Source organism: Gopherus flavomarginatus, chromosome 1 (assembly GCF_025201925.1).
Source record: "Gopherus flavomarginatus isolate rGopFla2 chromosome 1, rGopFla2.mat.asm, whole genome shotgun sequence".
NCBI lineage: Eukaryota > Metazoa > Chordata > Testudines > Testudinidae > Gopherus > Gopherus flavomarginatus.
In genome coordinates this window covers 5113613-5185194 of record NC_066617.1, presented here as the reverse complement: position 1 = coordinate 5185194, position 71582 = coordinate 5113613, and the positions used below count along the sequence as shown (strand labels likewise).

The 71582-nt window shown below is 46.4% G+C and overlaps 2 protein-coding genes across 2 annotated transcripts; both read left to right on the top strand.

The window, feature by feature from the left end:
- Positions 1-21394: 21394 nt before the first annotated feature.
- Positions 21395-27098, top strand: LOC127032813 (claw keratin-like). Its single transcript, XM_050920428.1, has 3 exons — positions 21395-21417; positions 23110-23116; positions 26573-27098. Exons 1-3 carry the CDS (start codon positions 21395-21397, stop codon positions 27059-27061), a joined length of 519 nt encoding a protein of 172 aa, XP_050776385.1. The 3' UTR covers positions 27062-27098.
- A 26304-nt stretch (positions 27099-53402) lies between these two features.
- On the top strand, positions 53403-59779 carry LOC127032832 (claw keratin-like). Its single transcript, XM_050920439.1, has 3 exons — positions 53403-53425; positions 55118-55124; positions 58581-59779. The coding sequence occupies exons 1-3, from the start codon at positions 53403-53405 to the stop codon at positions 59067-59069; spliced, it is 519 nt and encodes a 172-aa protein (XP_050776396.1). The 3' UTR covers positions 59070-59779.
- Positions 59780-71582: the final 11803 nt, after the last annotated feature.

The following is a 71582-nucleotide window of genomic DNA, read 5'->3' as shown; positions in this document are numbered from 1 at the left end:
ATGTGCGGGTACAGATGTTCTAATCCCTTGAGGAACCTGCTGACCATAGGATTGGAGAAGACCAAGCGCCCATTTTCGCCCGGGTGGAAGGCCAAAATCGCTCCTAGGTGTACTCTGATGGATGAAACTGCTAGACTCTGCTATTGCAAGGACAAGAGATAGTCTAAGATGGTAGGTACTGACGCCTCCAAAGGGGCAGTATTGCTCAGAGTGCACCAGTAGGGGAAGTGCTTCCATTTGGCCAGATACGTGGTCCTAGTAGAGGGCTTTCTGGTACCCAAGAGAACGTGCTGCACTGAGCGGGAACAATGGAGCTCAGACTGAGTTAGCCATGCAGCATCCATGGTGTGAGATGGAGGGATTGTAGGTCTGGAAAACACAGTCGGCCGTGCTCCTGGGTGATCAGGTCCAGCCACAGCGGAAGAGGAATTGTTGTGGTCACCGAAAGGTGGAGGAGTGTGGTGTAGAAATGATGCCTGGGCCACGCTGGGACAATTAGTATCAAGCTGTCCTTGTCTTTTCACAATTTGAGAAGGACCACGGGGACTAATGGGAATGGAGGAACGGTGTAAAACAGATGATCCTTCTATGGTATCAGGAAGGCGTCCAACAGAGAGCGCTGGGAGAGCCCCTGGAGAGAGCAGAACACCTGGCACTTCCGATTCTCGCGAGAGGCGAAGAAGTCAACGTAGGGAAATCCCCGCTCCTGGAAAACAGAATGGATAACATCCTGGCAAATCGACCACTCATGAACCAAAAGGATCTGCTGAGGCTATCTGCCAAGGTGTTGTGGATGCCTGGGAGAAACGACGCCACCAAGTGGATTGAGTGAGATATGCAGAACTCCCACAATTTGTTGGCCTCCTGACAGAGGGAAGATGATTGCGCTCCCCCTTGCTTGTTGGTGTAAAACAAGGCGTTGTGTTGTCCATGAGGACTGCGACACCACGACCCTGAAGGTGCTTGCAGAAAACCTGACATGCCAGGTGAACTGAGTTCACTTCCTGTACGTTGATGTGTAGGGTTATCTCTCGTGAGGACCAAAGGCCTTGTGTATGAAGGCTCTTCAGGTGAGCGCACCAGCTCAGATTTGATGCCTCCGTGGTCAGGACCATGGACAGCTGTGGTGCATGGAATGGCATTCCCCAGCATACTAAGCTGGAGTTCAGCCACCAAGCCAGGGACAATAAGATCTTCGGCCACACGGACAGCACTGTATCCAAATCGTGCCACCCTGGATGGTAGACGGATTCGAGCCAGGCCTGGGGAGGACAGAAGAGCAGTCAGGCATATTTGCTCACAAAGGTGCACAACGTCATATGGCCCAGAAGACCGAAACACGTGCGAGCTGTGGAGGTCGGGGAGCTCTGGAGGCTGAGGAGAATGGCCGCCATGGCCTGGAAGCAGTCTTGTGGAAGGCATGCATGAGGGAGATTTGAATCCAGGACAGCTCCAATGAAATCTATTCTTTGGGTCGGCTGCAAAGTGGACTTTTTGGCATTGAGCAGTAGGCCCAGGTGTCCAAACTGGCTCATGGTGAACCAACAGGAGATCGCACCGGGAGCGCACAGGAAACACATTCTTTCTGCTATGTAGTATTTCTTCCTGTAACTGTGTACTGCCAATTTCATTTGCATTAAAATCTCTGCTTCATCATAATATTGGTCTTCTGGCTCTCTTTGTTCCTCCTTACTTCTTTAAAAATCGCGCTGAATGAAATTCATCCCTGTATAGGTGGCAGCAGCAGGTAGTTCTCAAGTTGCACCTTTTCAACGCCCTGGCGTGGTAGGAGCCACTGAAGTGGTCCACCGTCAGAGTGTTTGTGATTCTTTGGAGAATAGTGATCTGGATTTTGGGAAGGAAAAAACAAGTGTGCACCAAATGGCTTGATCAATGCAAGGTTAACTCAAGCCGCAACTCCTTGAATAGCAGAGCAATGTTCAGGACAGGATGACTTTGCTGTTAGAGTGCTTTGAAAGTTTGGCTCTTCATGAGAAAAGTCTTCTCAACCTGAAATCCGCATACCACCCTTCCTATTTAATGGAGCCTGCCTTCCCCAGTCTTTGAGTATTTAATCGGGAATTATTCATACAGACCAATGCTGGGAAAATTTTGCTAACCTGGACATTAGTGATGGGTACTTTATAAGACAGAAAATATCATATTGCCCCTAGAGAAATCCATGACCATGCCCACATCTTGAATACTGCATGCAGATGTAGTCGCCCCATCTCAACAAAGCAGTAGGAGTATGGAACAGCTTTCCTATGAGGAACAGCAGATAAAAATATTACATGTCCCACCACATATTTCCTTAACATTTTGGGGGGTTCCCATTCCCAGAAGATGAACCTACTCCACCAATCAGTGTTTTGATCTGATTACACAAAAGGAAATATGTATCCAGACCAGCCTACCTTGTTCCGGACATGATAAAATAGTCAGGTGGTGAGGGGAGATTTAGCCATCTGGTTCTGGGTTTGGTTTATGAGCAATCCAACTCTAGTCTTCTATATCAGACTATGCCTACAGAAGAACATAGGCATTGCTACAGAAGACCAGGCCTCTCTCCCACAGTGGGCAGGCCTAGAGGCTTCACAGGGAGGTGCAAGAAACCCATTAGAACACAGGTATGGGATCACCTGACCATCTAATAACTTTTTCACTAATTCTATCATTCCTCTCATTTCATGGAGCTTCCTTTTCCCAAACCTGCTTAGAATTACATGCTCCATGGTTTCAATTAAGGTACCAATGGCCCCATTGCCATCCACCCCTAACTCTGCATTCCCCCACCACCATATGCACCGCTGTGAGCATATAATCTCTCACATATGGGCCCTCGTAACCATAAGCCCCTCCTAACTGTGTGAGCCCCTATAACTGTATAATCTCCCATAACCAGGGAGATGAGAGAAAGAGCTGAGAATGGCTCCTGGGAAGGACATGACAGCCGGTGGTGGTTGGATCGGCTAGGTCTTTTGAATCCTTGTTAATCTCTTTGGCCTAACGTATACCTTAGTATGTCACTTACTGATGACTAAACAAAAGTGGGGTTTTTTTCAATCAAAAGCAAACACTAAACACCGGGCCCGGCTCTACCATTTTTGCTGTCCCATGTTATCTGTGTGACTGTACAAGTACGCGAATGTTCTGCTATCTGGTGTCCAGTACCTTTCAGCTATGTCTCTCTCTGCAGCATCAGCCCTTTCCTTGGCAGCTTGTGTGAGCAGAGCCTGCCTCTGACTCACAGCTTCACTTTGCTTTCTCTTAGCAAAGTCTTGACCATTACTTTAGTTCAGGCCTCAGGCCTCAAACCGGGCCTCTGATACCAAGGTTTCTATCTCAGGGTCTCCTCTTTCTAGAGCTGCATTTGGGGCCATGCCCCAAACTGAGCAACAGGGCCTTAGAAGGTGGCCAGGGAAGCCAGGAGCAAACAGTCTCTCTCTGTTTGCAGAGGGAGAAGGACCTGTCTGCAAGGAGTCAGAGACAAAGTACCTGAGTGAAGCAGGGCTGAGGAGCTGGGGAGCTCTAGCCTGGAAAGCTCCAGGCTGCGTCCTAGCAGAGGCCAAGGGGTCCTGGGGGTTGCAGGGGGCAGCCCAGGGTTGGCCAAGGCAGCAGGTCCAGACCCACCCTTGCCAGTGATGAGTGGCTGATACTGCAGTCTGCCCCAGGCCGTGGGGCTAGACAATGACTGGCAGTAGCCGTCTATTGAGGCAAGGTGGGGATAGTGGGTGAGGGTTCCCCGGGGAGGGGAGACCCTAAGACTGGGGGGTTACTGCCAGGGGGCAGCACCCCAGGCAAAAGGGCACCGGGTCCAGGGAGGGACACAGGGGGCAGAGGATAGGAAGATCACTGTCCTGCAGAGGGCGCTCTGGAGCTGGAAAGAGCTAATTCCCCAGCACAACCAGCAGGAGGCGCCGCAGGGGTGAGTCCGCACGTCTACATCTCCCCTTAGCATGTGGCGCTCCAGGGACGTGCTTACTCCGCTTGTGCCTGGCGCCAGCCCGGCTAAACACCACCTGCTTAAAAAGTCACCAACACTAACTGATGACTGAACAAAAGTGGTGGGTTTGTTTACTCAAAACAAAGCACCACATCCTCCCCTGGTGTAAATCTCAATTGTTCCCCGGGCTTCATTAGAGATACACTGATTTAGACGGAAGGAAGATCTGCCCCTAGAATTACTTCAGCACATGAGAGTGTAGCAATTGCCTGGCTGGAAGAGACAAGTGGCCCATCAAATCCAGTGTCCTGTCTTACTGAGTATCACTTAGCAGCTGCTTCAGAAGGTAGCAGAAGAACAAGGAAATCATCCTTTATGGAGGATATTTAGACAATTTTGTCTGAAAACCTCAATTAAAAATTAGGGGGAGGGGGGAGATTTTTCACACTTATCGAAGGGATTTGAATGCCAAAGTTCCTACTCACATTATTAGGCTCTAGTGTCCCAACTCCATGTCTTCCTCTGAAAATCCAAGTCTTAGCTCCTGTCAAGGTGCCTTCCCCACTCTGAACTTTACGGCACAGACGTGGGGACCCACATGAAAGACATTTAGGGTAGGCCACTTGGAGCCCTACCTTCCCCAGATATCACCCCAAGTCCCTCTACCCCTTTTCCTGGGCAGGCTTGAGAATAATCCCCCAAACTGCTAAACCCGCTTGCCTAGGGAGGCTGGAGAATAATCTCCTCATCAATTGCTACAGGTGAACACAGACCCAAACCCTTGGCTCTTAAAACAATGAAAAATCAATCAGGTTCTTCAAAGAAGAATTTTAATAAAAGAAAAGGTAAAAGAATCACCTCTGTAAAATCAGGACGGTAAGTACTTTACAGAATAACAAAAGACTCAAGAGGACACAGGAGCTCCCCTCTAGGCAAAGCCTTAAAGTTACAAAACCCAGCATAAACCTCCCTCTTACACAAAGGAAAGCTCAAGCCAAAAGAAAAGTAAACTAACGCATTTCCTTGCTAAATAATGATTGTGTGCTTCCTTGATGTGCCCAACAAGCACAGAGAACAGACAGATAATGCCTCTCCTGTCCCCCGCCCCAAGATTTGAAAGTATCTTGTCCCTTATTGATCCTTTTGGTCAGCTGTCGGCCAGGTTACCTGAGCTTCTTAACCCTTTTCTACAGGTAAAAGAGGAATTAACTCCTTACAGGGGAAAGAGCGATTTTATGCTACCCTTAGCTATATCTTTCTGAGACGCCCCTCCGCCCCCAAATCATAGACAGTGCTGGACAGCCTGCTTCACACCGGCTGTGATTTCTTCCTGGAACTCTAGGAGAAAACAGAATTAACAAGACACATGCACCTTTAGATAGACTACTGATTCGGTAAAAACTAACAATATTGTCCACATTTCAAGGACGATTTGAACCAGTGGATGGTGGGAAACTTTCATGGGAGAGTGCATCAGCCACTTTGTTAGAAGCTCTCAAAATGTGTTGTATTTCAGAATTAAAATTTTGGAGAGTTAAACTCCACCAAAGAAGTTTTTGGTTAGTGTCCTTGATGGTGTGAAGCCACTTTAGCACAGCATGGTCGGTTTGTAGTTGGAAACGCCGTCCCCATACATATGGGTGTAGATTTTTCAGCACGTACACAATGGCGTACCATTTCTTTTCACTGACTGACCAGCGGCTTTCCCTCTCAGAGAGTTTCTTGCTGAGAAAGACGACAGGATGAAATTCCTGATCCAGACCTTCCTGCATTAAAACTGCTCCCACACCAAGCTCGGACACATCTGTGATTACTCGGAAAGATTTGTTAAAGTCTGGGTCCCTTAGCACAGGGCCTGACATGGGTGTTGCTTTGAGCTGGTTAAAGGCCTTTTGACACTTTTTAGTCCACTGAACTGCATTTGTCTGTTTCTTTTTGGTTAGGTCTGTCAGGGGGGCGGCGATCTGGCTGTAGTGCGGTACAAATTGCCTGTAATATCCGGCCACGCCTAGGAAGGATTGGACCTGTTTCTTTGACTTTGGGACAGGTGACTTTTGGAGAGCATCCACTTTGGCCTGTAGGGGGTTGATAGTTCCTTGACCCAAGTGGTGTCCAAGGTACGTCACTCTGTTTAGGCCTATTTGACACTTTTTAGCCTTAAGAGTTAGTCCTGCCTCCCTTATGCGCTCAAAGACTTTTTGTAGCTGCTCCAGGTGTTCTGCCCATGAATTGTAAAAAATGGCCACATCATCAGGGTGGGCAACTGCAGATTTTCCCAATCGCACTAAGAGATCATCTACAAGTTTCTGGAAGGTGACGGGTGCATTTTGCAGCTCGAAAGGGAGCACATTAAATTCATACAGCCCTGCATGTGTGAGGAAGGCTGACCTTTCCTTGGTGGGTTCATCTAGCGGTACTTGCCGGTACCCCTTGGTTAAGTCTAAGGTAGAGATGAACTGGGCACGTGCCAGTTTCTCCAATAGCTCATCTGTGTGTGGCATTGAGTAGTTGTCTGGGCAAGTTGCAGCATTTAGCTTAGGGTAGTCCATGCAAAAGCATATCTCCCCATCTGCTTTGGGAACTAGAACCAATGCAGATGCTCATGAACTGCTAGAGGGGTGGATTATACCCATCTGTAGCATGTCCTGGATCTCCCATTCTGTAGCAGTTTTGGCTTGAGGAGACATCCAGTAAGGTTGGGCTCCAGTTGGGTGAGCCTTAGCTGTGTCAATGGAACGATATGCCCGTTTGGTCCATCCTGCGGCTGCTGAGAACATCGGTGCTACGCTAGTGCACAGGTCCTTCATCTGCTGTCGCTGCATACGTCCAAGAGTCATGAAGAGGTTCACCTCTTCCACGCCACCATCACTTTTTCCCTTGGAGTAGACACTGTCAGGCCACTCAGTGTCATCTCCTCCCTGAGCTGATTGTCATAAACAGATGGTTAAGGGTTAATGTCTCTTTTACATGTAAAGTGCAGCTCACCAGGGAATTGGTGGGAGGAAGAAGTCAGGAGGAAAATCTCTTTGTGTTAGATTTTCTAAGCCTGACTTTCCATACCCTCTGGGTGAGGGGGGAAGAGAGATTAGCTCTCTCGGTACTGCTGTTTTCCAGGACTGGAAACAGGGAAGTTGGAGTCCCTCTGTTTAGATTCACGGAGCTTGCTTCTGTATATCTCTCCAGGAACCCAGGGAGGGAACACCTGAAGGGGAGAAGGGGGAAGGGAAATGGTTTATTCCCCTTTGTTGTGAGACTAAAGGAATCTGAGTCTTGGGGTCCCCAAGGGAAGGTTTTGGGGAGACCACAGTGAGCTAGGCGCTGTATAAATCCTTGGAGGGTGGCAGCGTTATCAGGTTCAAGCTGGTAACTAAGCTTGGAGGTTTTCATGCTAACACCCATATTTTGGACGCTAAGGTCCAGATCTGGGAAAAATGTTATGACAAAAGGGTTAACTATTTCAGTAAACCTGGAACACCTGACCAGAGGACTAATCAGGAGACAAGATACTTTCAAATCTCGGTGGAGGGAAGCCTTTGTTTTGTCTTTTTTGTTTGTTTGTCCTTTGTTCTCTCTTGGGATTAAGAGATTTCAGACATGTAACCAATTTCTCCAATCTTCTGAAACGGCCTCTTCTGTTCAGTTTAGTAAGTACCAGTTAGAAAGGCGGTTTAGTCTTTTGATTGTTTTCTTTATTTGCAAATGTGTATTTTGCTGGAAGGATTTTAACTCTGTGTGTTCTACCTTGTATATTATGTTAGGGGGAGAGGAGTCCCTCTCATCTCTATCAGCTAAAAGACCCTGTAATATTTTCCATCTTGATTTTAAAGAGATAATTTTTACTTTTTTTCTTTCTTTAATTAAAAGCTTTTCCTTTTGAAGAACCTGATTGTTTTTTTATTCTTGTGTGAAACCCTGGGGGACAGGGTCTGGACTCATCAGGGAATTGGTGGGGGAAAGGAGAGAAGGGGGAAGGAAAAGCCTGATTTCTCTCTGTGTTAGGATCACTGTCTCTCTCTCTCAGGGAGAGTCTGGGAGGGGGAGAGAAGGGGAGGGGAAGGTGAATTTCCTCTCTGTTTTTAGATTGAAGGAGTTTGAATCACAGTGATCTCCCAGTGCAACCCAGGGAGGGGAGAAACTGGGAGGAAGAAAAGAGGGGAATGGTTTATTTCCCTTTGTTTTGAAATCCAAGGAGTTTGGGTATTGGGGACCCCAGGGAAGGATTTGGGGGCCAGAAAGTGTCCCAAAACACCATAGTTTTGGGTGGTTGCAGCTCTATCATTTCTAAGCTAGTAATTAAGCTTAGAGGGGTTTATGCAGGTACCCCATCTTTTGGACGTTAAGGTTCAGAGTGGGGACTCAGCGTCATCTCCTCCCTGAGCTGTAAACTGGAAAACTTTTAATTCTCTGGAATAAAAGGGCTTTAGAGAATTAACATGGTACACCTTAGGCTTTAAGTTTGAAGTGGGGGATGCTATGAGATAGTTAACAGCTCCCAGGTGCTCTTGGACCATGAATGGCCCTTCGCATGACACCTCCATCTTATGGGCCTGGAGCACCTTCAAGACCATGACCTGGTCCCCTACTTTGAAGGAACGCTCTCTGGCATGTTTATCATACCAGGCCTTTTGCTCTTCCTGAGCCTCTATTAGGTTTTCTTTAGCAAGGGCTAAAGAATTGTGGAGGGTGTTTTGGAGGTCGCTTACAATGTCTAGAATGTTACTTCCTGGAGAAGGCGTAAAGACCTCCCATTGCTGTTTCACCAATCGTAATGGCCCCTTAACTTGGTGGCCATACACAAGTTCAAATGGTGAAAACCCTAAAGTGGGATGTGGAACATCCCTGTAGGCAAAGAGCAACTGCTGCAACACTAGGTCCCAGTCATTGGAGTGCTTATTTATGAATTTACGTATCATAACCCCCAAAGTTCCATTAAAAATCTCCACCAGGCCATTGGTTTGATGGTGGTAAGGGGTGGCAACCAAGTGTTTCACCCCATGAGCTTCCCACAGGCTTTTCATGGTCTGTGCCAGGAAATTAGTTCCCTAATCTGTCAGGATATGGGAGGGCCAACCTACCGTGGCAAAATGTCTGTTAATGTCTGGCACACACTTTAAGCCCTGGTGTTGCATAGAGCTACTGCTTCCAGCCATTGGGTGGCAAAATCCATGGAAGTCAGTATACACAGCTTTCCTTTGGGTGACTTTTTCAGAAAAGAACCAAGAATATCCACAGCTACTTGCTGAAATGGAACCTCAATTATGGGGAGTGGCTGGAGAGGGGATTTAACCTGGTCTTGGGGTTTTCCCACTCTTTGGCACACCTCACATGACGTAAGTAGAAATGTTGTTGCCCATTCCTTCCCGTTGGAAGTACTTCTCCAAACGGTCTTTGGTTCTGTTCACCCCAGCATGGCCATTAGGATGATTGTTGGCTAAGCTCAAGAGCTTTACCCGGTACTTAGTTGGAATTACCAACTATCCACCAGAAAGCGCTCCCTTGTATAAAAGTCCTCTTTCTACAACAAACCTGGATTGGTTAGAAGAGCTGAGATTAGGTGGGTTACTCTGTGCTGCCGTACAAGCTCTGTGGAGGCTGTCATCTCATTCCTGCTCAGCCTGGAACTGTTCCCTTCATGCTGAAGACACCAGTTTCTCATTGAATTGTGGACTCAGGCTTGTGTAGTAAGAAGGGGCCCTGAGATCTAAACCTTGGTATCAGAGGCCCGGTTTGAGGCCTAAGGCCAGAAGTAAGGTAATGGTCAAGACTTAGCTAACAGAAAGCAAAGTGAATCTGTGAGCCAGGCAGGCCCTGCTCACAGAATCTGCCAAGGAAAGGGCTGATGCTGCAGAAAGAGACATAGCTAAAAGGTACTGGACACCAGATATTAGAACATTCGCATACTTGTACACTCCACACAGATAACAAGGAACAAGCTGACCCATCCCAATGACAGGGACAAAAGGATAATATGCTGGCTAGAGTTCTTTTGTTCGAAGCAACATGTACAAGGTGAAAGGCGGCACCTTACCACGTAGAGGGGTTGAACCTTGCTACATAGAAGGGTTGCACCTCAATACGTCAGGAGTGACGTGTAGCTTGTTTGTACCTGTGTATAAGAATGCATCCCTGGGGCTGTGTCTTTGTCCAGCCGAGGGGGCAGTGGAAAGTCCGCAACTGACTGAGCTGAGTCCATTGCCAGGGAGTACATAAGTACTGGCTAGCTGCCCCTTTGGGGGTTCTCTCAGTTCAGCTTGGTCCCTCTGGAAGTGTTGTAGGGGATGGGGCTGTTTCCGGTGAATGTGAACCACTCTCCGCTGGCACACTATGCTGTATTTCAGGCTCTTGCTGAGCCTCTTGCATGGGTTTATCTGCTGCTGCCAGTGCAGACTTGCTGGTGCCCTGTGGCATTGGAGTTGTAGACGAGGTTGCAAGTGCTGGATTCAGGGCTGTCAGTGGTTCTGGTTCATTTAAAACATTGCCCAGCTGACAGGTCACTGGGGCGAGGTGGGTTGCTGGAGACGGGTGTGGTGGGACGATAAGGGGTTTGGGCTTTTCCTTGGGATGTAGGTGGGGACTTGGGCTGCTCTCGGTGGTAGGCTTTTGTTTCAGGTTGCCCCTTCTGATAGTCACTCCAACTGCTACTAGTTTTTTTTCTTTTCTGCCACCTCCACCCCTTTGGTTCCAATCTCCCCTGCCTCAAATACAGTTTTGGGCTTCCCATCTATGATATACATTTCTATTTCCTCAGGAACACCATCTAAGAACTGTTCCATTTGCATTAGGAAAGACAGATCTTCCAGAAATTTAACGCTTCCTCCTAATATACAGGCATCCCAATTTCTTACAATGTGGCAGGCATGCTGGGTAAATGCCACCTCTGGCTTCCAGCATATACTGGATGGTAGAAATGCTGTACCCAAGGCAGGCCCTTTGGAAATTTTCTAAGAAGGCTTCTTTATCATAGTCTCCCTTGTAGGTGGGGATCTTTCTGGGATGGGAAGCGGTACCTGGAGAAGGATTGCTAGGGTTGTCTGGTATATTCTGCTTCGCCCTTGCCCTCTCTAACTCCAGTTCATGCTTCTGGGCCTCGCTCTGGGCCTTCATAGCTCTCTTGTGGGCAGCTTCTTCCCTGGCCATCTGTCTATCACGTTCTTTTATTCTTTCCTCAGCTTCCAATTTAGCTCATTCTAGTTCCTGTTGGACACTGCCTTTCGCCATCCTAGCTTACGCTGAGAGTTAGAAAGATAAAAAATCTTGCTTGTGAATTCCCTTGCAGAAAGGTAACTACCCTGCCCTCAGGAAGAGGAAAAAAAATCTCCAGCTGCTCACAGCTTAAAAAAAAAATCCCTTTGTTATAAGAACCTGACACCTCTGTCTCCAGGCAAAGAGAGAGAAAAGATCTCTAGCTGCTCTCAGCTAAACGAAAACCCTCTTTTTGACTTTCAAGCAGCCAAAAGAAAAAAAATATCCTTTTAAAAATCCTACTGGGCATTTGGTTCAAAATGATCCCACCATGTTGCCAAGTGATTTAAACAAACATTCAGGGAGGGCCATTTCGAACTCTACCTTCCCCAAATATCCCCCCAAATCGCTACACTCCCTTTCCTGGGGAGGCTGGAGAATAATATCCTCACCAATTGCTACAGGTGAACACAGACCCAAATCCTTGGATCTGAAGAATAATGAAAAATCAACCAAGTTCTTCAAGGAAGAATTTTAATTAAAGAAAAGGGAAAAGAATTACCTCTGTAAAATCAGGATGGTATGTACTCTACAGAATAACAAAAGACTCAAGAGCACAGAGGATTTCCCCTCTGGGAAAAACTTTAAAGTTACAAAAACAGGGATAAAAGCCTCCCTCTTAGCACAGGGAAATTACTCTACAGAATAACAAAAGACTCAAGAGCACAGAGGATTTCCCCTCTGGGCAAAACCTTAAAGTTACAAAAACAAGGATAAAAGCCTCCCTCTTAGCACAGGGAAATTCACAAGCTCAAAGAAAAGGTAATCTAACACATTTCTTTTCTGCTATTACTTACTATTTCTGCAAGACTAGATGTTTAGTTCAGAAATACATAAGAAGATGTAAATTCCCTGCCTGGTTTCTTAGTTGACTCCCAGAAACACAGACCAGAACCTTCCCCCACAGATTTGAAAGTATCTTCTCCCCTTCCTGGTCCTTTTGGTCAGGTGTCACCCAGGTTATCTGAGCTTCTTAACGTTTTACAGGGTAAAGAGGGAGAGAATTAGATAAAAGTGTTTGAAAACCCCTGAGTCATGAGTGTTTTTAGACCGTTTTTGAGGCTGCTGGAGGACTTGAGAGGCCCTTTGTTCCTGAAGGCCCAATGAGTTACAAACCAAACTTTGACAACTCCTCCTATTCATGGATTTTTTTTCCTCTGTGTTTTTGATGATTAGTTTGTTCCTAACTAGATGAGCTCCTGAGGTTTCTTCCAACCATCATATTCTCTGACTCTGTGATTCTAACTCCACGTGGGGTGAGGAGCACATTACACCCTGCAGCTCTCTTTCCTCTGCAAACTTTCTGGGCCAGCTACATTCCTGCAGTCATTCTCCTGATTTCACTGATGCAGCAGTCGGATATTTGGGAGCCTTGAATGGAAACTGTCAAATGCAGATCAGGAGCAGTGGTGAGCAATCACCGTGACTGGTTTTATTGCTGACTGTCCCACTTGCTTCCTGTGTAACCTTCCCCGCAATGGGCTTGTTCACCTCCACATAAACCAGACCTAATAGTGATACTATGCTCTATGATCAGAGGCTTCCGGAAATCAACGGAAGTAGATAAAAGTCTCCTTCAACTTGTGTGGCTGCACAAATCTGTATTGTTTTCATAGTAGATTTTTTCCCCCTGGGATTATATCCCCCCAAATTGTGGATTAAAATTCAAAGGCTCTCCAAACAATATTTCTGGTTTACTTTTGAAAATCGCGTCTCTCTGTCCCTACTTGTTGCATCCCTTCAGAACGAGCCCATCCTGGAGAAGGTGGGTTGGAAATGCACTGGCTGCCAGTGGAATCCCAGTTTCCCCATGCTCCGGCCAGATGAGATCAGTGGAGCTGAGCATGGGAGAGCCCCATCCATGGAATGCTACAACTGACTCCACAGACAAGACAGACAGCACCTCTGGTTCTGCGCATGCTGACCCCACATGTGTCTGGTCTCTGCAGGAAAAGACTCTTTGCTAAAACAGGGAATGCAAGGAGGAACTCCACTATTGTACACACAGCCCTCATAACGCTATGAACCACTTCAATGGCTCCTCTCACTCCATTGCTTAGAAAAGGTGCAGCTTGAGAAGTACCTGGTCCTGCCTTCTATATAAGGATGAATTTCATCCGGCGCGATTTTTAAACAAGCTGGGAGGAACAAAGGGAACCGGAAGACTGATATTATGATGCAGAAGAGTTTTTAATGCAAATGAAATCGGCAATACACAGTTACAGGAAGAAATACTACAGAGCAGAAAACATTTATATCAGGCCCCTGTTATCTTCACCAGGTGGGGTTGGTGTAAAAAGCCAGAGTGTAATGAGTGCACAGGGGAATGAGTGCTTCTGACTTTTTGCCCACATGTGCTCATCTACTGGCCAGCAGAAACACCCACTCTTTGGTCAAAGTATGTTTCAGACACAACTGCCTGCCTCAGTTCTGCCTTTAAAGAAAAACTACACTACACCAAAGTCACCTGCAGGAGTCATGAAAGAGAATGGAGCAAATAATTAGTGAATCAGTTTGCCACCACCCAAGTGCCAAAGCCCTTTGAGAACTCAGGAAGGTGCATTTGGGAATTCCTTCCTGCTGGGTACCCTCAAGGCCTTTGTGAGAAAGTGGGAATGTTCTTGCTGTGTTATGTGAATGCTGAGTGGAGAGTATTGACCTGGGAAGGTTGCAGGGGAGTTGTGCTGGCACGGTCTGCATTGGGGAAGGGAGGATACCTGAGCCTGTAACCTGAGGACCCAGGGGGTGGGTTGAAGGCCAGGTGCTACCTCTGCCCAGGAAACTGGACAAAGGCTTGCGGGGAATGGGGAGCCGGGGGGAGTCTGAATGAGAGGTTGAAAGCAGTTTCAGTTTTTGGAAGAGGCTGAGAAATGGAGAAGGTCACCCCAACGGGGCTTGGGCTTCCCAGTGGGGCTGGGGCCCCCAGATGGACCAGACTAAAGAGGGTCCTGTTGTCTGTACCGGCAAGGCCTGTTTTGGATCGTGTTCCTGTCATCTTAATAAACCTCTGTTTTACTGGCTGGCTAAGAGTCACATCTGACTGTGAAGTGGGGGTGCAGGACCCTCTGGCTTCCCCAGGACCCCGCCTGGGCAGACTCACTGTGGGAAGCGCATGCTACTTGTTTTGCTGGTGCCTAGAGCTGGCCCTCCATATCTGGGGGATTAGATGAATAGTTTCTAGGTATGATAGTGATGATTTTTCATGCCTGGCCCAAGCTTCTCACAGCATAACTGTCCCGTGTCTGCCTCTCCCCGAGAACAACAACAGACAGACAAAAGGGGGAGTCTTATTTCAATTTTTAGTAGTTCTAGCCTTCCCATTGTCTCTTCTGGCCAGGTGCCCACTCACTTCTCTTTACCTATGCAGAGCAGTGAGACTTTTTTTACCCTTTATAGGGAGATAAATTAGAGATCCGCTACTTAGAGGGATTTTATAGCTCCCGGCTGGTGGATGTCCATAAAAGGGAGCTACACCCGACCCACCGCTTCCCCTTCATTTATCACAGCTTGGGATTTCCAGTCCCTTAAAAAAATGTCACATAGGACATGGCTGGAATAGCATTAATAGTGCTAGTTTCCTTGTTAACCTGTAACCTCTACGGACAAACAAGTTCAGTCCAGCATCACAATGCAGGTGCTTTGGTTTGGAAACCTCAGCGAGTCACCAACACTTGCTAATGAAATACCAAAGGTGGAATTTTTCGATCCAATCAAAATACAACTCTCCACCACCTCCCCAGTGTAAATCTGCTCTGTTCCACTAGCTTCAATGAAGCCACACTAAGAGCAGATGGGGCTCTGCATCTAGATTTACTTCTTCACAAGAGAATGTAGCAGTTGCCAGGCTGGAAGAGATGAGTGGCCCATCTAAGGCAGTATCCTGTCTCAGTGAGCGTCATTCACCAGCTGCTTCAGAAGAAAGCAGAAGAACAATGACTTAGTCCTTTAGAGAGCAAATTTAGGGTGTTTCTTCCAAAATCCTAATGAAAAATGGGGGTGACATTTTTCAGAGCTCCCTAGGGGATTTGAATGCCCAAGTTCCAACAAAAATCAACAGGATCTACTGTCCCAAATGCATGTCTTGTTCTTAGAATCCAAACAATTTCTAAAGCATGAAGAAACAAACACCAGCAACTTGATAACGAAAATAAATTGAAAAACCCTAAACCCTCCCCATTGTTATCAATCACAGAGTGTCTTTGCAAGATTCAGTCCTAAATTCAAAGGATCCTTTGCACATCGTTTGAATGATTATGGAGAGAGTGAGTGGAGCAGGACTTTTGTAGTTCACAGAGGAGAATAAGTAAAAGTGGTTTGAGAGCAGGAGTGTTTTCAGCCAGTTTTTTAGACTGCCTGAAGAACTCAAGAGGCCCTTTGTTCCTGAAGGTCTAATTAGTTCCAGACCAAATTTCAATAACATGTTCCATTGATTTAATATTTTTCCACTGTTTTTCACAGTCAGTTTGTTCTTACGTCCACATGGTCTGATGTGCACATTATACCCTGCAGCTCTTTCATCTGCAAACTTGAGCTACAGGAGAATTCCCCATAACTGTTTCTCTTTCTAGGGCAGCTAAACTTAGCGAGGGAAATACCTGTGTGTGACTCTTTAAGGGGCCAGCATTTCCTGCTTTGGAGTGGCATTTTTTTTCAACATGAAGCTAAACCTATCTAATAGAACTAGAAGGGACATTGAAAAGTCATCAAGTCTAGTCCACCTGCCTTCACAGCAGGACTAAGTACCGTCCCTGACAGATTATTGACCCAGATCCCTAAATGGCCCCAAATTTACTGCCATCTCCCTTTGAGAGTAAGTTTTAATCTATTGATATACATGATTTGCACTGTTCCTCTGTCGCTGAGCTTCCTTATGTAAGCAGAGTCAGAATGAGCTCTACCCTGACATGTGGTGGTGAATTATGGTGAGTGTGGAAAAGAATTTCATGGGCTGATCTTGTTTGCATAGGCACAGCCACCCCACCTAGCATAGCCCACGGCAGCCTAAAATGGTCACTTTGACAGCTGTGGGATCCTCAATTTCTCTGTTATTGGGGCAGGAGGAATAAAGTGTTGTTACACTGATTATGTGACTGAGGGACTATGAACCTGTTTTATGACAGAGTGTCTCACCATCAACTAAGTAGCACTCACCAGACAAGGGACATGGGTTACAAAACCCAGTAAATGGGGGAGAGGTTTAGGGCCTGGAACACTAATGGCATCTCCTTGTCTTTCCCCACTGTTGAATAGCAGAGCTAATTTAGATTCTACTAGGAATCTAGCTGGAGGCTGCTGAGTTGAATGCACTTTAGGCCAATGGTGCACCAGCACTGAGGATCCCCTGCTGCAGGCTGAAATCACTAAAGAGCTAAACTTACTGAGCTGAGTGCTGTGTTAACTAGTGGGGGAGCCTGAAGGTATATTGCTAGTGGCTGGCAGAGCAGAGCAGTTTGCACGACGGTTGGAGCGGCCCACAGAACAGTGAGCAGAGCAGGTTGTGGGATGCTTGAACTGGCCCACAGAACAGTGAGCAGAAGGGAGCGGAGCGGTTTGCACGAATGGCTGGAGCAGCTCACAAGTTGGTGGGTGGAGTCGAGCTGTTTGTTGTGAAAGCTGCAGTAGATCTCCAAGGAGAGGTGGGGAAGTCAGCCTCGGACCACGTAAGATGCCCCTTAAACCCCTATGTACCCCTCATTTCCACCCAGGCTGGGGGGGGTAAAACTCTGCAGATAAACTTTTGAACTATGGGGTAGCACTGACCAGGGACAGGGACTTTGGGATGATTGGACTTAAGACCCTAAGGGGAAAAGGACATTGCCAAAACTTACTTGCTGTGTCTTTGGCTCATGGTTTATGTTATGAATCCTGTTTGTGGGGTTACCCCAATATGATGCCACATTGTTTCCTCCTTTATTAAAAGGCTTTTGCTACACTCAGACTCTGTGCTTGTGAGAGGGGAAGTATTGCCTCCTCGAGGCACCCGGGGGCTGGTATGTAATTGTTCCAAGTCACTGGGTGGGGGCTCAAGCTGATTTTGCATTGCATTACTGAAAGAGAACCCCTGGATACTGAACCCGGCCCTTGTTGCTCCCAACTCAGAGGGCTAGAAGGGTTATATTTACATCAGATGTGATGGCCTTCACCCCTTCAATGACTTGAAAAGGTCTTTCCCAATAAACCTTCCTTCCCCCCCCCCGCCCCATCACTGGGCTCAGCACTAACACCAAATTAGCAGTGTCAAATGATCTTTCTTCAGTTTGCTGACCATAATAAACATGCTGAGTTCCCTGACTTTTTTCAAGGGTCTGTTTCCCTCAATTCCTCATTACCTGTAAATTCTCCTTAAAACGAGTGACATACTCCCCTACAGGCTGTCCTCTTTCCTCAGTACTGCCCTCCCCAGAGCCTCCAATCAAATCTAAGGGTCCCCTAACCTGCTTCCCACACAGGAGATCAAAGGGGGAAAAGCCAGTTGATTCTTGGGGAACACTTCTGTGCACAGTGAGCAACTAATAAAGTAAAACGTCCCAATCATTCTCATGGCCAGTGAGGTACGTTCTTAGCACAGCTTTTAAAGTTCCCTTAAATCTTTCTGCAAACTCATTAGTTTGTGAGTGATAGGGAGCAGCCTTTATATGCTCTGCTCCACATAATTCCCATGACTTTGGAAAGACTACAGACATGGAATTTGCATCACCGTCTGTCAAGATTTGTCTGGGAAAAACTAATCGGCTAAAAATGGTGAATAAAGCTGTAGCCACTGGTAAGCCTATTCCAGAGCTTAACTACATTTAGGGTATTTCTACCCTATGGGATTACTCCGATTTTACAGAAATTGATTTTTGGAAAGAAGATTGGATAAAGTCGAGTGCATGCAGCTACACTAAGCACATTAATTCGGCGGAGTGTGTCCATGTACCGAGGCTAGCGTCGACTTCCAGAGCATTGCACTGTGGTAGCTATCTCATAGCTATTTCATAGTTTGCGCAGTCTCCCCCACCCATTGGAATTCTGGGTTGAGATCCCAGCGCCTGATGGGGCAAAAAATATTGTTGCTGGTGGTTCTGGGTATAGCTTCACCCCGCCCAGCGTGAAAGCAAAGGCAGACTACCGTTTCGTGTCTTTTTTCCTGGGTGAACTGTGCAGACGCCATACCACGGCAAGCATGGAGCCCGCTCTGCTCAAGAAAGTGGTCATGAACATTGTAAACACCTCACGCATTATTGTGCAGTTTATGCTGAATCAGGACCTGAAAAACCAGGTGAGGAGGTGGCGGCTACGGCAGTGCGGCGACGTGAGTGATGAGGACATGGACACAGAATTCTCTCAAACCGTGGGCCCCGGTGCTTTGAAGGTAGGTTATAGCTGTGGAACGCCGATTCTGGGCCCGGGAAACAAGCACAGACTGGTGGGATTGCATAATGTTGCAAGTGTGGGACGATTGCCAGTGGCTGCGAAACTTGCGCATGTGTAAGGGCACTTTCATGGAACTTTGTGACTTGTTTTCCCCTGCCCTGAAGTGCCGGAATACCAAGATGAGAGCAGCCCTCACAGTTGAGAAGCGAGTGGTGATAGCCCTCTGGAAGCAGAGAAGCTTGTCTTTAATGAATTTTTTGGAGAAAAGCAAAGTCTCTGTTTCTTCATTAACAAGTACTGACGACTCCCACGGTTTGAGAGGGGTAGCCGTGTTAATCACAGAGGCAGGTATAAATACACAGAACATGAAAAGATACCCGCCTCTGTATTTTCCACTCCATGCATCTGATGAAGTAGGTTTTAGCCCACAGAAGCTGATGCCCAAGTCAATTTGTTAGTCTCTAAGGTACCACAAGGACTCCTCGTTGTTTTTGCTGATACAGATTAACATGGCTACCCCTCTCAAACCGTGGGAGTCATCAATACTTGCTAATGAAGAAGCAGAGACTTTGCTTTTCCCCAAAGAAATCACTAAGGACAAGCTCCTCTGCTGAGGTAAAATTGCTTCAGGTCCTCTGACTTCCACGGAGCGACACTAAATTACAGCATCCGAGGAGCAGCACCCTCAATGAGTATTTCTGCTCAGAAAAACATAGGAATTGTTGAACTGGATCATACCACTCGTCAGCTTCATCTATTCTCCTGTCTCCAATAGTGAGGAGAAACAGCAGCATCAACATAAAGGAGAAGATCACTGAATTGTCCCTTCCTAGACTAACCTGAACAAATTCCTTCCTAATCTAATTAAATTGAAAAATGGCTAAGGGACTTCCAAAAGGTACTGAGAAGATTTAAATGTCCTAATTCTATTTCCAGTTATTCAGAATTATGTTTCCCAATTGCATATGTTGCTCCTAAATTCTGCGAGCAGCTTCGAATTGTGAATCCTATAAAACCTGCAACTGAGAAACTGCACAAGACAAAACCCTGGTCCCTCATAAAAATCACAGCAAGTAAGTGCAAAATTCAGTCTTAAATAGAAATGGACCCTTCCGCCATATCTGTAGGGTTAGAAAGAAATTGATTTCAAATGGACTGACCTAATTGATCGAGGAGATGAAGTCTGAAGAAGCGTTTAGAAGAGTGCTGATTCTTGTGTGCTTTTATACAGTCTAGGACTGCCTGGAGGATCTGTTATGTCATTTGTGGAGGAGGTCCTCATTCGTTACCAAACAAACTTGATTGCCTTGCAATGTCCTCCTTTGGATGGAGCTGTTTTCCTCAGGGGTTGCAATGATTGGGCTAATGGCAACCTCAGAGGATGTGAAGGGCACTTTGCACTCTTCATCTTTCTTTCATCTTAAAATTGTATGAGCCAACTGCATTCCTTGTGTCATTCAACGGATTTTACTGGGGCAACAATTAGAATGATGTCAAGGTGCTTCTGAGTGGCATCAGTAGTACAACAAGCCCTGATGAAAGGAATCCAGGTTGGTCCTTTCAATTCATACTGGTCGTGCTTAGGGGAATTAGGCAGTTCATTGTAAACCTGCTAGGAAGGAGGGAGCCACTTTTCTGCATTCTTACCGGCTCCATCACCAGTGGGTCAGATCCATTTCCCTTTGAAGTTAATGGGAATCATTCCTTGCCTCCAGTGTATTTCCTGTCAGACCTTTATATCTGAAATTCACCCTTTGGCACAGGAGATGGTACGATGCCTATAGACAACTTTTGTTACACATTGAACTTATAACTAGGTCTCATGAGGGACTTAAGTGGAGCATAGGCCTTTTTAATGATCCTCTGTGCAAGGGTGAATTTCACCCTGTGGTGAGTACATCTTGGCTTAACACTGGACGTCCAGTTGGGTCACCAATGTTGTCTCAAAGAGCTTCCTCCAGCAGATTTGCTCATGAGTCAAGTCCAGGGATGGCGGAGAGTGATGGACGGCAGTGCTCTTTTGTAGCAAGGCTTTGAATTAAGTACACTCTATTCAAAACCATCTCTCCATTTATGAGCAGCCAAGAAATGGAGGTCTTGTAAGACAATGCAGCTGACTGAGACCAGCAACAGGATGAGGAGAGATGAAATCACCCATTCTTAGGGAAGGACCAGTTGGTTATGTGATGAGATTTCACATAAAATCTTACTAACCATAGGGCATCTTACAGAAAACTTTCCTGCCTGAACCAGAGTGTTATTTAAAATGCAAACTGTCTCCTCAAGAGTGGGTCTCATGTGCAGGGAAGAAGTATCTTCCTCTGATTTTAAGGAACCACTTCAAGCTCTTTGAAGTTGACTTCACTGTGCTGATTTACACCAAGAGAGCACCTTCATTTTCCAGTAAAAATCTTTTGAAAAATACCAAATGCAGAACTCTATTTGAATGAAATGGAAACAGCCCTGAATTGGGTGGCTTTTGTCATACTAGAGACCTCGGCCTCTATTTTTTTAGAATGACTCTGTTGCTCAATGGAGAGGTGTCTAGTCCCCACTATAATGTATTAATATTCAGAAGAACTTCCAGCCTTAGCATCCTTACCCTGCCTGTTTGATATGGCTAGAAAAAGAGGCACGTTGAGGTGAAGGTCACATGCGGGTCAGTTGCAGAAACAGAAATACAACCCAATATTTCTGACACATCCTGCCAAAGGCTGAGCTCAAGGTGCTTGGGGCAGGAAGTCGCAGGGGGCGCTCTGATTTATGGGCCAGCTACAGTCCTGCCATGATTCTAGTGACGTCATTGATGCTTCAGTGGGATATTCGGAAGCCTTGAACGGGAACCGTCCAATGCAGTTCAGGAGCAGTGGTGAGTATGGGGATGAGTAATGACTATGACTGGATTTATTGGTGACTGAAAGTTTTCTGTCAAAGAAGAGTCTTACAGAATTCTGTAGGTTGGTCAGTCTTGCAATTAATCGCGTCTAATCCCACAGCAATGTGACTGCAGTTGAAGTTCTCCTTATCTCTATCTGCCTCTTTCCCTCCATCATAGAGGAGACAGACAGCACCTCTGGCTCAGCCCATGCCCAGAGGTCCCGAGGAGTCTGCACGGTGCAGGGGCATACTCCTGCTGGTGGCACCAGCACAAGCATCAAGGCGGCACATCTCACGGCCCTTGGTAGCAGCTATTTCTCAGTAACAGCTGGATGCTGCAGGGAGCCGCTACTGCTTTGCTCCCCCTCCCACCCCGATCTCTGTCCATCATTTCTAGGCCGTCATGGCTGCAAAAAGTTTCCCTAGTGACCTCATCTGAGTAATGCTGGATTAAATGAAGATATGAACTTCACAAATGCACGTTAGGCTTTCTGATGGCATACCAACACTCAGTGATGATTCCTCGCCTCAGATTTTGGGACTATTTGATTTTCATTCAAAAAAGTTTTATATTTCCATTTCTTAACAAAGAGTCCCTTGTAATGCTCAAGGGGCAGATGCTGAGCCACTGGACATTAGTAGAACTCCATAGACTTCATTGACTTCCGTGTCTTAAAACTGAGCTAAGGCATTTTATGCTGCTCGCGTTAGAACCAATCCAGCTGAAGGTGTACTTTCCACTTGAAAAATTCATTCTCATAATGGCTGAAAAGCTTTCTGTCAGAGAAGAATCTTACAGAATTCTGTAGGTTGGGAAGTCTCGCAATTAATGGGGTCTAATCCCACAGCAATGTGACCCTTGAAGAAGTTCTCCTTATCTCTATCTGTCTTGTGCTTCTTTCCAGTGCTCTTGGCCACTCCTCAATAGAAATGCAGTAGCTGATGTTTTCCATTGCTTTCCCTGGCTCAGCATCTACCCTTAAACTTTGAATATGGGAATGACATCTGAGAACTTGAAGTCAATCTAATAATCTTCAGTGTTGGAACATCTAATGCCAGTAAAAAGTAATTATGGCTATAATAAATACAGCTCTTTCACCATATAACACTTAATGAATGTTTGTAAAGTGCTTTGAAATGCTAAGATCAGAGGAAGCCTCAGACCATGCACCATGAGAATTACAAATCTACTACTGGAGGTCAACAGAGACACACTCAGTTGGAGGTCAGACTGGAGTGACTGGCAGAGTCAGAAAAAAACCCAAATGGCTTGGACTGCTCATGCTGATACTACTCTCTATTTCCTGAACCTGTCTGGACACGTAATTCCTGTGGAGAGTATTATCCTCATGTTTAAGAAAACATAATGAAAGTGGATCACAACATGAGCTATTTTTTGTAATTATTGATACTTAGATCCAAAAACACAAACATTTTTTAACAGGACATGTTACAAACCTTGTCTTGTAAAACAGCATAACAGGGATTAACCTTGAGCTCAGCCTTCGGTAGGATGCGTCAGAAGTATTGGGTTGTATTTCTGTTTCTGCAACTGACCTATATGTGACATTCACCTCAACAAGCCTCTTTTTCTAGGCCTATCAAACAGGGAGGGTAAGGATGCTAAGGCTGGAAATTCTTCAGAATATTTATACATTGTTGTGGGGATTAGACACTTCTGCATTGAGTAACAGAGTCATTCTAAAAAAAATAGAGGCCAAAGTCTTTAGTATCACAAAAGCCACACAATTTGGGGCTGCTTCAGTTTCATTCAAATAGAGTTCTGCATTTGGTATTTTTCAAAAGACTTTTATTGGAAAATGGTGCTCACTAGGTATAAATCAGCACGGTTAAGTCAACTTCAAAGAGCTTCAAGTGGTTCCTTAAAATCAAAGGAAGATACTTCTTCCTTGCACATGGGACCCTCTCTTGAGGACACAGTTTACACTTTAAACAAAACTGCTGTCCTTCACTCTCCGCCATCCCTGGACTTGACTCATGAGCAAATCTGCTGGAGGAAGCTCTTTGAGACAACATTGGTGACCCAACTGGAGGTCCAGTGTTAAGCCAAGATGTACTCACCACAGGGTGAAATTCACCCCTGCACAGAGGATCATTGCAAAGGCCTATGCTCCATTCAAGTCCCTCATGAGACCTAGTTATAAGTTCAATGTGTAACAAAAGTTGTCTATAGGCATCGTACCATCTCCTGTGTCAAAGGGTGAGTTTCAGATATAAAGGTCTGACAGGAAATACACTGGAGGCAAGGAATGATTCCCATTAACTTCAAAGGGAAATGGATCTGACCCACTGGTGATGGAGCTGGTAAGAATGCAGAAAAGTGGCTCCCTCCTTCCTAGCAGGTTTACAATGAACTGCCTAATTCCCCTAAGCACGACCAGTATGAATTGAAAGGACCAACCTGGATTCCTTTCATCAGGGCTTGTTGTGCTACTGACGCCACTCAGAAGCACCTTGACATTTATTCTCATTGTAGCTCTAATAAAGTCAGTGGAATGACAAAAGGAATGCAGTTGTCCCATACAATTTTAAGATGAAAGAAAGATGAAGCGTGCAACCTGCACTTCACGCCCTCTGAGGCTGCCATTAGCCCAATCATTGCAACCCCTGAGAAAAACATCTCCACCTAAAGGAGGATGTAGCAAGACAATCAGGCTTGTTTGGTAACTAATGAGAACTTCCTCCACAAATGACATCACAGATGCTCCAGGCAGTCCTAGACTGAATAAAAGCACACAAGAATCAGCACTCTTCTAAACACTTCTTCAGACTTCGTCTCCTCGGTCAATTAGGTAAGTCCATTTGGAATCAATTTCTTTCTAACCCCAGAGATGTGGCGGTAGGGTCCATTTCTATTTAGGACTGAATCTTGCACTTACTGGCTGTGATTTTTATGAGGGATCAGGGTTCTCTTCCATAATTGTCTTGTGCAGTTAATCAGTAGCAGGTGTTACAGGATTCTCGATTTGAAGCTGCTCGGGGAATTTAGGAGCAGCATATTCCATTGGGAAACATAATTCCAAATAACTGGAAATAGAATTAGGACGTTTAAATCTTCTCAGTTACTTTAGGAAGTCCCTTAGCCATTTTTCATTTGGTTGGATAAGGAAGGAACTTGTTCAGGACAGTCCAGGAAGGGCCTATTTAGTGATTTTCTCCTTCATGCTGATGCTGCTGTTACTCCTCACTATTGGAGACAGGAGGATGCATGAAGCTGACGAGTGGTATGATCCAATTCAACAATTCCTATGTTCTTCTGAGCAGAAATACCCATTGAGGGTGCTTCTCCTCGGATGGTGTAATTTAGTGTCGCTCCGTGGAAGCCAGAGGACCTGAAGCCATTTTACCCCAGCAGAGGAGCTTGTCCTTAGTGATTTCTTTGCAGAAAAGCTAAGTCTCTGTTTCTCTATTAGCAATTATTCATGACTCCCACAGTTTGAGAGGAGTAGCCGTGTTAATCTGTATCAGCAAAAACAACGAGAAGTCCTTCTGGTACCTTAGAGACTAACAAATTGATTTGGGCATCAGCTTCTTTGGGCTAAAACCCACTTCATCAGATGCATATAGTGGAAAAAACAGAGACAGGTATCTTTTCATGTGCTTTTATACCTGCCTCTGTGTTTTTCACTCCATGCATCTGATGAAGTGGGTTGTAGCCCACAAAAGCTTATGCCCAAGCCAATTTCTTAGACTCTCAGGTGCCACAAGGACTCCTCGTTGTTTTTCCCAAGGTTTGGAAACTCAAAGAACAACGCCGGGAATCCAGACTCAACTGGTTTGCATGCAGAGGTGAAATCCTCAAACGAAAGGATGCAATTACCATGATCCCGATCAGGTTCTCTTTGAGAAATGTCCAAAATGGACACAGAATCCCTGGTGTCCAGTGTAGAAATCGTGACCCTTATTCCAGTCGATGTTTTTTTATACAAAGTCCTTGAGAGGGGCTCAAAGGGTCCTGTTGGGAGGGAAGTTTAGTGCAAGTGGGCAAGAGGCATAGAAAGAGGATACAGGAAGAAATACATAGCCACGGACATAGGGACTAAGGCCACTTCTCCTCTCTCTCTCGGGCCCCTATTGGCTGCAATAGTAACCAAGCTTTCAAGCCTTTCTTCCACCGGCACTTATGAACATAAGAACGGCTGTACCGGGTCAGACCAAAGGTCCATCTAGCCCAGTATCCTGTCTACCGACAGTGGCAAATGCCAGGTGCCCCGGAGGGAGTGAACCTAACAGGCAAGGATCAAGTGATCTCTCTCCGGCCATCCATCTCCACCCTCTGACAAACAGAGGCTAGGGACACCATTCCTTACCCATCCTGGCTAATAGCCATTAATGGATTTAACCTCCATGAATTGATCCAGTTCTCTTTTAAACGTCGGTATAGTCCAGCCTTCACAACCTCCTCTGGCAAGGAGTTCCACAAGTTGACGTGCATTGCATGAAGAAGAACTTCCTTTCATTTGTTTTAAACCTGCTGCCCATTAATTTCATTTGGTGATCCCTAGTTTTTGTATTATGAAAATAAGTAAATAACTTTTCCTTATCCACTTTCCCCACACCACTCATGATTTTATACACGTATCAGAGGGGTAGCCGTGTTAGTCTGGATCTGTAAAAGCAGCAAAGAATCCTGTGGCACCTTATAGACTAACAGACGTTTTGGAGCATGAGCTTTCGTGGGTGAATACCCACTTCTTCAGATGCATGAGCTCATGCATCTGAAGAAGTGGGTATTCACCCACGAAAGCTCATGCTCCAAAACATCTGTTAGTTTATAAGGCGCCACAGGATTCTTTGCTGATTTTATACACCTCTATCATATCCCCCCTTAGTCTCCTCTGTTCCAAACTGAAGAGTCCTAGCCTCTTTAATCTCTCCTTATGTGGGACCCTTTCCAAACCCCTTATCATTTTAGTTGCCCTTTACTGAACCTTTTCTAATGCCACTATATCTTTTCTCAGATGAGGAGACCACATCTGTACGTAGTATTCGAGATGTGGGCATACCATTGATTTCTTTAAGAGCAATAACATCTTCTCCTTCTTATTCTCTATCCCCTTTTTAATGATTCCTAACATCCTCTTTGCACTTGTACAGTCTTTTGACTCTAGTCCCTGTTGTGCGTTTCAGGTTTACCTCCATCCCAGAAAGATGATTTCATCCAGCCTGTGCTATCCAGAATGCGGGGTGGCCCGGCCCTGGCCGGTCACTGGTGCCGCCAACCAGCCATGCGTTAGGCAGTGCCCTGACTCCAGAGTGGTGATCCAGCCCTCACCGGTTGTTGTGACCCTTCCAGGACCAATTCTCAGCAGTTACCCTCAACACAGTGCAGTGGGAACTGAAGGAGCACCTGTGGTCGGACCCGGTTACGGAGGCTCATTTGGTTGGGGGGGCTATGGAGGCCTTTACGGAGGATCGTACGGTTTAGGCGGATATGGTGGTTACGGAGGATCGTACGGTTTAGGCGGATATGGTGGTTACGGCAGCCGTTATGGTTATGGGGGATTAGGCTGTTATGGGGGACTAGGTGGTTACCTGGGTGGTTATGGTTATGGGGGACTAGGTGGTTCTGGGGTATCTTGCCATAGGTACCTCAGTGGAAGCTGTGGGCCATGCTAATGCCAGCAGCAACATCCGTGGAAGAAGGAAGGAATTGAACAGCCAGATACATCTTCAACCCTGAGCTTTTGGGCATGGCTTTCAGAAGTGCTGGGCAAACAGGGCTCCAGCTGAACTCAGTGGAGCTGTGTGTGCTCAGCACCTTGGGCTCACAGCCGTGCTGCATTTCTAATCTTACGCTTTAGGACTCTTTCTGCCAAGGCTTTCCCACCCGTGTGCTGATTCTCGCTTTCACATGTGGACTCATTCTGAATTACACTTTGGCTTTTTACACCAACCCTGCCTGGTGAAGGCAACGGGGGCATAGAGATAGGCATGATTTTCGTTTACTGTCATTTTAAGTCCCTTGAGAGTGAGAAAAAAAGACCTTCCTGTCAAGGAGAATTAGGTCCTATATGTTCTAACCTTTCCATCACTATGTACCTCTACTGACTTGCTTTGACCTTTGCTGCGGCAGACGTCTGATGGAGAAGCTGCGTAGTCTCTGGTTCTCTTTGGCTTTGTCTCATTTCCCACCGACTGGGGTAAAGCAATACACTTAAAAGGGTTATAAAAGGGACTTGTTTGTCAATCTCTGCAGCTGCACCAACACAAAGAGAACATTGGGTCTGAACTACATCCCACTGAGACCTGTGATCGGTCGTGGATCTCCTTGAAACACTTGATATACATTCTTTCTGCTCTGTAGTATTTCTTCCTGTAACTGTGTACTGCCGATTTCATTTGCATTAAAAATTCTGCTGCATCATAATATCAGTCTTTTAGTTCTCTTTGTTCCTCCCTACTTGTTTAAAAATCGTATCAGATGAAATTCATCCTTGTGCAGAAGGCAGCACGAGATACTTCTCAAGCTGCACCTTTTCTAAGCAATGGAGTGAGAGGAACCATTGAAGTGGTTCATAGCGTTATGAGGGCTGTGTGTACAATGGCGGAGTTCCTCTTTGCATTCCCTGTTTTAGCAAAGAGTCTTTTCCTGCAGAGACCAGACACATGTGGGGTCAGCGTGCACAGAGCCAGAGGTGCTGTCTGTCTTGTCTGTGGAGTCAGTTGTAGTATTCGATGGATGGGGCTCTCTCATGCTCAGCTCCTCGTACCCATCTGGCCAGGCCACGGGGAGCCTGGGACTCCACTGGCAGCCGGTGCATTCCCAACCTACCTTCTCTAGGGTGGGCTCGCTCTGAAGTGAAGTGGTGCAGTAGGTAGGGGGAGAGAGAGACGGGATTTTCAAAAGGAAACCAAAAAAATTGTTCAGAGAGACTTTGAATTCTAATGCACAATTTGACGGCATCTAATCCCAGGAAAAAAATCTACTATGAAAATAATACAGCTCTGTGCAGCCACAAAACTTTAGGGAGACTTTAATCAAAGTCCTTTGATTTCAGGAAGCCTCTGATCATAGAGCATAGTATCACTATTAGGTCTGGTTTATGTGGAGGTGAACAAGCCCATTGAGGGAAAGGTCACACAGGAAGCAAGTGGGACAGTCAGCAATAAAACCAGTCACGGTGATTACTCACCCTGTGCTCACCACTGCTCCTGATCTCCATTGGACAGTTCCCATTCAAGGCTCCCAAATATTCAACTGCTGCGTCAGTGAATCAGGAGAATGATCGCAGGAATGTAGCTGGCCCAGAAAGTTTTCAGAGGAAAGAGAGCTGCAGGGTGTAATGTGCTCCTCACCCCATGTGCAGTTAGAATCATAGAGTTATAGAATATGATGGTTGGAAGAGACCTCAGGAGCTCCTCTAATTAGGAACAAACTAATCATCAAAAACACAGAGGAAAAAAATTCCATGAATAGGCGGAGTTGTCAAAGTTTGGTTTGTAACTGATTGGGCCTTCAGGAACAAATGGCCTCTCAAGTCCTCCAGCAGCCTAAAAAACTCTCTAAAAATGTATCAGAGGGGTAGCCGTGTTAGTCTGGATCTGTAAAAGGGAACAGAGAGTCCTGGGGCACTTTAAAGACTAAGTGAGGTATTGGAGCATAAGCTTTTGTGGGTGAATACTTACACGTCAGATGCATCTGACAAAGTGGATATTCACCCATGAAAGCTTGTGCTCCAAGATATCAGTTAGTCTTTAAGGTGCCACAGGACTCTGTTACTGTCTAAAAAGAGATGGTTACTCACCTTTGTAACTGTTGTTCTCTAGAGGTGCTGCTCATATCCATTCCAATTAGGAGTGTGCGCGCCATGTGCATGATCGTCGGAAGATTTTTACCCTAGCAGGACTCGGTGGGTAGGCTGAGGCGCCCCCTGGAGTGGCGCCCTTATGGCACCGGATAGATGCCCCTGCCAACCCGGTGCCCACTCAGTTCCTTCTTGCCGACCACTCCGACCGTGGGGAAGGAGGGCGGGTTTGGAATGGATATGAGCAACACATCTCGAAGAACAACAGTTACAAAGGTGAGTAACCATCTTTTCTTTTTCAAGTGCTTGCTCATAGCGTTTTCAATTAGGTGACTCCCAAGCCTTGCCTAGGCAGTGGGGTCGGAGAAAGATGTCGTGGAGCGCAGGACCACTGAACCAAATACAGCATAAACCCTGGACTGCTGCGCTATCACATAGTAGGAAGGGAAGGTATGGACTGAAGAGCAAGCTGCCACCCTACAGATCTCCTATAAAGGCACATGAGCCAGGAAAGTGCAGGACAAAGCTTGAGGCCAAGTTGAATGGGCAGTAACGTGCGTAGTTGGGGCGCCAGTCAAGTCATAGCGTGCCCGGATACATGATGTAATCCAGGATGAGATAAGCTGCGTGAAGACTGGGAGGCCCTTCATCCTGTCTGCCACCACCACAAACAGCTGGGTTGTCTTTCTGAAAGGTTTAGTTCGCTCGATGTAAAAGGCGAGGGCCCTTCGAACATCTGGGGAGTGCAGCTGTTGTTCCCGTCGAGAAGCGTGCGGCTTCGGATAGAATACCGGAGGGAAGATGTCTTGACATGGAAGGCAGACACCATGTTAGGAAGGAAAGCGAGGTGTGGTTGCAGCTGTACCTTGTCCTTATGAAACACCGTATACGGTGAGTCTGAAGTGAGGGCTCGATGCTCGACACAGGTCTAGCCGAGGTAATAGTAACAAGGAAAGCTATTTTCCAGGAAAGGTAGAGAAGCAAGCAGGTGGTCATTGGCTTGAACGCAGCACCCGTGAGTTTGGATAGGACCAGATTGAGGTCCCACGTAGGGGCCGGATGCTGAACGTGCGCGTACAGATGTTCTAATCCCTTGAGGAACCTGCTGACCATAGGATTGGAGAAGACCAAGCGCCCATTTTCGCCCGGGTGGAAGGCCAAAATCGCTGCTAGGTGTACTCTGATGGATGAAACTGCTAGACTCTGCTATTGCAAGGACAAGAGATAGTCTAAGATGGTAGGTACTGACGCCTCCAGAGGGACAGTATTGCTCAGAGCGCACCAGCAGGAGAAGCACTTCCATTTGGCCAGATACGTGGTCCTAGTAGAGGGCTTTCTGCTCCCCAAGAGAACGTGCTGCACTGAGCAGGAGCAACGGAGCTCAGACTGAGTTAGCCATGCAGCATCCATGGTGTGAGATGGAGGGATTGTAGGTCTGGACGACACAGTTGGCCGTGCTCCTGGGTGATCAGGTCCAGCCACAGCGGAAGAGGAATTGGTGTGGTCACCGACAGGTTGAGGAGTGTGGTGTACCAATGCTGCCTGGGCCACGCCGGGGCAATTAGTATCAAGCTGTCCTTGTCCTTTCACAATTTGAGAAGGACCTTGGGGACTAATGGGAATGGAGGAATGGTGTAACACAGATGATCCTTCTATGGTATCAGGAAGGCGTCCAACAGAGAGCGCTGGGAGCGCCCCTGGAGACAGCAGGACACCTGGCACTTCCGATTCTCGCGAGAGGCGAAGAAGTCAACATAGGGAAATCCCCGCTCCTGGAAAACAGAATGGATAACATCCTGGCAAATCGACCACTCATGAACCAAAAGGATCTCCTGAGGCTATCTGCCAAGGTGTTGTGGACGCCTGGGAGAAACGACGCCACCAAGTGGATTGAGTGAGATATGCAGAACTCCCACAATTTGTTGGCCTCCTGACAGAGGGAAGATGATTGCGCTCCCCCTTGCTTGTTGGTGTAAAACAAGGCGTTGTGTTGTCCATGAGGACTGCGACACCACGACCCTGAAGGTGCTTGCAGAAAACCTGACATGCCAGGTGAACTGAGTTCACTTCCTGTACGTTGATGTGTAGGGTTATCTCTCGTGAGGACCAAAGGCCTTGTGTATGAAGGCTCTTCAGGTGAGCGCACCAGCTCAGATTTGACGCCTCCGTGGTCAGGACCAGGGACGGCTGTGGTGCATGGAATGGCATTCCCCAGCATACTAAGCTGGAGTTCAGCCACCAAGCCAGGGACAATAAGACCTTCGGCAATACGGTCAGCACTGTATCCAAATCGTGCCACCCTGGATGGTAGACGGATTCGAGCCAGGCCTGGGGAGGACAGAAGAGCAGTCAGGCATATTTGCTCACAAAGGTGCACAACGTCATATGGCCCAGAAGACTGAAACACGTGCGAGCTGTGGAGGTCGGGGAGCTCTGGAGGCTGAGGAGAATGGCCGCCATGGCCTGGAAGCGGTCTTGTGGAAGGCATGCATGAGGGAGATTTGAATCCAGGACAGCTCCATTGAAATCTATTCTTTGGGTCGGCTGCAAAGTGGACTTTTTGGCATTGAGCAGCAGGCCCAGGTGTCCAAACTGGCTCATGGTGAACCAACAGGAGATTGCACCGGTAGCGCACAGGAAACACATTCTTTCTGCTCTGTAGTATTTCTTCCTGTAACTGTGTACTGCCAATTTCATTTGCATTAAAATCTCTGCTTCAGCATAATATTGGTCTTCTGGTTCTCTTTGTTCCTCCTTACTTCTTTAAAAATCGCGCTGAATGAAATTCATCCCTGTATAGGTGGCAGCAGCAGGTACTTCTCAAGTTGCACCTTTTCAACGCCCTGGCGTGGTAGGAGCCACTGAAGTGGTCCACCGTCAGAGTGTTTGTGATTCTTTGGAGAATAGTGATCTGGATTTTGGGAAGGAAAAAACAAGTGTGCACCAAATGGCTTGATCAATGCAAGGTTAACTCAAGCCGCAACTCCTTGAATAGCAGAGCAACATTCAGGACAGGATGACTTTGCTTTTAGAGTGCTTTGAAAGTTTGGCTCTTCATGAGAAAAGTCTTCTCAACCTGAAATACACATACCACCCTTCCTATTTAATGGAGCCTGCCTTCCCCAGTCTTTGAGTATTTCATCGGGAATTATTCATACAGACCAATGCTGGGAAAACTTTGCTAACCTGGACATTAGTGATGGGTACTTTATAAGACAGAAAATATCATATTGCCTCTAGAGAAATCCATGACCATGCCCACATCTTGAATACTGCATGCAGATGTAGTCGCCCCATCTCAACAAAGCAGTAGGAGTATGGAACAGCTTTCCTATGAGGAACAGCAGATAAAAATATTACATGTCCCACCACATATTTCCTTAACATTTTGGGGGGTTCCCATTCCCAGAAGATGAACCTACTCCACCAATCAGTGTTTTGATCTGATTACACAAAAGGAAATATGTATCCAGACCAGCCTACCTTGTTCCGGACATGATAAAATAGTCAGGTGGTGAGGGGAGATTTAGCCATCTGGTTCTGGGTTTGGTTTATGAGCAATCCAACTCTAGTCTTCTATATCAGACTATGCCTGCGGAAGAACATAGGCATTGCTACAGAAGACCAGGCCTCTCTCCCACAGTGGGCAGGCCTAGAGGCTTCACAGGGAGGTGCAAGAAACCCATTAGAACACAGGTATGGGATCACCTGACCATCTAATAACTTTTTCACTAATTCTATCATTCCTCTCATTTCATGGAGCTTCCTTTTCCCAAACCTGCTTAGAATTACATGCTCCATGGTTTCAATTAAGGTACCAATGGCCCCATTGCCATCCACCCCTAACTCTGCATTCCCCCACCACCATATGCACCGCTGTGAGCATATAATCTCTCACATATGGGCCCTCGTAACCATAAGCCCCTCCTAACTGTGTGAGCCCCTATAACTGTATAATCTCCCATAACCAGGGAGATGAGAGAAAGAGCTGAGAATGGCTCCTGGGAAGGACATGACAGCCGGTGGTGGTTGGATCAGCTAGGTCTTTTGAATCCTTGTTAATCTCTTTGGCCTAAAGTATACCTTAGTACGTCACTTACTGATGACTAAACAAAAGTGGGGTTTTTTTTAATCAAAAGCAAACACTAAGCACCAGGCCCGGCTCTACCATTTTTGCTGTCCCATGTTATCTGTGTGACTGTACAAGTATGCGAATGTTCTGCTATCTGGTGTCCAGTACCTTTCAGCTATGTCTCTCTCTGCAGCATCAGCCCTTTCCTTGGCAGCTTGTGTGAGCAGAGCCTGCCTCTGACTCACAGCTTCACTTTGCTTTCTCTTAGCAAAGTCTTGACCATTACTTTAGTTCAGGCCTCAGGCCTCAAACCGGGCCTCTGATACCAAGGTTTCTATCTCAGGGTCTCCTCTTTCTAGAGCTGCATTTGGGGCCATGCCCCAAACTGAGCAACAGGGCCTTAGAAGGTGGCCAGGGAAGCCAGGAGCAAACAGTCTCTCTCTGTTTGCAGAGGGAGAAGGGCCTGTCTGCAAGAAGTCAGAGACAAAGTACCTGAGTGAAGCAGGGCTGAGGAGCTGGGGAGCTCTAGCCTGGAAAGCTCCAGGCTGCGTCCTAGCAGAGGCCAAGGGGTCCTGGGGGTTGCAGAGGGGAGCCCAGGGTAGGCCAAGGCAGCAGGTCCAGACCCACCCTTGCCAGTGATGAGTGGCTGATACTGCAGTCTGCCCCAGGCCGTGGGGCTAGACAATGACTGGCAGTAGCCGTCTATTGAGGCAAGGTGGGGATAGTGGGTGAGGGTTCCCCGGGGAGGGGAGACCCTAAGACTGGGGGGTTACTGCCAGGGGGCAGCACCCCAGGCAAAAGGGCACCGGGTCCAGGGAGGGACACAGGGGGCAGAGGATAGGAAGATCACTGTCCTGCAGAGGGCGCTCTGGAGCTGGAAAGAGCTAATTCCCCAGGACATCTAGTGAGAGGCGCTGCGGGGGTGAGTCCGCACGTCGACATCGCCCCTTAGCATGTGGCGCTCCAGGGACGTGCTTGCTGCGCTTGTGCCTGGAGCCAGCCCGGCTAAACACCACCTGCTTAGAAAGTCACCAACACTCACTGATGACTAAACAAAAGTGGTGGGTTTGTTTACTCAAAACAAAGCACCACATCCTCCCCTGGTGTAAATCTACATTGTTCCCCGGGCTTCATTAGAGATACACTAATTTAAACGGAAGGAAGATCTGCCCCTAGAATTACTTCAGCACATGAGAGTGTAGCAATTGCCTGGCTGGAAGAGACAAGTGGCCCATCAAATCCAGTATCCTGTCTTACTGAGTATCACTTAGCAGCTGCTTCAGAAGGTAGCAGAAGAACAAGGAAATCATCCTTTATGGAGGATATTTAGACAATTTTGTCTGAAAACCTCAATTAAAAATTAGGGGGAGGGGGGAGATTTTTCACACTTATCGAAGGGATTTGAATGCCAAAGTTCCTACTCACATTATTAGGCTCTAGTGTCCCAACTCCATCTCTTCCTCTGAAAATCCAAGTATTAGCTCCTGTCAAGGTGCCTTCCCCACTCTGAACTTTACGGCACAGACGTGGGGACCCACATGAAAGACATTTAGGGTAGGCCACTTGGAGCCCTACCTTCCCCAGATATCACCCCAAGTCCCTCTACCCCTTTTCCTGGGCAGGCTTGAGAATAATCCCCCAAACTGCTACACCCGCTTGCCTGGGGAGGCTGGAGAATAATCTCCTCACCAATTGCTTCAGGTGAACACAGACCCAAACCCTTGGCTCTTAAAACAATGAAAAATCAATCAGGTTCTTCAAAGAAGAATTTTAATAAAAGAAAAGGTAAAAGAATCACCTCTGTAAAATCGGGACGGTAAGTACTTTACAGAATAACAAAAGACTCAAGAGGACACAGGAGCTCCCCTCTAGGCAAAACCTTAAAGTTACAAAACCCGGCATAAACCTCCCTCTTACACAAAGGAAAGCACAAGCCAAAAGAAAAGTAAACTAACGCATTTCCTTGCTAAATAATGATTGTGTGCTTCCTTGATGTGCCCAACAAGTACAGAGAACAGACAGATAATGCCTCTCCTGTCCCCCGCCCCAAGATTTGAAAGTATCTTGTCCCAATATTGATCCTTTTGGTCAGCTGTCGGCCAGGTTACCTGAGCTTCTTAACCCTTTTCTACAGGTAAAAGAGGAATTAACTCCTTACAGGGGAAAGAGCGATTTTATGCTACCCTTAGCTATATCTTTCTGAGACGCCCCTCCGCCCCCAAATCATAGACAGTGCTGGACAGCCTGCTTCACACCGGCTGTGATTTCTTCCTGGAACTCTAGGAGAAAACAGAATTAACAAGACACATGCACCTTTAGATAGACTACTGATTCGGTAAAAACTAACAATATTTTCCACATTTCAAGGACGATTTGAACCACTGGATGGTGGGAAACTTTCATGGGAGAATGCATCAGCCACTTTGTTAGAAGCTCCCAAAATGTGTTGTATTTCAGAATTAAAATTTTGGAAAGTTAAACTCCACCGAAGAAGTTTTTGGTTTAGTGTCCTTGATGGAGTGAAGCCACTTTAGCACAGCATGGTCGGTTAGTAGTTGGAAACGCCGTCCCCATACATATGGGCGTAGATTTTTCAGCACGTACACAATGGCGTACCATTTCTTTTCACTGACTGACCAGCGGCTTTCCCTCTCAGAGAGTTTCTTGCTGAGAAAGACGACAAGATGGAATTCCTGATCCAGACCTTCCTGCATTAAAACTGCTCCCACACCAAGCTCGGACACATCTGTGATTACTCGGAAAGATTTGTTAAAGTCTGGGTCCCTTAGCACAGGGCCTGACATGGGTGTTGCTTTGAGCTGGTTAAAGGCCTTTTGACACTTTTTAGCCCACTGAACTGCATTTGTCTGTTTCTTTTTGGTTAGGTCTGTCAGGGGGGTGGCGATCTGGCTGTAGTGCGGTACAAATTGCCTGTAATATCTGGCCATGCCTAGGAAGGATTGGACCTGTTTCTTTGACTTTGGGACAGGTGACTTTTGGAGAGCATCCACTTTGGCCTGTAGGGGGTTGATAGTTCCTTGACCCACGTGGTGTCCAAGGTACGTCACTCTGTTTAGGCCTATTTGACACTTTTTAGCCTTAAGAGTTAGTCCTGCCTCCCTTATGCGCTCAAAGACTTTTTGTAGCTGCTCCAGGTGTTCTGCCCATGAATTGTAAAAAATGGCCACATCATCAGGGTGGGCAACTGCAGATATTCCCAATCCCACTAAGAGATCATCTACAAGTTTCTGGAAGGTGACGGGTGCATTTTGCAGCTCGAAAGGGAGCACATTAAATTCATACAGCCCTGCATGTGTGAGGAAGGCTGACCTTTCCTTGGTGGGTTCATCTAGCGGTACTTGCCGGTACCCCTCGGTTAAGTCTAAGGTAGAGATGAACTGGGCACGTGCCAGTTTCTCCAATAGCTCATCTGTGTGTGGCATTGAGTAGTTGTCTGGGCAAGTTGCAGCATTTAGCTTAGGGTAGTCCATGCAAAAGCATATCTCCCCATCTGCTTTGGGAACTAGAACCAATGCAGATGCTCATGAACTGCTAGAGGGGTGGATTATACCCATCTGTAGCATGTCCTGGATCTCCCATTCTGTAGCAGTTTTGGCTTGAGGAGACATCCAGTAAGCTTGGGCTCCAGTTGGGTGAGCCTTAGCTGTGTCAATGGAACGATATGCCCGTTTGGTCCATCCTGCGGCTGCTGAGAACATCGGTGCGAAGCTAGTGCACAGGTCCTTCATCTGCTGTCGCTGCATACGTCCAAGAGTCATGAAGAGGTTCACCTCTTCCACGCCACCATCACTTTTTCCCTTGGAGTAGACACTGTCAGGCCACTCAGTGTCATCTCCTCCCTGAGCTGATTGTCATAAACAGATGGTTAAAGGTTAATGTCTCTTTTACATGTAAAGTGCAGCTCACCAGGGAATTGGTGGGAGGAAGAAGTCAGGAGGAAAATCTCTTTGTGTTAGATTTTCTAAGCCTGACTTTCCATACCCTCTGGGTGAGGGGGGAAGAGAGTTTAGCTCTCTCGGTACTGCTGTTTTCCAGGACTGGAAACAGGGAAGGTGGAGTCCCTCTGTTTAGATTCACGGAGCTTGCTTCTGTATATCTCTCCAGGAACCCAGGGAGGGAACACCTGGAGGGGAGAAGGGGGAAGGGAAATGGTTTATTCCCCTTTGTTGTGAGACTAAAGGAATCTGAGTCTTGGGGTCCCCAAGGGAAGGTTTTGGGGAGACCACAGTGAGCTAGGCGCTGTATAAATCCTTGGAGGGTGGCAGCGTTATCAGGTTCAAGCTGGTAACTAAGCTTGGAGGTTTTCATGCTAACACCCATATTTTGGACGCTAAGGTCCAGATCTGGGAAAAATGTTATGACAAAAGGGTTAACTATTTCAGTAAACCTGGAACACCTGACCAGAGGACTAATCAGGAGACAAGATACTTTCAAATCTCGGTGGAGGGAAGCCTTTGTTTTGTCTTTTTTGTTTGTTTGTCCTTTGTTCTCTCTTGGGATTAAGAGAAGTCAGACATGTAACCAATTTCTCCAATCTTCTGAAACGGCCTCTTCTGTTCAGTTTAGTAAGTACCAGTTAGAAAGGCGGTTTAGTCTTTTGATTGTTTTCTTTATTTGCAAATGTGTATTTTGCTGGAAGGATTTTAACTCTGTGTGTTCTACCTTGTATATTATGTTAGGGGGAGAGGAGTCCCTCTCATCTCTATCAGCTAAAAGACCCTGTAATATTTTCCATCTTGATTTTAAAGAGATAATTTTTACTTTTTTTCTTTCTTTAATTAAAAGCTTTTCCTTTTGAAGAACCTGATTGTTTTTTTATTCTTGTGTGAAACCCTGGGGGACAGGGTCTGGACTCATCAGGGAATTGGTGGGGGAAAGGAGAGTAGGGGGAAGGAAAAGCCTGATTTCTCTCTGTGTTAGGATCACTGTCTCTCTCTCTCAGGGAGAGTCTGGGAGGGGGAGAGAAGGGGAGGGAAAGGTGAATTTCCTCTCTGTTTTTAGATTGAAGGAGTTTGAATCACAGTGATCTCCCAGTGCAACCCAGGGAGGGGAGAATCTGGGAGGAAGAAAAGAGGGGAATGGTTTATTTCCCTTTGTTTTGAAATCCAAGGAGTTTGGGTATTGGGGTCCCCAGGGAAGGATTTGGGGGCCAGAAAGTGTCCCAAAACACCATAGTTTTGGGTGGTTGCAGCTCTATCATTTCTAAGCTAGTAATTAAGCTTAGAGGGGTTTATGCAGGTACCCCATCTTTTGGACGTTAAGGTTCAGAGTGGGGACTCAGCGTCATCTCCTCCCTGAGCTGTAAACTGGAAAACTTTTAATTCTCTGGAATAAAAGAGCTTTAGAGAATTAACATGGTACACCTTAGGCTTTAAGTTTGAAGTGGGGGATGCTATGAGATAGTTAACAGCTCCCAGGTGCTCTTGGACCATGAATGGCCCTTCGCATGACACCTCCATCTTATGGGCCCGGAGCACCTTCAAGACCATGACCTGGTCCCCTACTTTGAAGGAACGCTCTCTGGCATGTTTATCATACCAAGCCTTTTGCTCTTCCTGAGCCTCTTTTAGGTTTTCTTTAGCAAGGGCTAAAGAATTGTGGAGGGTGTTTTGGAGGTCGCTTACAATGTCTAGAATGTTACTTCCTGGAGAAGGCGTAAAGACCTCCCATTGCTGCTTCACCAATCGTAATGGCCCCTTAACTTGGTGGCCATACACAAGTTCAAATGGTGAAAACCCTAAAGTGGGATGTGGAACATCCCTGTAGGCAAAGAGCAACTGCTGCAACACTAGGTCCCAGTCATTGGAGTGCTTATTTATGAATTTACGTATCATAACCCCCAAAGTTCCATTAAAAATCTCCACCAGGCCATTGGTTTGATGGTGGTATGGGGTGGCAACCAAGTGTTTCACCCCATGAGCTTCCCACAGGCTTTTCATGGCCTGTGCCAGGAAATTAGTTCCCTAATCTGTCAGGATATGGGAGGGCCAACCTACCGTGGCAAAATGTCTGTTAATGCCTGGCACACACTTTTAGCCCTGGTGTTGCATAGAGCTACTGCTTCCAGCCATTGGGTGGCAAAATCCATGGAAGTCAGTATACACAGCTTTCCTTTGGGTGACTTTTTCAGGAAAGAACCAAGAATATCCACAGCTACTTGCTGAAATGGAACCTCAATTATGGGGAGTGGCTGGAGAGGGGATTTAACCTGGTCTTGGGGTTTTCCCACTCTTTGGCACACCTCACATGACGTAAGTAGAAATGTTGTTGCCCATTCCTTCCCGTTGGAAGGACTTCTCCAAACGGTCTTTGGTTCTGTTCACCCCAGCAAGGCCACTAGGATGATTGTTGGCTAAGCTCAAGAGCTTTACCCGGTACTTAGTTGGAATTACCAACTATCCACCAGAAAGCGCTCCCTTGTATAAAAGTCCTCTTTCTACAACAAACCTGGATTGGTTAGAAGAGCTGAGATTAGGTGGGTTACTCTGTGCTGCCGTACAAGCTCTGTGGAGGCTGTCATCTCATTCCTGCTCAGCCTGGAACTGTTCCCTTCATGCTGAAGACACCAGTTTCTCATTGAATTGTGGACTCAGGCTTGTGTAGTAAGAAGGGGCCCTGAGATCTAAACCTTGGTATCAGAGGCCCGGTTTGAGGCCTAAGGCCAGAAGTAAGGTAATGGTCAAGACTTAGCTAACAGAAAGCAAAGTGAATCTGTGAGCCAGGCAGGCCTTGCTCACAGAAGCTGCCAAGGAAAGGGCTGATGCTGCAGAAAGAGACATAGCTAAAAGGTACTGGACACCAGATATTAGAACATTCGCATACTTGTACACTCCACACAGATAACAAGGAACAAGCTGACCCATCCCAATGACAGGGACAAAAGGATAATATGCTGGCTAGAGTTCTTTTGTTTGAAGCAACATGTACAAGGTGAAAGGCGGCACCTTACCACGTAGAGGGGTTGAACCTTGCTACATAGAAGGGTTGCACCTCAATACATCAGGAGTGATGTGTAGCTTGTTTGTACCTGTGTATAAGAATGCATCCCTGGGGCTGTGTCTTTGTCCAGCCAAGGGGGCAGTGGAAAGTCCGCAACTGACTGAGCTGAGTCCATTGCCAGGGAGCACATAAGTACTTGCTAGCTGCACCTTTGGGGGTTCTCTCAGTTCAGCTTGGTCCCTCTGGAAGTGTTGCAGGGGATGGGGCTGTTTCCGGTGAATGTGAACCACTCTCCGCTGGCACACTATGCTGTATTTCAGGCTCTTGCTGAGCCTCTTGCATGGGTTTATCTGCTGCTGCCAGTGCAGACTTGCTGGTGCCCTGTGGCATTGGAGTTGTAGACGAGGTTGCAAGTGCTGGATTCAGGGCTGTCAGTGGTTCTGGTTCATTTAAAACATTGCCCAGCTGACAGGTCACTGAGGCGAGGTGGGTTGCTGGAGACGGGTGTGGTGGGACGATAAGGGGTTTGGGCTTTTCCTTGGGATGTAGGTGGGGACTTGGGCTGCTCTCGGTGGTAGGCTTTTGTTTTGGGTTGCCCCTTCTGATAGTCACTCCAACTGCTACTAGTTTTTTTTCTTTTCTGCCACCTCCACCCCTTTGGTTCCAATCTCCCCTGCCTCAAATACAGTTTTGGGCTTCCCATCTATGATATACATTTCTATTTCCTCAGGAACACCCTCTAAGAACTGTTCCATTTGCATTAGGAAAGACAGATCTTCCAGAAATTTAACGCTTCCTCCTAATATACAGGCATCCCAATTTCTTACAATGTGGCAGGCATGCTGGGTAAATGCCACATCTGGCTTCCAGCATATACTTGATGGTAGAAATGCTGTACCCAAGGCAGGCCCTTTGGAAATTTTCTAAGAAGGCTTCTTTATCATAGTCTCCCTTGTAGGTGGGGATCTTTCTGGGATGGGAAGCGGTACCTGGAGAAGGATTGCTAGGGTTGTCTGGTATATTCTGCTTCGCCCTTGCCCTCTCTAACTCCAGTTCATGCTTCTGGGCCTCACTCTGGGCCTTCATAGCTCTCTTGTGGGCAGCTTCTTCCCTGGCCATCTGTCTATCACGTTCTTTTATTCTTTCCTCAGCTTCCAATTTAGCTCATTCTAGTTCCTGTTGGACACTGCCTTTCGCCATCCTAGCTTACGCTGAGAGTTAGAAAGATAAAAAATCTTGCTTGTGAATTCCCTTGCAGAAAGTTAACTACCCTGCCCTCAGGAAGAGGAAAAAAAATCTCCAGCTGCTCACAGCTTAAAAAAAAATCCCTTTGTTATAAGAACCTGACACCTCTGTCTCCAGGCAAAGAGAGAGAAAAGATCTCTAGCTGCTCTCAGCTAAACGAAAACCTTCTTTTTGACTTTGAAGCAGCCAAAAGAAAAAAAATATCCTTTTAAAATCCTACTGGGCATTTGGTTCAAAATGATCCCACCATGTTGCCAAGTGATTTAAACAAACATTCAGGGAGGGCCATTTTGAACTCTACCTTCCCCAAATATCCCCCCAAATCGCTACACTCCCTTTCCTGGGGAGGCTGGAGAATAATATCCTCACCAATTGCTACAGGTGAACACAGACCCAAATCCTTGGATCTGAAGAATAATGAAAAATCAACCAAGTTCTTCAAGGAAGAATTTTAATTAAAGAAAAGGGAAAAGAATTACCTCTGTAAAATCAGGATGGTATGTACTCTACAGAATAACAAAAGACTCAAGAGCACAGAGGATTTCCCCTCTGGGCAAAACCTTAAAGTTACAAAAGCAGGGATAAAAGCCTCCCTCTTAGCACAGGGAAATTACTCTACAGAATAACAAAAGACTCAAGAGCACAGAGGATTTCCCCTCTGGGCAAAACCTTAAAGTTACAAAAACAAGGATAAAAGCCTCCCTCTTAGCACAGGGAAATTCACAAGCTCAAAGAAAAGGTAATCTAACACATATTTTTTCTGCTATTACTTACTATTTCTGCAAGACTAGATGTTTAGTTCAGAAATACATAAGAAGATGTAAATTCCCTGCCTGGTTTCTTAGTTGACTCCCAGAAACACAGACCAGAACCTTCCCCCACAGATTTGAAAGTATCTTCTCCCCTTCCTGGTCCTTTTGGTCAGGTGTCACCCAGGTTATCTGAGCTTCTTAACGTTTTACAGGGTAAAGAGGGAGAGAATTAGATAAAAGTGTTTGAAAACCCCTGAGTCATGAGTGTTTTTAGACCGTTTTTGAGGCTGCTGGAGGACTTGAGAGGCCCTTTGTTCCTGAAGGCCCAATGAGTTACAAACCAAACTTTGACAACTCCTCCTATTCATGGATTTTTTTTCCTCTGTGTTTTTGATGATTAGTTTGTTCCTAACTAGATGAGCTCCTGAGGTTTCTTCCAAGCATCATATTCTCTGACTCTGTGATTCTAACTCCACGTGGGGTGAGGAGCACATTACACCCTGCAGCTCTCTTTCCTCTGCAAACTTTCTGGGCCAGCTACATTCCTGCAATCATTCTCCTGATTTCACTGATGCAGCAGTCGGATATTTGGGAGCCTTGAATGGAAACTGTCAAATGCAGATCAGGAGCAGTGGTGAGCAATCACCGTGACTGGTTTTATTGCTGACTGTCCCACTTGCTTCCTGTGTGACCTTCCCCTCAATGGGCTTGTTCACCTCCACATAAACCAGACTTAATAGTGATACTATGCTCTATGATCAGAGGCTTCCGGAAATCAACGGAAGTAGATAAAAGTCTCCTTCAAGTTGTGTGGCTGCACAGAGCTGTATTGTTTTCATAGTAGATTTTTTCCCCCTGGGATTATATCCCCCCAAATTGTGGATTAAAATTAAAATTCAAAGGCTCTCCAAACAATATTTCTGGTTTACTTTTGAAAATCGCGTCTCTCTGTCCCTACTTGTTGCATCCCTTCAGAACGAGCCCATCCTGGAGAAGGTGGGTTGGGAATGTACTGGCTGCCAGTGGAATCCCAGTTTCCCCATGCTCCGGCCAGATGAGATCGGTGGAGCTGAGCATGGGAGAGCCCCATCCATGGAATGCTACAAATGACTCCACAGACAAGACAGACAGCACCTCTGGTTCTGCGCATGCTGACCCCACATGTGTCTGGTCTCTGCAGGAAAAGACTCTTTGCTAAAACAGGGAATGCAAGGAGGAACTCCACTATTGTACAGACAGCCCTCATAATGCTATGAACCACTTCAATGGCTCCTCTCACTCCATTGCTTAGAAAAGGTGCAGCTTGAGAAGTACCTGGTCCTGCCTTCTATATAAGGATGAATTTCATCCAGCGCGATTTTTAAACAAGCTGGGAGGAACAAAGGGAACCGGAAGACTGATATTATGATGCAGAAGAGTTTTTAATGCAAATGAAATCGGCAGTACACAGTTACAGGAAGAAATACTACAGAGCAGAAAACATTTATATCAGGCCCCTGTTATCTTCACCAGGTGGGGTTGGTGTAAAAAGCCAGAGTGTAATGAGTGCACAGGGGAAAGCGAGAATCAGCTCATGGGTGGGAAAGCCTTGGCAGAAAGAGTCACAAAGCGTCAGATTAGAAATACAGCACGGCTATCAGCCCAAGGTGCTGAGCACACAAAGCTTCAACCCTGATGGAAATGAACAGCAAGATACAGATTCACCCCTGATCTTTTGGGCATGGCTTTCAGAAGTGCTGGGCAAACAGGGCTGCAGCTGAACTCAGTGGGAGCTGTGCTCAGCACCTTGGGCTGACAGCCGTGCTGCATTTCTAATCTTACGCTTTAGGACTCTTTCTGCCGAGGCTTTCCCACCCGTCTGCTGTTTCTCGCTTTCACCTGTGGACTCGATCTGAATTACAGGCAGGCTGTTTACAGTCACTCCGCAGTTTAAGGGAAATAGGAGCCTTAAGATGGGAATCAGCTACATTTATTATTATTTTATATCGCTTGAGAGTGGGAAAAAGAGACCTTGCTGGGAAGGAGAATTAGACCCTGAATGCGCTATCCTTTCCACCAATACGTATCTTTAGCGTCTTGCTTTGACCTTCTCTGTGGCAGATGTTTAACTGAGAAGCTGCCTAGTCCTCTGCTTCTGTTTTGCTTTGTCTCGCTTTTCACCAACTGGGGCAGTAAAAGTAGCTTAACATGGGTGCAGAGGGGACTTGTCAACATCTACAGCTGCAACCACAACAAAAAACATTGTGTGTGAAATAGAACCCATTGAGGTGGGTGATCGATCGCAGCCCTTCTTGAAAAACTGAAAATCTGTTTGATCCGCTCTAATATTTTTCCTGTCCTGTGTACTGCAAATGTCACTTGCATTGAAAACTCTGATGCATCACAATATCTGTTTTCTGGTTCTCCTTGTTCCTCCCTCCTTCTTTAAACATTGCCCTGGACAAAATTCATCCCTGAAGAACCAACAGCATCAGGCACTTCTCAAGATGTGACTTTTTGAAGCACTGGAGTGATAGGAGAATTCAGCCCTTGAAGTAGTTTACAGCATTCTGAGGGGCTTCCACACTGGGGTGCAGTTCCACCTTGCATTACCTGCTCTAACAAAGTGAAGTTAACTCTGGCCCGAACTCCTTGAACGGCAGAGCAACTTTCAGGACAAGATGCCTTTGCTTCTAGAGGGCTTTGAAAGTCTGCCTCTTCACTGGAAAGCTCTTCCCAACGTGCACTACACAAATCCCCCTCCCTGTTCTATGGAGCTTCCCTTCCCCAATATTTGGGGGTTTCAATTCATACAGGCAAATGCTGCGAAAACTGGACTCACCTGACCATTTGTTATGGGTACTTTATCTGGAGCCATCAGATCAAATCAAATCCATTTCCATCACTACTGCTCCTCCAGATGCTAAGGCTGAATGTTTAAACCAGTGTACCTCTGGTATGTCATTTGAGAGCATTTCCAATAATAAACTCTCCAACAGAGGCTCAGCTGAAATATCATTATGGAGTCAGCAGCCCTTTTTTAGAATAATTCTCCTTTATCCAGGACATTCTTCTCTTCTCCTCTGACGGGGCCTCCAGTGACAAGTAGCACGTAGCACCCATCTCGGAAGCAGGCTTTCATGACAACCTAGGGAGAGGTGTAAATTCAACCAGCTCTGCTCCTTGACATCAACTTTGCACTCACTTTGCATTGCTGGAGATGAGCTGACAAGATTTACGGCAATGGGGCAAAATTAGTTCAGCTTCACACGGAGATTCTGGATTTCATTGCACCAGTAAAACTCAGTGACATTAATCTGCTTCTGACTCTTTGCCCACATGTGCTCATCTACTGGCCAGCAGAAACACCCACTCTTTGGTCAAAGTATGTTTCAGACACAACTGCCTGCCTCAGTTCTGCCTTTAAAGAAAAACTACACTACACCAAAGTCACCTGCAGGAGTCATGAAAGAGAATGGAGCAAATAATTAGGGAATCAGTTTGCCACCACCCAAGTGCCAAAGCTCTTTGAGAACTCAGGAAGGTGCATTTGGGAATTCCTTCCTGCTGGGTACCCTCAAGGCCTTTGTGAGAAAGTGGGAATGTTCTTGCTGTGTTATGTGAATGCTGAGTGGAGAGTATTGACCTGGGAAGGTTGCAGGGGAGTTGTGCTGGCACGGTCTGCATTGGGGAAGGGAGGATACCAGAGCCTGTAACCTGAGGACCCAGGAGGTGGGTTGAAGGCCAGGTGCTACCTCTGCCCAGGAAACTGGACAAAGGCTTGCAGGGAATGGGGAGCCGGAGGGAGTCTGAGTGAGAGGTCGAAAGCAGTTTCAGTTTTTGGAAGAGGCTGAGAAATGGAGAAGGTCACCCCAACGGGGCTTGGGCTTCCCAGTGGGGCTGGGGCCCCCAGATGGACCAGACTAAAGAGGGTCCTGTTATCTGTACCGGCAAGGCCTGGTTTGGACCGTGTTCTTGTCATCTTAATAAACCTCTGTTTTACTGGCTGGCTAAGAGTCACATCTGACTGTGAAGTGGGGGTGCAGGACCCTCTGGCTTCCCCAGGACCCCGCCTGGGCAGACTCACTGTGGGAAGCGCATGCTACTTGTTTTGCTGGTGCCTAGAGCTGGCCCTCCATATCTGGGGGATTAGATGAATAGTTTCTAGGTATGATAGTGATGATTTTCATGCCTGGCCCAAGCTTCTCACATCATAACTGTCCCCTGTCTGCCTCTCCCCGAGAACAACAACAGACAGACAAAAGGGGGAGTCTTATTTCAATTTTTAGTAGTTCTAGCCTTCCCATTGTCTCTTCTGGCCAGGTGCCCACTCACTTCTCTTTACCTATGCAGAGCAGTGAGACTTTTTTTACCCTTTATAGGGAGATAAATTAGAGATCCGCTACTTAGAGGGATTTTATAGCTCCCGGCTGGTGGATGTCCATAAAAGGGAGCTACACCCCACCCACTGCTTCCCCTTCATTTATCACAGCTTGGGATTTCCAGTCCCTTAAAAAAATGTCACATAGGACATGGCTGGAATAGCATTAATAGTGCTAGTTTCCTTGTTAACCTGTAACCTCTACGGACAAACAAGTTCAGTCCAGCATCACAATGCAGGTGCTTTGGTTTGGAAACCTCAGCGAGTCACCAACACTTGCTAATGAAATACCAAAGGTGGAATTTTTCGATCCAATCAAAATACAACTCTCCACCCCCTCCCCAGTGTAAATCTGCTCTGTTCCACTAGCTTCAATGAAGCCACACTAAGAGCAGATGGGGCTCTGCATCTAGATTTACTTCTTCACAAGAGAATGTAGCAGTTGCCAGGCTGGAAGAGATGAGTGGCCCATCTAAGGCAGTATCCTGTCTCAGTGAGCGTCATTCACCAGCTGCTTCAGAAGAAAGCAGAAGAACAATGACTTAGTCCTTTAGAGAGCAAATTTAGGGTGTTTCTTCCAAAATCCTAATGAAAAATGGGGGTGACATTTTTCAGAGCTCCCTAGGGGATTTGAATGCCCAAGTTCCAACAAAAATCAACAGGATCTACTGTCCCAAATGCATGTCTTGTTCTTAGAATCCAAACAATTTCTAAAGCATGAAGAAACAAACACCAGCAACTTGATAACGAAAATAAATTGAAAAACCCTAAACCCTCCCCATTGTTATCAATCACAGAGTGTCTTTGCAAGATTCAGTCCTAAATTCAAAGGATCCTTTACACATCATTTGAATGATTATGGAGAGAGTGAGTGGAGCAGGACTTTTGTAGTTCACAGAGGAGAATAACTAAAAGTGGTTTGAGAGCAGGAGTGTTTTCAGCCAGTTTTTTAGACTGCCTGAAGAACTCAAGAGGCCCTTTGTTCCTGAAGGTCTAATTAGTTCCAGACCAAATTTCAATAACTTGTTCCATTGATTTAATATTTTTCCACTGTTTTTCACAGTCAGTTTGTTCTTACGTCCACATGGTCTGATGTGCACATTATACCCTGCAGCTCTTTCATCTGCAAACTTGAGCTACAGGAGAATTCCCCATAACTGTTTCTCTTTCTAGGGCAGCTAAACCTAGCGAGGGAAATACCTGTGTGTGACGCTTTAAGGGGCCAGCATTTCCTGCTTTGGAGTGGCATTTTTTTTCAACATGAAACTAAACCTATCTAATAGAACTAGAAGGGACATTGAAAAGTCATCAAGTCTAGTCCACCTGCCTTCACAGCAGGACTAAGTACCGTCCCTGACAGATTATTGACCCAGATCCCTAAATGGCCCCAAATTTACTGCCATCTCCCTTTGAGAGTAAGTTTTAATCTATTGATATACATGATTTGCACTGTTCCTCTGTCGCTGAGCTTCCTTATGTAAGCAGAGTCAGAATGAGCTCTACCCTGACATGTGGTGGTGAATTATGGTGAGTGTGGAAAAGAATTTCAGGGGCTGATCTTGTTTGCATAGGCACAGTCACCCCACCTAGCATAGCCCACGGCAGCCTAAAATGGTCACTTTGACAGCTGTGGGATCCTCAATTTCTCTGTTATTGGGGCAGGAGGAATAAAGTGTTGTTACCCTGATTATGTGACTGAGGGACTATGAACCTGTTTTATGACAGAGTGTCTCACCATCAACTAAGTAGCACTCGCCAGACAAGGGACATGGGTTACAAACCCCAGTAAAGGGGGGAGAGGTTTAGGGTGTGGTATGAGGGCTTGGAACACCAATTGCATCTCCTTGTCTCTCCCCACTGTTGAATAGCAGAGCTAATTTTGATTCTACTAGGAATCTAGCTGGAGGCTGCTGAGTTGAATGCACTTTAGGCCAATGATGCACCAGCGCTGAGGATCCCCTGCTGCAGGCTGAAATCACTAAAGAGCTAAACTTACTGAGCTGAGTGCTGTGTTAACTAGTGGGGGAGCCTGAAGGTATATTGCTAGTGGCTGGCAGAGCAGAGCAGTTTGCACGACGGTTGGAGCGGCCCACAGAACAGTGAGCAGAGCAGGTTGTGGGATGCTTGAACTGGCCCACAGAACAGTGAGCAGAGGGAGCGGAGCGGTTTGCACGAATGGCTGGAGCAGCTCACAAGTTGGTGGGTGGAGTCGAGCTGTTTGTTGTGAAAGCTGCAGTAGATCTCCACGGAGAGGTGGTGAAGTTGGTCTCGGACCACGTAAGGTGCCCCTTAACCCCCTTTGTGCCCCCCATTTCCACCCAGGCTGGGGGGGGTAAAACTCTGCAGATAAACTTTTGAACTATGGGGTAGCACTGACCAGGGACAGGGACTTTGGGATGATTGGACTTAAGTCCCTAAGGGGAAAAGGACATTGCCAAAACTTACTTGCTGTGTTTTTGGCTCATGGTTTATGTTATGAATCCTGTTTGTGGGGTTACCCCAATATGATGCCACATTGTTTCCTCCTTTATTAAAAGGCTTTTGCTACACTCAGACTCTGTGCTTGTGAGAGGGGAAGTATTGCCTCCTCGAGGCACCCGGGGGGTGGTATGTAATTGTTCCAAGTCACTGGGTGGGGGCTCAAGCCGATTTTGCATTGCATTACTGAAAGAGAACCCCTGGATACTGAACCCGGCCCTTGTTGCTGCCAACTCAGAGGGCTAGAAGGGTTATATTTACATCAGATGTGACGGCCTTCACCCCTTCAATGACTTGAAAAGGTCATTCCCAATAAACCTTCCTTCCCCCCCCCCGCCCCATCACTGGGCTCAGCACTAACACCAAATTAGCAGTGTCAAATGATCTTTCTTCAGTTTGCTGACCATAATAAACATGCTGAGTTCCCTGACTTTTTTCAAGGGTCTGTTTCCCTCAATTCCTCATTACCTGTAAATTCTCCTTAAAACGAGTGACATACTCCCCTACAGGCTGTCCTCTTTCCTCAGTACTGCCCTCCCCAGAGCCTCCAATCAAATCTAAGTGTCCCCTAACCTGCTTCCCACACAGGAGATCTAAGGGGGCAAAGCCAGTAGATTCTCGGGGAACACTTCTGTGCACAGTGAGCAACTAATAAAGTAAAACGTCCCAATCATGCTCATGGCCAGTGAGGTATATTCTTAGCACAGCTTTTAAAGTTCCCTTAAATCTTTCTGCAAACTCATTAGTTTGTGGGTGATAGGGAGCAGCCTTTATATGCTCTGCTCCACATAATTCCCATGACTTTGGAAAGACTACAGACATGGAATTTGCATCACCGTCTGTCAAGATTTGTCTGGGAAAAACTAATCGGCTAAAAATGGTGAATAAAGCTGTAGCCACTGTTAAGCCTATTCCAGAGCTTAACTACATTTAGGGTATTTCTACCCTATGGGATTACTCCGATTTTACAGAAATTGATTTTTGGAAAGAAGATTGGATAAAGTCGAGTGCATGCAGCCACACTAAGCACATGAATTCGGCGGAGTGTGTCCATGTACCGAGGCTAGCGTCGACTTCCAGAGCGTTGCACTGTGGTAGCTATCTCATAGCTATTTCATAGTTCGCGCAGTCTCCCCCACCCATTGGAATTCTGGGTTGAGATCCCAGCGCCTGATGGGGCAAAAAATATTGTTGCTGGTGGTTCTGGGTATAGCTTCACCCAGCCCAGCGTGAAAGCAAAGGCAGACTACCGTTTCGTGTCTTTTTTCCTGGGTGAACTGTGCAGACGCCATACCACGGCAAGCATGGAGCCCGCTCTGCTCAAGACAGTGGTCATGAACATTGTAAACACCTCGCGCATTATTGTGCAGTTTATGCTGAATCAGGACCTGAAAAACCAGGTGAGGAGGTGGCGGCTACGGCAGTGCGGCGACGTGAGTGATGAGGACATGGACACAGAATTCTCTCAAACCGTGGGCCCCGGTGCTTTGAAGGTAGGTTATAGCTGTGGAACGCCGATTCTGGGCCCGGGAAACAAGCACAGACTGGTGGGATTGCATAATGTTGCAAGTGTGGGACGATTGCCAGTGGCTGCGAAACTTGCGCATGTGTAAGGGCACTTTCATGGAACTTTGTGACTTGTTTTCCCCTGCCCTGAAGTGCCGGAATACCAAGATGAGAGCAGCGCTCACAGTTGAGAAGCGAGTGGTGATAGCCCTCTGGAAGCAGAGAAGCTTGTCTTTAATGAATTTTTTGGAGAAAAGCAAAGTCTCTGTTTCTTCATTAACAAGTACTGACGACTCCCACGGTTTGAGAGGGGTAGCCGTGTTAATCACAGAGGCAGGTATAAATACACAGAACATGAAAAGATACCTGCCTCTGTATTTTCCACTCCATGCATCTGATGAAGTAGGTTTTAGCCCACAGAAGCTGATGCTCAAGTCAATTTGTTAGTCTCTAAGGTACCACAAGGACTCCTCATTGTTTTTGCTGATACAGATTAACACGGCTACCCCTCTCAAACCATGGGAGTCATCAATACTTGCTAATGAAGAAGCAGAGACTTTGCTTTTCTCCAAAGAAATCACTAAGGACAAGCTCCTCTGCTGAGGTAAAATGGCTTCAGGTCCTCTGACTTCCACGGAGCGACACTAAATTACAGCATCCGAGGAGCAGCACCCTCAATGAGTATTTCTGCTCAGAAAAACATAGGAATTGTTGAACTGGATCATACCACTCGTCAGCTTCATCTATTCTCCTGTCTCCAATAGTGAGGAGAAACAGCAGCATCAATATAAAGGAGAAGATCACTGAATTGTCCCTTCCTAGACTAACCTGAACAAATTCCTTCCTAATCTAATTAAATTGAAAAATGGCTAAGGGACTTCCAAAAGGTACTGAGAAGATTTAAATGTCCTAATTCTATTTCCAGTTATTCAGAATTATGTTTCCCTATTGCATATGTTGCTCCTAAATTCTGCGAGCAGCTTCGAATTGTGAATCCTATAAAACCTGCAACTGAGAAACTGCACAAGACAAAACCCTGGTCCCTCATAAAAATCACAGCAAGTAAGTGCAAAATTCAGTCCTAAATAGAAATGGACCCTTCCGCCGTATCTGTAGGGTTAGAAAGAAATTGATTTCAAATGGACTGACCTAATTGATCGAGGAGATGAAGTCTGAAGAAGCGTTTAGAAGAGTGCTGATTCTTGTGTGCTTTTATACAGTCAAGGACTGCCTGGAGGATCTGTTATGTCATTTGTGGAGGAGGTCCTCATTAGTTACCAAACAAACTAGATTGCCTTGCTTTGTCCTTCTTTCAATGGAGCTGTTTTCCTCAGGGGTTGCAATGACTGGGCTAATGGCAGCCTCAGAGGATGTGAAGGGCACTTTGCACTCTTCATCTTTCTTTCATCTTAAAATTGTATGAGCCAACTGCATTCCTTGTGCCATTCAACGGATTTTACTGGGGCAACAATTAGAATGATGTCAAGGTGCTTCTGAGTGGCATCAGTAGCACAACAAGCCCTGATGAAAGGAATCCAGGTTGGTCCTTTCAATTCATACTGGTCGTGCTTAGGGGAATTAGGCAGTTCATTGTAAACCTGCTAGGAAGGAGGGAGCCACTTTTCTGCATTCTTACCAGCTCCATCGCCAGTGGGTCAGATCCATTTCCCTTTGAAGTTAATGGGAATCATTCCTTGCCTCCAGTGTATTTCCTGTCAGACCTTTATATCTGAAATTTACCCTTTGGCACAGGAGATGCTACGATGCCTATAGACAACTTTCGTTACACATTGAACTTATAACTAGGTCTCATGAGGGACTTAAGTGGAGCATAGGCCTTTGTAATGATCCTCTGTGCAAGGGTGAATTTCACCCTGTGGTGAGTACATCTTGGCTTAACACTGGACCTCCAGCTGGGTCACCAATGTTGTCTCAAAGAGCTTCCTCCAGCAGATTTGCTGATGAGTCAAGTCCAGGGATGGCGGAGAGTGATGGACGGCAGTGCTCTTTTGTAGCAAGGCTTTGAATTAAGTACACTCTATTCAAAACCATCTCTCCATTCATGAGCAGCCAAGAAATGGAGGTCTTGTAAGACAATGCAGCTGACTGAGACCAGCAACAGGATGAGGAGAGATGAAATCACCCATTCTTAGGGAAGGATCAGTTGGTTATGTGATGAGATTTCACATAAAATCTGACTAACCATAGGGCATCTTGCAGAAAACTTTCCTGCCTGAACCAGAGTGTTATTTAAAATGCAAACTGTCTCCTCAAGAGGGGGTCCCATGTGCAGGGAAGAAGTATCTTCCTCTGATTTTAAGGAACCACTTGAAGCTCTTTGAAGTTGACTTCACTGTGCTGATTTACACCAAGAGAGCACCTTCATTTTCCAGTAAAAATCTTTTGAAAAATACCAAATGCAGAACTCTATTTGAATGAAATGGAAACAGCCCTGAATTGGGTGGCTTTTGTCATACTAGAGACCTCGGCCTCTATTTTTTTAGAATGACTCTGTTGCTCAATGGAGAGGTGTCTAGTCCCCACTATAATGTATTAATATTCAGAAGAACTTCCAGCCTTAGCATCCTTTTTCTGCCTGTTTGATATGGCTAGAAAAAGAGGCACGTTGAGGTGAAGGTCACATGCGGGTCAGTTGCAGAAACAGAAATATAACCCAATATTTCTGACACATCCTGCCAAAGGCTGAGCTCAAGGTGCTTGGGGCAGGAAGTCGCAGGGGGCGCTCTGATTTATGGGCCAGCTACAGTCCTGCCATGATTCTAGTGACGTCATTGATGCTTCAGTGGGATATTCGGAAGCCTTGAACGGGAACCGTCCAATGCAGTTCAGGAGCAGTGGTGAGTATGGGGATGAGTAATGACTATGACTGGATTTATTGGTGACTGAAAGTTTTCTGTCAAAGAAGAGTCTTACAGAATTCTGTAGGTTGGTCAGTCTTGCAATTAATCGCGTCAAATCCTACAGCAATGTGACTGCAGTTGAAGTTCTCCTTATCTGTATCTGCCTCTTTCCCTCCATCATAGAGGAGACGGACAGCACCTCTGGCTCAGCCCATGCCCAGAGGTCCCGAGGAGTCTGCGCGGTGCAGGGGCATACCCCTGCTGGTGGCACCAGCACAAGCATCAAGGCGGCACATCTCACAGCCCTTGGTAGCAGCTATTTCTCAGTAACAGCTGGATGCTGCAGGGAGCCGCTGCTGCTTTGCTCCCCCTCCCACTCCGATCTCTGTCCATCATTTCTAGGCCGTCATGGCTGCAAAAAGTTTCCCTAGTGACCTCATCTGAGTAATGCTGGATTAAATGAAGATATGAACTTCACAAATGCACGTTAGGCTTTCTGATGGCATACCAACACTCAGTGATGATTCCTCGCCTCAGATTTTGGGACTATTTGATTTTCATTCAAAAAAGTTTTATATTTCCATTTCTTAACAAAGAGTCCCTTGTAATGCTCAAGGGGCAGATGCTGAGCCACTGGACATTAGTAGAACTCCATAGACTTCATTGACTTCCGTGTCTTAAAACTGAGCTAAGGCATTTTATGCTGCTCGCGTTAGAACCAATCCAGCTGAAGGCGTACTTTCCACTTGAAAAATTCATTCTCATAATGGCTGAAAAGCTTTCTGTCAGAGAAGAATCTTACAGAATTCTGTAGGTTGGGAAGTCTCGCAATTAATGGGGTCTAATCCCACAGCAATGTGACCCTTGAAGAAGTTCTCCTTATCTCTATCTCTCTTGTGCTTCTTTCCAGTGCTCTTGGCCACTCCTCAATAGAAATGCAGTAGCTGATGTTTTCCATTGCTTTCCCTGGCTCAGCATCTACCCTTAAACTTTGAATATGGGAATGACATCTGAGAACTTGAAGTCAATCTAATAATCTTCAGTGTTGGAACATCTAATGCCAGTAAAAAGTAATTATGGCTATAATAAATACAGCTCTTTCGCCATATAACACTTAATGAATGTTTGTAAAGTGCTTTGAAATGCTAAGATCAGAGGAAGCCTCAGACCATGCACCATGAGAATTACAAATCTACTACCGGAGGTCAACAGAGACACACTCAGTTGGAGATCAGACTGGAGTGACTGGCAGAGTCAGAAAAAAACCCGAATGGCTTGGACTGCTCATGCTGATACTACTCTCTATTTCCTGAACCTGTCTGGACACGTAATTCCTGTGGAGAGTATTATCCTCATGTTTAAGAAAACATAATGAAAGTGGATCACAACATGAGCTATTTTTTGTAATTATTGATACTTAGATCCAAAAAAACAAACATTTTTTAACAGGACATGTTACAAACCTTGTCTTGTAAAACAGCATAACAGGGATTAACCTTGAGCTCAGCCTTCGGTAGGATGCGTCAGAAGTATTGGGTTGTATTTCTGTTTCTGCAACTGACCTATATGTGACATTCACCTCAACAAGCCTCTTTTTCTAGGCCTATCAAACAGGGAGGGTAAGGATGCTAAGGCTGGAAATTCTTCAGAATATTTATACATTGTTGTGGGGATTAGACACCTCTGCATTGAGTAACAGAGTCATTCTAAAAAAAATAGAAGCCGAAGTCTTTAGTATCACAAAAGCCACACAATTCGGGGCTGTTTCAGTTTCATTCAAATAGAGTTCTGCATTTGGTATTTTTCAAAAGACTTTTATTGGAAAATGGTGCTCACTAGGTATAAATCAGCACGGTTAAGTCAACTTCAAAGAGCTTCAAGTGGTTCCTTAAAATCAAAGGAAGATACTTCTTCCTTGCACATGGGACCCTCTCTTGAGGACACAGTTTACACTTTAAACAAAACTGCTGCCCTTCACTCTCCGCCATCCCTGGACTTGACTCATGAGCAAAACTGCTGAAGGAAGCCCTTTGAGACAGCGTTGGTGACCCAACTGGAGGTCCAGTGTTACGCCAAGATGTACTCACCACAGGGTGAAATTCACCCCTGCACAGAGGATCATTGCAAAAGCCTATGCTCCATTCAAGTCCCTCATGAGACCTAGTTATAAGTTCAATGTGTAACGAAAGTTGTCTATAGGCATCGTACCATCTCCTGTGTCAAAGGGTGAGTTTCAGATATAAAGGTCTGACAGGAAATACACTGGAGGCAAGGAATGATTCGAATTAACTTCAAAGGGAAATGGATCAGAGCCACTGGCGATGGAGCTGGTAAGAATGCAGAAAAGTGGCTCCCTCCTTCCTAGCAGGTTTACAATGAACTGCCTAATTCCCCTAAGCACGACCAGTATGAATTGAAAGGACCAACCTGGATTCCTTTCATCAGGGCTTGTTGTGCTACTGACGCCACTCAGAAGCACCTTGACATTTATTCTCATTGTAGCTCTAATAAAGTCAGTGGAATGACAAAAGGAATGCAGTTGTCCCATACAATTTTAAGATGAAAGAAAGATGAAGCGTGCAACCTGCACTTCACGCCCTCTGAGGCTGCCATTAGCCCAATCATTGCAACCCCTGAGAAAAACATCTCCACCTAAAGGAGGATGTAGCAAGACAATCAAGCTTGTTTGGTAACTAATGAGAACTTCCTCCACAAATGACATCACAGATCCTCCAGGCAGTCCTAGACTGAATAAAAGCACACAAGAATCAGCACTCTTCTAAACACTTCTTCAGACTTCGTCTCCTCGGTCAATTAGGTAAGTCCATTTGGAATCAATGTCTTTCTAACCCCAGAGATGTGGCGGTAGGGTCCATTTCTATTTAGGACTGAATCTTGCACTTACTGGCTGTGATTTTTATGAGGGATCAGGGTTCTCTTCCATAATTGTCTTGTGCAGTTAATCAGTAGCAGGTGTTACAGGATTCTCGATTGGAAGCTGCTCGGGGAATTTAGGAGCAGCATATTCCATTGGGAAACATAATTCCAAATAACTGGAAATAGAATTAGGACGTTTAAATCTTCTCAGTTACTTTAGGAAGTCCCTTAGCCATTTTTCATTTGGTTGGATAAGGAAGGAACTTGTTCAGGACAGTCCAGGAAGGGCCTATTCAGTGATTTTCTCCTTCATGCTGATGCTGCTGTTACTCCTCACTATTGGAGACAGGAGGATGCATGAAGCTGACGAGTGGTATGATCCAATTCAACAATTCCTATGTTCTTCTGAGCAGAAATACCCACTGAGGGTGCTTCTCCTCAGATGGTGTAATTTAGTGTCGCTCCGTGGAAGCCAGAGGACCTGAAGCCATTTTACCCCAGCAGAGGAGCTTGTCCTTAGTGATTTCTTTGCAGAAAAGCTAAGTCTCTGTTTCTCTATTAGCAATTATTCATGACTCCCACAGTTTGAGAGGAGTAGCCGTGTTAATCTGTATCAGCAAAAACAACGAGAAGTCCTTGTGGTACCTTAGAGACTAACAAATTGACTTGGGCATCAGCTTCTGTGGGCTAAAACCCACTTCATCAGATGCATATAGTGGAAAAAACAGAGACAGGTAACTTTTCATGTGCTTTTATACCTGCCTCTGTGTTTTACACTCCATGCATCTGATGGAGTGGGTTGCAGCCCACAAAAGCTTATGCCCAAGCCAATTTCTTAGACTCTCAGGTGCCACAAGGACTCCTCGTTGTTTTTCCCAAGGTATGGAATCTCAAAGAACAACGCTGGGATACCAGACTCAACTGGTTTGCATGCAGAGGTGAAATCCTCAAACGAAAGGATGCAATTACCATGATCTCGATCAGGTTCTCTTTGAGAAATGTCCAAAATGGACACAGAGTCCCTGGTGTCCAGTGTAGAAATCGTGACCCTTATTTCAGGCGATGTTTTTTTATACAAAGTCCTTGAGAGGGGCTCAAAGGGTCCTGTTGAGAGGGAAGTTTAGTGCAAGTGGACAAGAGGCATAGAAAGAGGATACAGGAAGAAATACATAGCCACGGACATAGGGACTAAGGCCACTTCTCCTCTCTCTCTCGGGCCCCTATTGGCTGCAATAGTAACCAAGTTTTCAAGCCTTTCTTCCACCGGCACTTATGAACATAAGAACGGCTGTACCGGGTCAGACCAAAGGTCCATCTAGCCCAGTATCCTGTCTACCGACAGTGGCAAATGCCAGGTGCCCCGGAGGGAGTGAACCTAACAGGCAAGGATCAAGTGATCTCTCTCCGGCCATCCATCTCCACCCTCTGACAAACAGAGGCTAGGGACACCATTCCTTATCCATCCTGGCTAATAGCCATTAATGGATTTAACCTCCATGAATTGATCCAGTTCTCTTTTAAACGTCGGTATAGTCCAGCCTTCACAACCTCCTCTGGCAAGGAGTTCCACAAGTTGACGTGCATTGCATGAAGAAGAACTTCCTTTCATTTGTTTTAAACCTGCTGCCCATTAATTTCATTTGGTGATCCCTAGTTTTTGTATTATGGGAATAAGTAAATAACTTTTCCTTATCCACTTTCTCCACACCACTCATGATTTTATACACGTATCAGAGGGGTAGCCGTGTTAGTCTGGATCTGTAAAAGCAGCACAGAATCCTGTGGCACCTTATAGACTAACAGACGTTTTGGAGCATGAGCTTTCGTGGGTGAATACCCACTTCTTCAGATGCATGAGCTCATGCATCTGAAGAAGTGGGTATTCACCCACGAAAGCTCATGCTCCAAAACATCTGTTAGTCTATAAGGCGCCACAGGATTCTTTGCTGATTTTATACACCTCTATCATATCCCCACTTAGTCTCCTCTGTTCCAAGCTGAAGAGTCCTAGCCTCTTTAATCTCTCCTTATGTGGGACCCTTGCCAAACCAATTATCATTTTAGTTGCCCTGTTCTGAACCTTTTCTAATGCCACTATATCTTTTCTCAGATGAGAAGAACACATCTGTATGCAGTATTCGAGATGTGGGCATACCATTGATTTCTTTAAGAGCAATAACATCTTCTCCTTCTTATTCTCTATCCCCTTTTTAAAGATTCCTAACATCCTCTTTGCAGTTGTAGAGTCTTTTGACTCTAGTCCCTGTTGTGCGTTTCAGGTTTACCTCCATCCCAGAAAGATGATTTCGTCCAGCCTGTGCTATCCAGAATGCGGGGTGGCCCGGCCCTGGCCGGTCACTGGTGCCGCCAACCAGCCATGCGTTAGGCAGTGCCCTGACTCCGAAGTGGTGATCAGACCCTCACCGGTTGTTTTGACCATTCCAGGACCAATTCTCAGCAATTTCCCTCAACACAGTGAAGTGGGAGCTGTAGGAGCACCTGTGGTCGGACCCGGTTACGGAGGCTCATTCGGCTGGGGAGGCTATGGAAGCCCTTACGGAGGATTGTACGGTTTAGGCGGATATGGTGGTTACGGAGGATTGTACGGTTCAGGCGGATATGGTGGTTACGGCAGCCGTTATGGTTATGGGGGATTAGGCTGTTATGGGGGACGAGGTGGTTACCTGGGTGGTTATGGTTACGGGGGACTAGGTGGTTCTGGGGTATCTTGCCATAGGTACCTCAGTGGAAGCTGTGGGCCATGCTAATGCCAGCAGCAACATCCATGGAAGAAGGAAGGAATTGAACAGCAAGATACAGATTCAGCCCTGATCTTTTGGGCATGGCTTTCAGAAGTGCTGGGCAAACAGAGCTCCAGTTGAACTCCGTGGAGCTGTGTGTGCTCAGCACCTTGGGCTGACAGCCGTGCTGCATTTCTAATCTTACGCTTTAGGACTCTTTCTGCCAAGGTTTTCCCACCCGTGTGCTGATTCTCGCTTTCACATGTGCACTCATTCTGAATTACACTTTGGCTTTTTACACCAACCCCGCCTGGTGAAGGCAACGGGGGCATAGAGATAGGCATGATTTTCGTTTACTGTCATTTTAAGTCCCTTGAGAGTGAGAAAAAAAGACCTTGCTGTCAAGGAGAATTAGGTCCTATATGTTCTATCCTTTCCATCACTATGTACCTCTACTGACTTGCTTTGACCTTTGCTGCAGCAGACGTCTGATGGAGAAGCTGCGTAGTCTCTGGTTCTCTTTGGCTTTGTCTCATTTCCCACCGACCGGGGTAAAGCAATACACTTAAAAGGGTTATAAAGGGGACTTGTTTGTCAATCTCTGCAGCTGCACCAACACAAAGAGAATATTTGGTCTGAACTACATCCCACTGAGACCTGTGATCGGTCGTGGATCTCCTTGAAACACTTGATATACATTCTTTCTGCTCTGTAGTATTTCTTCCTGTAACTGTGTACTGCCGATTTCATTTGCATTAAAAATTCTGCTGCATCATAATATCAATCTTTTGGTTCTCTTTGTTCCTCCCTACTTGTTTAAAAATCGTACCAGATGAAATTCATCCTTCTGCAGAAGGCAGCACGAGATACTTCTCAAGCTGCACCTTTTCTAAGCAATGGAGTGAGAGGAACCATTGAAGTGGTTCATAGCGTTATGAGGGCTGTCTGTACAATGGCAGAGTTCCTCTTTGCATTCCCTGTTTTAGCAAAGAGTCTTTTCCTGCAGAGACCAGACACATGTGGGGTCAGCGTGCACAGAGCCAGAGGTGCTGTCTGTCTTGTCTGTGGAGTCAGCTGTAGTATACGAAGGATAGAGCTCTCTCATGCTCAGCTCCTCGTACCCATCTGGCAAGGCCACAGGGAGCCTGGGACTCCACTGGCAGCGGGTGTATTCCCAACCTACCTTCTCTAGGGTGGGCTCGCTCTGAAGTGAAGGGGTGCAGTAGGTAGGGGGAGAGAGAGACGGGATTTCCAAAAGGAAACCAAAAAAATTGTTCAGAGAGACTTTGAATTCTAATGCACAATTTGGCGGCATCTAATCCCAGGAAAAAAATCTACTATGAAAATAATACAGCTCTGTGCAGCCACAAAACTTTAGGGAGACATTAATCAAAGTCCTTTGATTTCAGGAAGCCTCTGATCATAGAGCATAGTATCACTATTAGGTCTGGTTTATGTGGAGGTGAACAAGCCCATTGAGGGAAAGGTCACACAGGAAGCAAGTGGCACAGTCAGCAATAAAACCAGTCACGGTGATTACTCACCCTGTGCTCACCACTGCTCCTGATCTGCATTGGACAGTTCCCATTCAAGGCTCCCAAATATTCAACTGCTGCGTCAGTGAAATCAGGAGAATGATCGCAGGAATGTAGCTGGCCCAGAAAGTTTGCAGAGGAAAGAGAGCTGCAGGGTGTAATGTGCTCCTCACCCCATGTGCAGTTAGAATCATAGAGTTATAGAATATGATGGTTGGAAGAGACCTCAGGAGCTTCTCTAATTAGGAACAAACTAATCATCAAAAACACAGAGGAAAAAAATTCCATGAATAGGCGGAGTTGTCAAAGTTTGGTTTGTAACTGATTGGGCCTTCAGGAACAAAGGGCCTCTCAAGTCCTCCAGCAGCCTAAAAAACTCTCTAAAAAAAGCATCAGAGGGGTAGCCGTGTTAGTCTGGATCTGTAAAAGGGAACAGAGAGTCCTGAGGCACCTTAAAGACTAAGTGAGGTATTGAAGCATAAGCTTTCGTGGGTGAATACTTACACGTCAGATGCATCTGACAAAGTGGATATTCACCCATGAAAGCTTGTGCTCCAAGATATCAGTTAGTCTTTAAGGTGCCACAGGACTCTGTTACTGTCTAAAAAGAGATGGTTACTCACCTTTGTAACTGTTGTTCTTCTAGAGGTGCTGCCCATATCCATTCCAATTAGGAGTGTGCGCGCCGTGTGCATGATCGTCGGAAGATATTTACCCTAGCAGGACTCGGTGGGTCGGCTGAGGCGCCCCCTGGAGTGGCGCCCTTATGGCACCGGATAGATGCCCCTGCCAACCCGGTGCCCACTCAGTTCCTTCTTGCCGGCCACTCCGACAGAGGGGAAGGAGGGCGGGTTTGGAATGGATATGAGCAACACATCTCGAAGAACAACAGTTACAAAGGTGAGTAACCATCTTTTCTTCTTCAAGTGCTTGCTCATAGCGTTTTCAATTAGGTGACTCCCAAGCCTTGCCTAGGCAGTGGGGTCGGAGAAAGATGTCGTGGAGCGCAGGACCACTGAACCAAATACAGCATAATCCCTGGACTGCTGCGCTATCGCATAGTAGGAAGGGAAGGTATGGACTGAAGAGCAAGCTGCCACCCTACAGATCTCCTATATAGGCACATGAGCCAGGAAAGTGCAGGACAAAGCTTGAGGCCAAGCTGAATGGACAGTAACGTGCCTAGTTGGGGCGTCAGTAAAGTCATAGCATGCCCGGATACATGATGTAATCCAGGATGAGATAAGCTGCGTGAAGACTGGGAGGCCCTTCATCCTGTCTGCCACCACCACAAACAGCTGGGTTGTCTTTCTGAAAGGTTTAGTTCGCTCGATGTAAAAGGTGAGTGCCCTGCCAACATCTGGGGAGTGCAGCTGTTGTTCCCGTCTAGAAGCGTGCGGCTTCGAATAGAAAACCGGAGGGAAGATGTCTTGACATGGAAGGCAGACACCATGTTAGGAAGGAAAGTGGGGTGTGGTTGCAGCTGTACCTTGTCCTTATGAAACACCGTATACGGTGAGTCTGAAGTGAGGGCTCGATGCTCGACACAGGTCTCGCCGAGGTAATAGTAACAAGGAAAGCTATTTTCCAGGAAAGGTAGAGAAGCGAGCAGGTGGTCATTGGCTTGAACGCAGCACCCGTGAGTCTGGATAGGACCAGATTGAGGTCCCACGTAGAGTCCGGATGCTGAACGTGCGCGTACAGATGTTCTAATCCCTTGAGGAACCTGCTGACCATAGGATTGGAGAAGATCAAGCACCCATTTTCGCCCTGGTGGAAGGCCAAAATCGCTGCTAGGTGTACTCTGATGGATGAAACTGCTAGACTCTGCTATTGCAAGGACAAGAGATAGTCTAAGATGGTAGGTACTGACGCCTCCAGAGGGGCAGTATTGCTCAGATCGCACCAGCAGGAGAAGCGCTTCCATTTGGCCAGATACGTGGTCCTAGTAGAGGGCTTTCTGCTACCCAAGAGAACGTGCTGCTCTGAGCGGGAGCGACGGAGCTCAGACTGAGTTAGCCGTGCAGCATCCATGGTGTGAGATGGAGGGACTGTAGGTCTGGACGACACAGTTGGCCGTGCTCCTGGGTGATCAGGTCCGGCCACAGCGGAAGAGGAATTGGAGTGGTCACCGACAGGTTGAGGAGTGTGGTGTAGAAATGCTGCCTGGGCCACGCCGGGGCAATTAGTATCAAGCTGTCCTTGTCCTTTCACAATTTGAGAAGGACCTTGGGGACTAATGGGAATGGAGGAACGGTGTAACACAGATGATCCTTCTATGGTATCAGGAAGGCGTCCAACAGAGAGCGCTGGGGGCGCCCCTGGAGACAGCAGAACACCTGGCACTTCCGATTCTCGCGAGAGGCCGAGAAGTCAATGTGGGGAAATCCCCCCCACTCCTGGAAAACAGAATGGATAACATCCGGGCGAATCAACCGCTCATGGTCCTGGAAGGATCTGCTGAGGCTATCTGCCAAGGTGTTGTGGATGCCTGGGAGAAACGACGCCACCGGGTGGATTGAGTGAGATATGCAGAACTCCCACAATTTGATGGCCTCCTGACAGAGGGAAGACGATCGCACTCCCCCTTGCTTGTTGGTGTAAAACAGGGTATTGTGTTGTCTGTGAAGACTGCGACACCATGGCCCTGAAGGTGCTTGCGGAAAACCTTACATGCCAGGGGAACTGTGCTCACTGCCTGTACGTTGATGTGTATGGTTTTTTCTCATGAGGACCAAAGGCCTTGTGTATGAAGGCTCTTCAGGTGAGCGCCCCAGCCCAGAGATGACCCCTCCGTGGTCAGGACCAGGGACGGCTGTGGTGCATGGAATGGCACTCCCCCGCATACTAAGCTGGGGTTCAGCCACCAAGCCAGAGACCGTAAAACCTGTGGCGGTACGGTCAGCACTGCATCCAAATCGTGCCGCCCTGAATGGTAGACGGATTCGAGCCAGGCCTGGGGAGGACAGAAGCATAGTCTGGCATGTTTGCTCACAAAGGTGCACACTGCCATGTGGCCCAGAAGACCGAAACACATGCGAGCTGTGGATGTCGGGGAGCTCTGGAGGCTGAGGAGAATGGCCGCCATGGCCTGGAAGCGATCTTGTGGAAGGCTCGCATGGGGGAGATTTGAATCCAGGACAGCTCCGACGAAGTCTATTCTTTGGGTCAGCTGCAAAGTGGACTTTTTGGCATTGAGCAGCAGGCCCAGGTGTCCAAACTGGCTCATGGTGAACCAACAAGATATTGCACCGGGAGCGCACAGAAAACACATTCTTTCTGCTCTGTAGTCTTTCTTCCTGTAACTGTGTACTGCCAATTTCATTTGCATTAAAATCTCTGCTTCAGCATAATATTGGTCTTCTGGTTCTCTTTGTTCCTCTGTACTTGTTTAAAAATCGCACTGAATGAAATTCATCCCTGTATGGGTGGCAGCATCAGGTACTTCTGAAGTTGCACCTTTTCAACACCCTGGAGTGGTAGGAGCCATTGAAGTGGTCCACCGTCAGAGTGTTTGTGAGTCTTTGCAGAATAGTGATCTGGATTTTGGGAAGGAAAAGACAAGCGTGCACCAATTGGCTTGATTAATGCAAGGTTAAATCAAGCCGCAACTCCTTGAATAGCAGAGCAATGTTCAGGACAGGATGACTTTGCTTTTAGAGTGCTTTGAAAGTTTGGCTCTTCATGAGAAAGGTCTTCTCAACCTGAACTCCGCATACTACCCTTCCTATTCAATGGAGCCTGCCTTCCCAGCCTTTGAGTATTTCATCGGGGATTATTCATACAGACCAATGCTGGGAAAACTTTGCTAATCTGGACATTAGTGATGGGTACTTTATAAGACAGAAAATATCATATTGCCTCAAGAGAAATCCATGACCATGCCCACATCTTGAATGCTGCATGCAGATGTAGTCGCCCCATCTCAACAAAGCAGTAGGGGTATGGAACGGCTTTCCTATGAGGAGATATTAATAAGACTGGTCTTTTCACCTTGGAAGAAAGATGACGAAGAGGCGATATGAAAGAGATCTATAAAATTATGACTGGCGTGGAGAAAATAAATAAGGAAGTCTTATTTACTCCACCTCATAACTCAAGAGCTAGGAGGTCACCAAATGAAATTGATAGGCAGCAGATTTAAAACAAAAAGAAAGAAGTCTTTCTTCCCACAACTCTCAGTCAACTTGTGGAACTCTTTGCCAGAGGATGTTGTGAAGACCAAGACTATAATAGGGTTCAAAAAAAGACCCTACATAAATTCAAGGAGGATAGGTCCTTCAATGGCTATTAGCCAGGATAAACAGGAATGGTATCCCTAGTCTCTGTTTGCCAGAACCTGGGCAAGGGAGAAAGGGGATGGACCACTTTCTGATTACCAGTTCTGTTCATTCCCTCTGAAGCACCTGGCATTGGCCATTGTTGGAAGACAGGATTCTGGGCTAGATGGACCTTTGTTTTGACCCAGTATACCTTTTCTGATGTGCTTAATTTCTTCTCTGCAGCCCTCAGCCAAAACCAATTCTCCTTTCCATTCCTATCGCTCTGTCAGGGGCTAAGGATGAATGTTCAAACCAATGTATCTTTGGCATGTCATTTTGTTGAACATTTTGAAAAATAAATGCTGTAAGAGAGACTCTGCAGAAACTGATTTATAGAACGAGCAGTCCTTTTTCAGAATAGTTCTCCTTTTTTGAGGACGTTCTAATCTTCTGCTCTTCTGGGACCTCCAGTGAAATGTAGCCCTTAGAATCCATCTAGAAAGCCCTCTTTTATGACGGTCTAGCCGGAGGTGTAAATTGAACCAGGTCAGCTCCTTGACACCAATGTTATACTCACTTTGCAATGCTGGAGATGAGCTGGGAAGATCGAGGGCAATGGGGCAGAAATAGTTCAGCTTCATATTGGGAGTTTGGATTTCATTGCACCAGCACAACTCAATTCAATTAATCTTCTAAGTCTCTACCCACATGTGTTCATCAACTAGTCAGCAGCAATGTCCTCTCCTTGGTCAAATGACATGACCTACAGTTGATTTCAGAAGGATATACAAATACAGCTGGCTTCATCTGTTCTGCCCATGAGATAAATTACACTACAACGGAGCAAATAAAGAAGGGATCAGTTTGAAGATTCCTAGAAGCTAATAAGGTGATAAGTAATAGTCAGCATGGATTTATCAAGAACAAATTGTTTCAAAAAAACTAAGAGCTCATTTGACAGGGTAACAAGCCTTGTGGATAGGGGACGTGGTAGATGTAGATGTGGTATATCTTAGTTTTAATAAGCTTTTGATACTTTCTTGCCTAACTTTCTGATGAATACACTAGCAAAATGCAACGTAGATTGAGCTACTAAAAGGTGGTGCATAACTGGTTGGTAAACCATTGCCAGAGAGTTGTTATCAGAGGTCCACAGTCAAGGGTATAGCAAAATAGGTCCCACAAGGATCAGTTCTGGGTTTGATTCTGTTCAATATCTTACTCAGTGATTTAGATGATACCAGAGAGAGTACAGTCCTAGAGTTTGCGGATGATCCCAAGATGGGAGGGGTCGCAGGTGTTGTGGAGATTAGGATTAAAATCCAAACTGAGCTGGAGAAACTGGAGAAATGATGTGAAGTAAATAGGAGAAAATTCAATCACAAGAAATGCAGACTACTCCACTTAGGAAGAGAGAATCAGTTTCACACATACCAAATGGGAAAAATGACTGCCTGCGAAGAAGCAATGAGCTTAAATTGCAGTAAGGGCAATTTAGGTTGGACATTAGGAAAAACTTGCCAACTGGCAGAGCAGCTAAGCGGTGGAAGAAATTGCCTAGGAAAGTAGTGGAATCTCCATCATGGGAGATTTTTAAGAGCAGGTTAGAAAAGCACCAGTCATGGATGATCTGGATAATACTTAGTCGTGCCTTGAGGGCAGGGGACTGGACTAGAAGACCTCTTGAGGTTCCTTCCAGTCCTACACTTCTATGATTCTTCTATCCAAGTCCCTTTTTGAACCATGACTTCATATTGCAGGAACAGCAGATAAAAAGATTACATGTCCCACCACATATTTCTTTAACATTTTGGGGGGTTCCCATTCCCAGAAGATGAAGGTACTCCACCAATCAGTGTTTTGATCTGACTACACAAAAGGAAAAATGTATCCAGATCAGCCTACCTTGTTCTGGACATGATAAAATAGTCAGGTGGTGAGGGGAGATTTAGCCATCTGGCTCTAGGTTTGGTTTATAAACAATCCAACTCTACTCTTCTAGATCAGACTATTCCTACAGAAGAACATAGGCATTGCTACAGAAGACCAGGTCTCTCTCCCACAGTGGGCAGTCCTAGGGCTTCACAGGGAGGTGCAAGAAACCCATTAGAACACAGGTGTGGGATCACCTGTCCATCTAATAACTTTTTCACTAATTCTATCATGCCTTTCATTTCATGGAGCTTCCTTCTCCCAAACCTGCTTAGAATAACATGGCCCATGGTTTCCATTAAGGTACCAATGGCCCCATGGCTATCCACCCCTAACTCTACATTCCCCCACCACCACAGAGTCTAGTAAGGTACGAAGGCACATCGGCCAGGTTTATTGTCAATCGAAGCACAATGATAGTTCCCTCTAGTTTTTTACTCCACAGGACATACTACAAGTATGTGCCCCCCGGCAATGGACTCAGCTCAGTCAGTGGCGGGACTTTCCACTGCCCCCTCAGCCGGACAAAGACACCGCCCCAGGGATGCATTCTTATACGCAGATACAAACAAGCTACACATCACTCCTGACGTATGAGGTTCAACCCCTCTACGTAGCAAGGTACAACCCCTCTATGTATTAAGGTGCCGCCTCTCACCTTGTATATGTTGGCTCGAAGAAAAGAACTCTAGCCATCATATTATTCTTTTGCCCCTGTCATTGGGATGGGTTAGTCTGTTCCTTGTTATCTGTGTGACTGTACAAGTACGCGAATGTTCTGCTATCTGGTGTCCAGTACCTTTCAGCTATGTCTCTCTCTGCAGCATCAGCCCTTTCCTTGGCAGCTTGTGTGAGCAGAGCCTGCCTCTGACTCACAGCTTCACTTTGCTTTCTCTTAGCAAAGTCTTGACCATTACTTTAGTTCAGGCCTCAGGCCTCAAACCGGGCCTCTGATACCAAGGTTTCTATCTCAGGGTCTCCTCTTTCTAGAGCTGCATTTGGGGCCATGCCCCAAACTGAGCAGCAGGGCCTTAGAAGGTGGCCAGGGAAGCCAGGAGCAAACAGTCTCTCTCTGTTTGCAGAGGGAGAAGGGCCTGTCTGCAAGGAGTGAGAGACAAAGTACCTGAGTGAAGCAGGGCTGGGGAGCTGGGGAGCTCTAGCCTGGAAAGCTCCAGGCTGCGTTCTAGCAGAGGCCAAGGGGTCCTGGGGGTTGCAGAGGGCAGCCCAGGGTAGGCCAAGGGAGCAGGTCCAGACCCACCCTTGCCAGTGATGAGTGGCTGATACTGCAGTCTGCCCCAGGCCGTGGGGCTAGACAATGACTGGCAGTAGCCGTCTATTGAGGCAAAGTGGGGATAGTGGGTGAGGGTTCCCCGGGGAGGGGAGACCCTAGGACTGAGGGGTTACTGCCAGGGGGCAGCACCCCAGGTAAAAGGGCACCGGGTCCAGGGAGGGACACAGGGGGCAGAGGATAGGAAGATCACTGTCCTGCAGAGGGCGCTCTGGAGCTGGAAAGAGCTAATTCCCGAGGACAACTAGCGGGAAGCGCCGCAGGCGTGAGTCCCCACGTCTACATCGCCCTTTAGCCTGTGGCGCTCCAGGCACGTGCTTGCTCTGCTTGTGCCTGGAGCCAGCCCGGCTAAACACCACCTGCTTAGAAAGTCACCAACACTAACTGATGACTAAACAAAAGTGGTGGGTTTTTTACTCAAAACAAAGCACCACATCCTCCCCTGGTGTAAATCTGCATTGTTCCCTGGGCTTCATTAGATATACACTAATTTAGACGGGAGGAAGATCTGCCCCTAGAATTACTTCAGCACATGAGAGTGTAGCAATTGCCAGGCTGGAAGAGACAAGTGGCCCATCAAATCCAGTATCCTGTCTTACTGAGTATCACTTACCAGCTGCTTCAGAAGGTAGCAGAAGAACAACGAAATCATCCTTTATGGAGGATATTTAGACAATTTTGTCTGAAACTCTCAATTAAAAATTGGGGGGAGGGGGGAGATTTTTCACACTTATCGAAGGGACTTGAATGCCAAAGTTCCTAGTCACATTATTAGGCTCTAGTGTCCCAACTCCATGTCTTCCTCTGAAAATCCAAGTCCTGTCAAGGTACCTTCCCCACTCTGAACTTCAGGGTACAGACAGGGGGACCCACTTGAAAAACATTTAGGGTAGGCCACTTGGAGCCCTACCTTCCCCAGATATCACCCCAAGTCCCTCTATCCCTTTTCCTTGGCAGGCTTGAGAATAATCCCCCAAACTGCTACACCCGCTTTCCTGGGGAGGCTGGAGAATAATCTCCTCACCAATTGCTACAGGTGAACACAGACCCAAACCCTTGGCTCTTAAAACAATGAAAAATCAATCAGGTTCTTCAAAGAAGAATTTTAATAAAAGAAAAGGTAAAAGAATCCCCTCTGTAAAATCGGGACGGTAAGTACTTTACAGAATAACAAAAGACTCAAGAAGACACAGGAGCTCCCCTCTAGGCAAAGCCTTAAAGTTACAAAACCCGGCATAAACCTCCCTCTTACACAAAGGAAAGCACAAGCCAAAAGAAAAGTAAACTGACGCATTTCCTTGCTAAATAATGATTGTGTGCTTCCTTGATGTGCCCAACAAGCACAGAGAACAGACAGATAATGCCTCTCCTGTCCCCCGCCCCAAGATTTGAAAGTATCTTGTCCCCTTATTGATCCTTTTGGTCAGCTGTCGGCCAGGTTACCTGAGCTTCTTAACCCTTTTCTACAGGTAAAAGAGGAATTAACCCCTTACAGGGGAAAGAGGGATTTTATGCTACCCTTAGCTATATCTTTCTGAGACGCCCCTCCGCCCCCAAATCATAGACAGTGCTGGACAGCCTGCTTCACACCGGCTGTGATTTCTTCCTGGAACTCTAGGAGAAAACAGAATTAACAAGACACATGCACCTTTAGATAGACTACTGATTCGGTAAAAACTAGCAATATTGTCCGCATTTCAAGGACGATTTGAACCAGTGGATGGTGGGAAACTTTCATGGGAGAGTGCATCAGCCACTTTGTTAGAAGCTCCCAAAATGTGTTGTATTTCAAAATTTAAATTTTGGAGAGTTAAACTCCACCGAAGAAGTTTTTGGTTAGTGTCCTTGATGGTGTGAAGCCACTTTAGCACAGCATGGTCGGTTAGTAGTTGGAAACGCCGTCCCCATACATATGGGCGTAGATTTTTCAGCACGTACACAATGGCGTACCATTCCTTTTCACTGACTGACCAGTGGCTTTTCCTCTCAGAGAGTTTCTTGCTGAGAAAGACGACAGGATGGAATTCCTGATCCAGACCTTCCTGCATTAAAACTGCTCCCACACCAAGCTCGGACACATCTGTGATTACTCGGAAAGATTTGTTAAAGTCTGGGTCCCTTAGCACAGGGCCTGACATGGGTGTCGCTTTGAGCTGGTTAAAGGCCTTTTGACACTTTTTAGTCCACTGAACTGCATTTGTCTGGTTTTTTTTGTTTAGGTCTGTCAAGGGGGCGGCGATCTGGCTGTAGTGCGGTACAAATTGCCTGTAATATCCGGCCACGCCTAGGAAGGATTGGACCTGTTTCTTTGACTTTGGGACAGGTGACTTTTGGAGAGCATCCACTTTGGCCTGTAGGGGGTTGATAGTTCCTTGACCCACGTGGTGTCCAAGGTACGTCACTCTGTTTAGGCCTATTTGACACTTTTTAGCCTTAAGAGTTAGTCCTGCCTCCCTTATGCGCTCAAAGACTTTTTGTAGCTGCTCCAGGTGTTCTGCCCATGAATTGTAAAAAATGGCCACATCATCAGGGTGGGCAACTGCAGATTTTCCCAATCCCACTAAGAGATCATCTACAAGTTTCTGGAAGGTGGCGGGTGCATTTTGCAGCCTGAAAGGGAGCACATTAAATTCATACAGCCCTGCATACGTGAGGAAGGCTGACCTTTCCTTGGTGGGTTCATCTAGCGGTACTTGCCGGTATCACCTTTTTCACGCCACTGTCACTTTTTCCTTCGTAGTAGACACTGTCAGGCCACTCAGCGTCATCTCCTCCCTGAGCTGATTGTCATAAACAGATGGTTAAGGGTTAATGTCTCTTTTACCTGTAAAGGGCTAACTAGTTCAGTAAACCTGGAACACCTGACCAGAGGACCAATCAGGAGACAAGATACTTTCACATCTTGGTGGAGGAAAGCCTTTGTTTGTGGGGTTTTTTTGTTTTGTTTTTGCTTTGTTCTCTCTTGGGATTAAGAGAAGTCAGACATGTAACCAATTTCTCCAATCTTCTGAAACAGCCTCTATGTTCAGTTTAGTAAGTACCAGTTAGAAAGGTGGTTTAGTCTTTTGATTGTTTTCTTTATTTACAAATGTGTATTTTGCTGCAAGGATTTTAACTCTGTGTGCTCTACCTTGTATATTATGTTACGGGGAGAGGGGTCCCTCTCATCTCTATCAGCTAAAAGACCCTGTAATATTTTCCATCTTGATTTTACAGAGATAATTTTTACTTTTTTTCTTTCTTTAATTAAAGGCTTTTCCTTTTGAAGAACCTGATTGTTTTTTTATTCTTGTGTGAGACCCCAGGGGACGGGGTCTGGACTCATCAGGGAATTGGCGGGGGAAAGGAGAGAAGGGGGGAGGAAAAGCCTGATTTCTCTCTGTGTTAGGATCACTGTCTCTCTCTCAGGGAGAGTCTGGGAGGGGGAGAGAAGCAGGGTGGGAAGGTGAATTTCCTCTCTGTTTTTAGATTCAAGGAGTTTGAATCACAGTGATCTCCCAGTGTAACCCAGGGAGGGGAGAAT

What these genes read in the sequence shown, in the direction of transcription:
- LOC127032813 (XM_050920428.1), top strand. Translation starts at nt 21,395, where the DNA reads ATGCAGTTCAGGAGCAGTGGTGA.
- LOC127032832 (XM_050920439.1), top strand. Translation starts at nt 53,403, where the DNA reads ATGCAGTTCAGGAGCAGTGGTGA.